Source organism: Miscanthus floridulus, chromosome 2 (assembly GCF_019320115.1).
Source record: "Miscanthus floridulus cultivar M001 chromosome 2, ASM1932011v1, whole genome shotgun sequence".
Taxonomy (NCBI): Eukaryota; Viridiplantae; Streptophyta; class Magnoliopsida; order Poales; family Poaceae; genus Miscanthus; species Miscanthus floridulus.
The window spans coordinates 39,538,808-39,608,970 of record NC_089581.1 but is presented as its reverse complement, the minus strand read 5'-3'; the positions used below and the strand labels follow the sequence as shown (position 1 = coordinate 39,608,970).

Here is a 70,163-nt window from a genome sequence, read left to right as displayed (position 1 = left end):
GCCCCCCTGGGGCATGACCTTTCTGCCAAGATAGAGGATGAAATCATCCCCCTAAGGGGTTAGTTTAGTTAGATAGGTTAGGCGGCGCATTTGTAATAAGCAGACAAGATCCAACCCTTCTATTTCGTTTAAACAAGCTTGTTCTTTTGTTTTGGTTGAACAAATTTGTTCTGGTTAATGCGTTTTGACCCTTCCTATTGTTAAGACCATAGAGCTCGAGGTGTGGGCGAGAAACTTTGATCATGCTGGTAAGCAAGAGTTTCATAGCCACTAGGGCATAGGTTTCTCACAGTCCAACCAGTTTTACTCAGCGTTCGTTTCCGCAAACCTTGCCTCTACGTTTTTATCGTGAGAAAGGGTTGGGCACGGCGACTATTTCAGAAAGGATATATATGCCCTTATCAGCCCGAGTGTGGCCTGACCCCTTGCCATGGCTGGGGTTAGGTTTCACTAAAGATCAAGGAGACGATAGCGAAACTGGTAAGAGGAAGCGTTTTTTATTTCAGAAACATTATTCTTAGTTTTTGTACATACCCCTCCCTAGGATCCGAGACATCGTCTTGTGACTGCGCATTTGGTCTCCTTATGAGTCCAACTTCCCTTGAGTCCCCACGTGTTGTAGGGGTCTAGTTGAGGGGTTGGCTCGTCTTTGTGATCGTCTTCCCTTAAGTGTTTTTTCGATAAAATGGAGGGGCTGAGCCTGCCGCGTTTTCCTCGATGGATGAAACATGGTGCTCGGTGAGCTGTTAATGGGTTAGTCCGAGTGGGGCCCCGGCTTCCCATTCATGGGGGGCGGCATGGGTCAGCTGGTGACCGACCCCAAATTCTTAGTGGCCAATCCATATAGTTCTTGGATCCGTTCAACCGGTCCCAAGGGCTCGTTGCCTTTCTTCGTGGAAAAGCCATGGACTAAGAACCGACCAAGACTTGAACATGGGTTAGGATGCCCATGGCACTCATGCGCCCAAGTACTGGCCTCTAGTGGGTCCATCCCTTTCCACCTCTCACTCTAAGGGTGCCCCGGAGCGGCTGTGAACCCAACGGAGGGCCAACTCTTAGGCCTGAATAGGCCGTAGGAGCATTTTTAGCTCTGTATCCCTCCTTACCTATGATGGTTCTCGCGCCTGTCTACACCGATGTTGAGCTAGATGACATCGAGAAGGAGGTGGCCCCTCTAGCATAGACTTACCTACCAAGATAGAGGATGAGATCACCCCTCAAGAAATTTGTTAAGTAGATAAGCCAGGCGGCAAACTTGTAATAAGTGGAAAAGCTCTTAAATTTCGTGATGGCCAAATAGATTTTTAACTCTTCTCCCATTTTTGTATAAAAAAGGTTAATGTGTTCTGACCCTTTCTGTCATTAAGGCTGTAAAGCTTGGGGTGCGGGCAAAAAACTCTGATCACGCTAGTGAGCAAAAATACCGTAGCCACTAGGGCATAGGTTTCTTGCATTTCAACCAGTTTTACTCAAGGTTTGTTTTCGCAGCCCTTGCTTCTAGATCTTAATGTGAGAAAGGGTCAGACGTAGAGAATCTCTACCGGATAGATATACTCTTTAATGTGTTCCAACTCTTTTCGTAGTTAAGGCTAAAAAGATCAGGGTGTGGGCAAAAAACTCTGATCATGCTGGTGAGCAAAAATGTTATAGTCACTGGAGCATAGGTTTCTTGCAGTCCGACCAGTTTTACTCAGCGTTTGTTTCTGCAATCCTTGCTCCTAGATCTTAACGTGAGAAAGGGTCGGGCATAGAGAATGTCTACCAGAGAGATATGCTCTTATCAGCCCCCGAGTGAGGCCTGACCCCTCGCCGCTGCAGGGGTCGAGTGTCACTAAAGATCGAGGAGTTGATAGCGAAACTGATAAGAGAAAGCATGCGTAAATTAAGGGTAAAAATGACATAGTTGTTCGATGTTACAGGCATTGACGAAGACTTCACCGTCGATGGTCCTGAGCCCCTTGTCGTCGCTGGGGTCAGGTGTCACTAAAGATCGAGGAGTCGATAGCGAAACCGATAAGAGAAAGCATGTGTAAATTAAGGGTAAAAGCGACATAGCTGTTCGATGTTCCAGGCGTTGACAAAGACTTCACCATCGACGGTCCTAAGCTTATAGGTGCCTAGTCGGAGCACCTTTGTGATGACATATGGTCCCTCCCACAGCGGAGAGCGCTCTTGGAGGTTCATGTTGCTCTGGACGAGGTGGAGCACTAGGTCCCCGATGTTGAAGGCCCGACCCCATACTCGACGGCTGTGGTAACAGTGCAACACTTGCTGGTACTTGGCCAAGCGGAGGAGGGCAACATCACACGCTTCATCTAGCTGGTCCATGGCATCCTCGAGGGACGCCTCAGCTCCTTGTTCGTCGTACATCCTGACCCTCGGTGCTCCATAATTGAGGTCGGTCGGGAGAACAGCCTCGGAACCATAGACCATGAAGAATGGCGTGTAGCCAGTGGCCTAGCTAGGGGTTGTCCTTAGGCTTCAGAGCACCGCAGGAAGCTCCATGACCCATCGTCTACCAAACATGTTCAACCGGTTGAAGATCCTAGGATTGAGGCTTTATAGGACCATGTCATTCGCTCGCTTGACCTGCCCGTTCATGCGGGGGTGCGCCACGGCGGATCAATCAACGCAGATGTGGTAGGCATCATAGAATCAGAGAAACTTTTTATAGGTGAATTGCTTGCCGTTGTCCATGATAATGGAGTTTAGGACTCCAAAGTGATGGACGATGTCAAGCCAGAACAGCATTGCTTGCTTTGGACTTGATTGCGGAGATCGATCGAGCCTCTATCCACTTTGTAAACTTGTCTACGGCGACAAGCAAGTGCGTATAGCTCTCGGGTGCCCTCTTGAGAGGTCCAACTAGATTGAGCCCCCAGACCATGAACGGCCACGTGATGGGGATCCTTTGGAGTGTTTGGGCCGGTAGGTGGGTCTGCCGAGCGTAGTATTGACACTCTTCATAGGTGCGCACAATCTGTTCAGTGTCGGCTACTATGGTCAGCTAGTAGAAGCCTTGTCGGAACATGTTTCCGACCAGGGTCCTAGGTGTGGCATGGTGCCCGTAGACCCCACCATGGATATCACTCAGCAACTGCTTCCCTTGTTCGATGGGGATGCAGCATTGTAGGATCTCGATGTGGCTTCACTTGTAGAGCTCACCCTCGATAATGACAAAGGATTTGGCATGACACGCAAGCCGCTGAGCCTCCATTTTGTCCATCAGCAGTGCCTCACAGAGGAGGTAGTCAAGGTAAGGCGTCCTCCAGTCAGCTAAAGAGTCAGGCTCTATCATTGGATGCTCATCAAGCTCCATGAGTTTGGGGTCGGATGGAGCCGCCAGCGGGTTAGCCCCCGAGCCTAGGGTAGGTGGCCCATCACCGGTCTGTTCTAGCTCCTCATGGCGGACTAAGGGCTTGTATTGATCGCTGGCAAAGACGCCCATTGTGGGGGTATTAACCCCTATACCCTTACGGCTAAGCTTGAGCTGGCCCAGATCAGTGGGTCTGGTCCACCAAAAGACGACGCGCGGCCCGGCCAACCTGTTCAGAGTCCCGCGCAAGGAGTCAAGACAGATTTGGTGATCGAGCAAGATCTTGGTTGGTTAGAATAGGAATCCTTATCTAGCCACCTATGGCAATTGTAACTGACTAGGATTAGTTTCCAGATCTGTAACCCTATCCCCCGGACTATATAAGGCGGGCAGGGGACCCCTCTAAAAAACATCTCTCATTGACATACAGCAATATAATGAGACGCAGGACGTAGGTATTACGCCTTCTTGGTGGCCGAACCTGGATAAAACCTCATGTCTGTCTTACATCACCGTCTTGTTTGTGGCTTGCGCATCTGTCTGCCGATAATCTACTACCTTGGGCATACCCCTAGGTAGACTGCCGACCATATTTCGTCGACAGTGGCGCGCCAGGTAGGGGGTGTGCGTACTGCTCTCCAAGCAAACAAGATGGTCATCATCCCCGGCTCCATGGCTACACCGAACGGCATCACGTTTACCGTCGGCCAGATCACCTGGACCACTAGCTCCGACGACTTCATCGCCATGACCATGAAGGAGGCGTGGATTCAGTCTACGCTGACCACTGCTTCACCTGCATCGGCTACGGCTCCGACCACGATGGATATAGCTCCTACCACGATGGATCGGGCTCTGACCACGGTACGTCTGGCTCCGACCACGCCTGCATCATCTTCAGCCACACCGACCACTCGTCGTCCGCTTCCCCACTGCGAAGGGAAGCAGATCGGCAACACCGACCTGCTCGACTCCATCGATCGGGTCGGCACCAAACTCACCGAAACCCTAGCTCTGGTAAGTGCAATTCAAAGTCGACCTAATGAACAGGTAACCGCTCCCCACAACAGATCTACCCAACCCGCTTGGGCCAGTCGTCCTGCACGACTTGGTACAGATCTCGTGGTCATATCTACTCCTAAAGGGCACTCCGCTCATCGCCGGCCAGCCTCCACGATGGGACTCTGGCTTTCTGAGTGCGAAGCCTCGACGGAGAACTACCAGGTCTAGCCCTACGACCTACAAAACGCTGCCTCCAACTACGCGTATAATATATAGCGCTGCTCAGATCTGCGTCTTGTACATCGACATCGGCCGAAGCCATGCAACTTCATCAACACGAGCCGGATTGAGGATTATCAAGAAGGATCCATCCACACAGTCCAAGAGGGTGACTCCAGCTCCTCGTCTGGTATCGCATCTAATGCCTCCGTCCACACCGAGCTCCAGCATCATGACGATGAAGGCGTCGAATACGATCTGGATATCCCAGACCACGCCCCAGGGTTCCCACAATTCATGTCTTTCCCACCAAGGTGAGGGGATTTGATCAATGTTGTCAGCAATGATGAACCGCTAGTAGTTGGCGAAATAGAACAAGAAAGGATTGCACGCGAGGCACGCGATATTGACCGATTTAATCGCCGGCAAATCAAAGCTGAAGCAGAAGAGGAGGCACGACGCATAAGGGTCCAGCCACGCGACCTCAACAATGCTTTCGACAGTGTGGGGGACAAACAGGTCTTCAAGACTCCAAGCGCCAACATAGCCGTCGCCATGGCGACAATGCAACGGCTACCCAACACCCCCAAAATCCAAGTAGTTCGCGATGATATACAAGCTTATTTGACGGCTGCTATGGCTCAGACCGCAGAGATGGTGAATCAAGCTTAGGCTCCATCCGTTTCAGTCGAATCAAGCCACAGCCGCCAATACTCAAGTCGCTCACAGCCACTCAACCAACGTGGCTCGTGCAACAAAGACCCATCAGACAACCGTCAAGGCGAAAACGGTGGTCATGATAGTGGTCGGGATGACAACCGCCGTCGGGAGGACAACCGCCGTGATGTTCGGGATGACAACCACCGAGATAACCGCGATAATCGCCGCGGTCACCATGGTCGCAGGGTTAATCAGGGTGGCAACCGGGATCACCGTGATGGCAATAACGATCTCCACCGCTACATCGGGGAACACGATCTGCGTGATCGCATCAACTAGAGAGCCAACGATCGAGCATCCCATGAAAGTTATCGCCGTATGGAATATGACATTGCCCATGGCCCGTTGGGCTTGAAGCAGTTTACTCCGCACCTTCGCCAAGTCATATGGCCCAAGAACTTCAAGCTCGAGAAGCTTTAGAAGTACGACGGCAAGGAGAACCCCGAATTATGGGTCATGCTCTACGAAACTACGTGCAGATTAGCCATGGCTGACGAGCATGTCATGTCTAACTACTTCCCAGTCGTTGTTGGCCATGCAGGTCACCAATGGCTTGTCAGCTTGCCGGCGAACTACTTTGATTCTTGGCAAGAGCTCAAGCAAGCCTTCATCGACAACTTCATTGCTACTTGCGAACAACCCGGCAACAAATATGATCTACAACAGATTTGAGATCAAAAAGATGAGCCACTGCATGAGTATGTCCAGCGTTTCTCGGAGATGTGCATTAAGGTCCCATCAATCTCCGACAATGAGGCAATCGAGGCTTTCATCACTGGCCTCCGCTTCCATGACGCCCTAAGGGACAAGCTCCTCCGCAAGAGACCTGAATCGGTCACAGCGCTCCTGGCCACCGCTAAGAAATATGCGGACGCCGACGACGCTAAAAAGATAATTATTGAAGAAGCAGCAAGGGTTCCACGCTCCGACCACCCCCCACACCGCGACGACTACCGCGGCAACCATGGTCGGAACGACAATTTTGACCGCCGCAACCAGCGCAACGACTCCTGCGACCACCGCGACCAACGTAATCAGCGGCGTAACCGCCGTGACGATTACAGGGGCAAGCATGCTACGAAGACGACGGCGAGGTCAACACCGTTAAAAAAGGTGGCGGACGTCGTAACTACGAAGACGACTACGCCAAAGCATTAAAAGGGCCCTGCCAGCTCCATCCTAAGTCAGACCACACCATGGAGAATTGCCGTGTTCTCAAGTCTATCTACACGCGTCAACAGGCTCCGGATACATCCGACAAGCCTAACGACGCAGGGGAACAGTGCAACGAGGATAACGACGACGAAGACGCAGATCCTCGTCACAAGTACGTCAAGCCAACCGATCGCGTGCACACCATCATCAGAGGCAAAGTGTCCATCGAGACCAAACAAGAACGCAAGCTGCTCGCCCACGCTTGCTTAAACGTGGCCAACACCAACAACCTCCTCACCAATCTGCGGCTCCCTCCGTGGTCTCACCGTGAAATCTCCTTCAGCAGAAAGGACCAATGGGCCACAATACCTGAGCTAGGATGTTTTCCCCTAGTCCTCAATCCTTGTATCAATAAGGTTCAGTTCGACAGAGTACTGATCGACGGCGGTAGCTCCATCGATATACTGTTCAAGAACAGTATGCCCGCCCTGAAGATAGCCCAGGCGGACCTTAAGCCGTACGAGGCACAGTTCTAGGGTGTTCTCCCCGGACAGAGCTCTACACCTCTCGAGCAGATCACGCTACCTGTGTAGTTTGGGACCCTGGACCACTTCCGCACTGACTACATCAATTTTGTGGTCGCTGACTTTGATGGCACCTACCATGCTATTCTTGGTCGACCGTCGCCCACCAAGTTCATGGCCGTACCTCATTACAGGTATCTGGTGCTCAAGATGCCTACCGAGAAAGGAGTTCTAACCCTCTGAGGCAACATGTACGTAGCTTATACCTACGAGGACAACAGTTTCAAAATAGTAGAGGCTCATGACCTCTCTATTCGCATGGCTGAGACCATGCTCGATGCCAAGAAGACCTCGATCGACCACCTAGAGATCCCGGAGCTCGAGGCTCCACGCAAGAACATCAAGTCTAAGGAACACAAGGTGATCTAGCTGGTTGACGGTGATCCCAGAAAAACGGCCCTTATCGGGGCCAACCTGGATCCCAAATAGGAAGACGCGCTCGTCAGGTTCTTGAGGAGCAACGTGGATGTGTTCGCATGGAAACCTGCAGACATGCCCGGTGTACCTCGGAACTTGATCAAGCACTCCTTGAATGTCAACGGCAAGGCCAAACCTATCAAGCAGAAGCTACGACAGTTCGCTCGCGACAAAAAGGAGGCGATCAGGGTAGAAGTTACACGGCTTTTGGTAGTCGGATTTAACAAAGAAGTGTATCATCCGGAGTGGTTAGCCAACCTGGTTCTTGTATGCAAAAAGAATAATGAATGGAGAATGTGCGTTGATTACACTGATCTCAACAAACACTGCCCTAAGGACCCCTTCGGCTTACCTCGCATAGACAAGGTCATAGATTCAACCGCCGGTTGTGAGCTGCTTTCCTTTCTCGATTGCTACTCTGGTTATCACCAGATCACTCTCAAAAAGGACGACCAGATCAAGACATCTTTTATCACGCCTTTCGGCGCTTACTGCTACATGACCATGTTGTTCGGGCTCAAGAACGCTGGGGCTACCTACCAACACGCTATACAGGCCTGCCTCAAAGACGAGATAAAAGACGACCTCGTCGAGGCTTATGTTGATGATATAGTTGTCAAAACCAAGGAAGCACATACCCTTGTTAACAACCTAGAACGCACCTTTACAGCCCTTAACACATTCTAGTGGAAATTAAACCCAAAAAAGTGCATCTTTGGTGTTCCTTCTGGCATACTACTTGGCAACATCGTCAGTCACGATGGCATACGCCCTAACCCGAAGAAAGTCAAAGCTGTCTTGGACATGAAGCCGCCCAAAAAGGTGAAGGATGTTTAGAAGCTCACCGGATGCATGGCCGTCCTCAGCCGTTTCATATCAAGATTAGGCGAAAAAGGATTACCGTTCTTTAAACTGCTCAAAGCATCCGAAAAGTTTGAGTGGTCGGAGGAAGCAGACGTTGCCTTCACACAGCTGAAACAATACCTTACATCACCTCTGGTCCTCACTGCTCCCAGAGAAGATGAAACACTCTTGCTTTACATTGCGGCTACTAATCAAGTGGTCTCCACGGCCATGGTGGTCGAGTGCAACGAGCCCGGCCACGTCTACAAGGTACAGCGACCAATCTATTTCATTAGCGAGGTACTCAATGAGTCCAAGACCAGGTACCCACAGATTCAGAAGTTGATCTACGCCATACTGATAACATCCCGAAAGTTGAAACATTACTTCGACAGATATCGTGTGGTGGTCATGACTGAGTACCCTCTGCGAGACATTATTAGCAACAAGGATGCGAACGGGCGCATCGTCAAATGGGCAATGGAGCTATGCCCCTTCTCCTTGGAATTTGCAAGCCGTACTACAATCAAGTCTCAGGCACTCGTCGATTTTATCGTCGAATGGATAGACTTAAGCACGCCTACCTCTCTGGGGTCCGACGAGTATTGGACGATGTACTTCGACGGCTCTCTCAACATTGACGGTGCGGGAGCAGGAGTCCTTTTCGTGTCACCATCCAAGGAGCAGCTCTGGTACGTCCTCAGGATTTATTTCCCAGCATCTAATAATGCCACCGAGTACGAAGCATGCCTACATGGTTTGCGCATTGCGGTTGAGCTCGGCGATAAACGTCTCTATGTCTACGGAGACTCGGCTCTGGTCATCAACCAACTCAACAAGGACTGGGACACGACCAGCGAAAAGATAGATGCATACTGCAAATCGATCAGAAAGCTAGAAGGCAGGTTCTATGGCATTGAGTACATACACGTGGTTTGGGACAAAAATCAAGCAGCGGATGCGCTGTCAAAGTTAGGATCATCCCGAGCCAAAGTCCCACATGGCGTATTCGTCCAAGACCTGCTCACGCCTTCCATCGAAGAGGAAGATTCCACGGTGGACAAGCCTCCAGACCAGCAATTGGTGGCTACGGTTCCGACATCGGGCACCACCGAGCCGCCTCCGACCACTCATGAGCCCAACTAGAGAATACCTTTCATCAAGTACCTAACAGATGGCAGCGGTTACACTGATCGGACAGAAAACGAGCGCCTGATGCATCGCAGTAAGCAGTACCTGCTCGTCGATGGCAAGTTATGGTGCAAGAACACAAAGGAGGAAGTCTTGATGAAGTGTATAACCCAAGAGGATGGCGAACATCTCCTAGACCAAATCCACTCTGGCTCCTGCGGCAACCATGTGGCCTCAAGAACGCTAGTCGGTAAGGCTTTCCGAGCAGGGTTCTATTGGCCGTCAGCAGTAGCCGACGCAGAGACGCTAGTCTGCCACTGTGAGGGTTGTCAGTTCTTCACCAAGAGAATCCACGTACTAGCACATGAGATCTAAACAATACCAGCCTCTTGGCCCTTCGCATGCTGGGGACTGGATATGATCGGGCCCCTCAAACCGGCTCCTGGGAAATTTACATGCGTCTTTGTGCTGATCGACAAATTTTCTAAGTGGATAGAATACATGCCTCTGGTACAGGCATCCTCAGAAAAGGCTGTCACGTTCCTCGACCAGGTCATCCACCATTTTGGCATACCCAATAGCATCATCACTGATCTGGGTACTCAGTTCATCGGGAACGCTTTTTGGGACTTCTGCGATGAAAGGAGCATAGTAGTAAAATACATCTCGGTGGCGCACCCTAGAGCTAATGGACAAGTCGAGCGGGCAAATGGCATGATCTTGGACGCATTTAAGAAGAGGATGTATAGAGAAAATGACAAAGCTCCTAGAAGATGGCTCAAAGAGTTGCTAGCCGTGGTCTGGGGCCTCAGAACTCAGCCCAGTCGTAACACCGGCGTCTCACCATACTTTATGGTTTACGGCGCTGAGGCAGTCCTCCCAGCAGATATAGCTTTTAGATCAGCATGGGTAGAGAACTTCGACAAAGGCAAGGTCAATGAAGTACGGGAGCTAGAAGTGAATAGTGCAGAAGAGAAGCGGCTCGATTCCTGTGTACGTACAGCCAAATACCTTGCTGTTTTGCGCAGGTACTACAACAAGAATGTTAAAGAGCGGTTCTTCGTGGTCGGGGACCTGGTCCTGAAGTGGAAGATGAATCAGGCTGGTGTTCAGAAACTTGCAACCCCATGGGAGGGGCCCTTCATGATCAAGGAAGTCACACGACCAACGTCTTACAGGTTAGCTCACCTGGACGGTACGGACGTACCAAATTCATGGCATATTGACAAGCTTAGATGTTTCTATGCTTAACTACTGAGATATGTACTCCTCTTGTACTTTTGATTTACTTCAATAAAGCTATTATGATTTCTCCGACCACTCTAATGTGTCACTTCGAATTTTATGGTTATTCTAACTTAGCCAATAAAAGTCGACCACCATTCCTTCTACGATTTTCGGAGCAGGCCCTGTCTCTGGTTCCTCCCAACGCGTGCATGAGATCCGTTCTCTACGCTACGGGTGATCGGTAGGTCCCCCCTGGTTTGACTTGTCCGCGTCTACGTGTGCACAGGTCACGCACCTCACACTCTGACCACATGGCAAACTAGGGCCGCACAAACTTTTCGGGATGACGTGTCGAGTAAAATGGTACAGCTAAACAGAACGTTAACATGTTCTCACTCAGTTACACCAACATGAGTTTCAAGCTTAAATACGTTTTATACAAAGCAAACAAGCTTATGATGATATACAGTTACGTTATTACAAGCTTGCCTGAAGAGGCCCAAGTTTACAATAACACAACTACATCCTTCTTCTACAGCTCTAGCCTATTCTATTGGCTGGTCGGGGCACGCGGCACCCGCTACTCGCTGCTTCCGATATCCTGCTCGAGTCTCGGGGACTCTTGTACTGGTCGAGCTAAAGAGGGTGGCCCCGTCGATGCCTGGTTGGTCAAGACCGCAGGTTTCATCGGTTGGCTCACAACTGATGGCGTTTCCAACTGACTTGTCAATGGCGTACCCTGTACAGGTGTTGTCCCACCTCCACACAGGTTAATGTCACCAATTATCTTTGACGACAGGTCCAGCTGGGTCATCCGAAGCTCCTTAGACTTGTCTGGGTCTACCTCCTTCGGGTACCCAGCCTCCAGGCGCTTGAGATCGATCAGGGGGTAGTGGGCGTGCACCATGCTTAGCACATGTGCACATGTGTACTCACCCGCCTCCTTCATGAACTCTTGGAACCATCCCCATGCCTTTCGGCATCTCTCGACCAGTCCGAGCTGCGGCGTCCTTGGCACTTCCTCTGTAAGCGCTGGGTCGATAAGGTCAAGGACGGGCAAAATGCCAGTTGCCACTTCCTGGCACCGTTTCTTCCATGTGTCCCGATCCTCAGCGGTCTCTAGGCATCGCGCCTTCCAGCCGTCATGATCTTTCATCATGGCTTCTAGATGTTTCTTGGCATTGACTTTTAAAACTGCAAACCATACAAGACATCAAAATGTAATGGCATGACAAGATAAGGTGGGCAAAAGAATGAGCAAGGTGGTCTAGAACACTTACTTTTCAGTTTCTCTTTCATCTTAGTTGTGCGGTCCCGGAGTTGAGACTGGTCGTGCGCTAGTTTCTCGTTGTCCTCCTTCAGGCGACCACACTCTGCGGCCACACGGCTATTCTCCTCTTGGAGACGGACTACTTCAGCTTCTAAGCCTACACTACAGCTGTCACTACCAACAATGCAACAACACGTGTCATGCACTTGCTGTGATAAAATGACAACTTACTTGTTTTTTCCTGCTCTTTGTTGCTGAGCTGGATGACCAGGTTCTGGTTTTGTGCCTCTTGCTCCGTCCTCTCCTGGTCAGTGGCTTCAAGTTGGTGGCACAAGCGTTCCACCTCGGCCGCTAGTTCTCTATTGCTTGCCGCGATCCCCTCAATCTGGTCGAAGCACTTTTTTTGGTACTTTGCGGTCTTCATCAAGTCCTGCATGTAAACAAGCTAAGTTAGACAGTTCGACTGAATAGCAGGATCAAGTGGTCAAGCCAAACATACCTGGACTTCCATCACCAGACATTTTGCCGCTCGTTCAACTTTTAGGGTCTCTTCGACCTCTGGGATTTCCTCATGCACAATCCACTGGTCGTTCCGCCAGCGCGACACATATACATGTTGTCGTTTGTCTTGGGGACGGCCTAGGACCTCTTCTACTTCATCCTCTTCGGCCTCTTATTTAGGAAGCGGCGCTGTTCTAGAGTTTGTAGTCTCTGCGACCACTATGGCTTTCCCACGAGCCGTAGCATTGGCAAGCGTGCTCTGTGCCACCTCCGGCTGCTGCTCCTTGGCTTGGTCTGGTCCCCTTGGCGCCGAAGTATCCCCCTCAGCAGGGTTAGTGCTCGGAGCACTTGTACTTGGCTCGGCTCTCTTCTCGACCAGCTGCTCAGGGACTGTCGTCTGGCTGCTCGTCTGCTGAGGTTCCAGTGGATTTTCTTCTATAGGTTCCTCCATAGCCAGCTGCTGGGCAGTTCTTTCTGCCATTGTTGGCAAAGCCATGCCGCACCCGGCTAGCTGGTCGGGATTTTCAGTAGACGCCGACCTAATATATTAGAGATAAGTTTAGAAGACAATAGTATTCAATATAAATTGAAAGCTTACATCAAGGTTACAGATACTTACAGCTTAGAAGCACGGAATGATGTGGCGAAGGCACGTCTCTTCGTCCGTGCTTGCTCCACGTGCTCTGCGGGTGCCACCGAGTCACTTTCCACGACCAGTACCGACACCGGGGCTTGATGCTCGACCCCTTTGACGCTTGTCCTCGGCATTGCAGTGGTCGGCGATGCGAGTTCCACTGACATGGAGGAGCCACCCTGCTCCATCGACTCTAGTTGTCTCCTCCTCTTTCGAGGGACGAGTTGGAAGATGTCTGCATCCTCTGTTTCATCATCTGACAATGGGAAGATGGCCTGACGACGCCTGCTGGCTGCTGGCCGCTTGCCAGCAGCCCTGGCCGTTGCCTCCTCCCCAACCCCAAGTACAGCCTAGTCGATGTCTTCGATCCTGGCGCTGGTCTGGGCGGTTGGGCTGACAACTTGAGGCCAATCCACACCAGGGGGTGGAGACACGAACACTGCTGCTCTGTCACGACCATTAATCTGAGAAATATACAGGCAACAACACAGTAAGTTTCTGTTACAACATAACTCTACGGGTACAAGGCAGCATAATTTACCTTTGGGGGAGGTCGGGCCAGCTTGAAGGCGTGCTCGATGTCGCTCAATCTGACATAATTTGGATTGGCTAAGTTGAATAGCTCTCCAATCCTGGCTTTGACTTCGATCTTGTTAAGCGCCTCTTTCCTGGTCCTCGTTGGATCTACGCTACCCTGGTATTCGTAGCCAGGATGTACCCTCCTCTGGTAGGGCTGGATCCTTCGGCTGATGAAGTTCCCGCCCACGCTTGGACCATCCAGTTTCCCCCATGGGATTATCCCAAGCAGTTCTACGATTTGTTCCAAGTGCTCGGGCTTCTTCGATCAGCTGTTCTTCTTCTTCGGAATGAACCCCACGTCGCACAGGGTGATCGTGTTCGGCTCTTCACGGATGTAGAACCACTTCTTGTACCAGTCATCTAGCGATGTGTTCCAAGGACAGTGCAAGTACTAGGCCTTCATCCCGTCACGCAGATTGAGGTATACGCCTTCGGCTATCTTCGAACCGCCACTTCCTTTCTTCCGCAGACAGAACAGATGGCGAAAGAGGTCGAAATGGGGCTAGAAGCCACCATATGCTTCGCAAAGATGGATGAAGGTGGAGACAAGAAGATTCGAGTTGGGATGCAGATTGCAAATCCCAATCTCATAATACAAACAGAGCCCCTAAAGGAAAGGGTGCACTGGAACCCCAAAACACCGCTTGAAGAAATCCTCGAAAACCACAATCTCACCTGGTTGTGGATCGGGGTAGCTTTCTCCTTCTGGTGCACGCCATCCCGCGAGTGCCTTGTTGTGGAGCACTCCCATGGTGACGAGGTCTTCGATGGTCTACTCGTTGCTCCTTGACTTCCACCACTCCTTCGCCATGACTCCGGCTTTCTTCTGGGCATCTCTCTTCGCCATTAATCCGTCCTTGCTAAAGGGGTGGATACGGTGGAGGGATGATTGGTGATGATTTTAGAGGTATAGGGTTTGGCACGAGGAAGAAGAAGGCTGCGGCGGCGAATGATAATGGGGATCGGTAAAAAGTAACTTACCAGTTCTATATTATAAATAACCAAGAGTTCCGTCGTTTCGTCTGCCCGAGATTATTGGGAGACATGCGCACGCATCGTAGATGGTTGTTTTCACAACCTCGAGATCTATGCCAATAAATGCGCCTCTTCGTTACCAGTGTACGCGCCTCTTCGTTGCTAGTGTGAGGGGGCCCACACTGACTCACCTCTTTATAGGTGCCAAGCGACTGTTTGCTAGAAAGGGCAAGAAGACAGTATGACGTGCTATACCTATCTGCTTTTTTTACCAGACGTGTATGATTGGACTTGACAAAATAAGAAGATAAATAAATACACCAAATAATAGTACAAGAGGCATTCGTTTCTTCGCTGCATGTCTTGTGCTCAAGGATGGTCCAGACCATTGCCATGCTCGGGGACTGCTTCGACCACTACCATGCTCGGGGACTACTCTGATCATTACCATTCTCGGGGACTGCCCAGACCATTACCGTTCTCGGGGACTGCCTAGACCACTGCCGTGCTCGGGGACTGCCTAGACCACTGCTGTACTCGGGGACTGCCCAGACCACTGCTGTGCTCGGGGACTGCTCCGACCACTGCCGTGTTCAGGGACTGCTACGACCACTACCATGGTCGGGGACTGCTCCAACCACTAATGTGCTCGAGGACTGTCCCGACCACTGCTCGGAGACCGCTCTCCTCAGCTACATGTGATTTGTACTCACATACAGTTGAGAGACATTTATTTAGACCTTGCTACAAGGCTCATACTTTGCCTTCCAGCAAGCTCGGGGACTACATCGGTATGATGCACCTGCCGGTGCATCTCGTATCTCCTGTACGACGATTGGGTTCTCAACTTAACTAGGAATTCTTTTTAGACCCTGGCACGACGTGCCTACGTCACCTACTACCAGGCTCGAGGACTAAGTGGGCACACTTCACCTTGCGGTGAATGTGTTTGTTTTTTGACCCCTACGCCTCTGATGATCAAGGATGCTATGCTTCAAGATTCACTTACATTTCTTTTCAGAAATACAAGTGGGCACACTTCACAGGACGGAAATATTTTTCTTTTTTCTTAAGAGCACCATACATTCTTTGGACAACCTACTTCTCCGGTGACAATGGTGGTCAGAGATGTCAAGGACTCAAGCCTTACTATTTGGAGAAGGTTAAAATGGCGTGTCATAGCATAATACATGGTGCTCGGGGACTAGCTGTGGGGGTATTAACCCCTATACCCTTATGGCTAAGCTTGGGCCAACCCAGATCAGTGGGTCCGGTCCACCAAAAGACGACGTGCGGCCCGGCCAACCTGTTCGGAGTCCCACGCAAGGAGTCAAGACAGATTTGGCGATCGAGCAAGATCTTGGTCGGTTAGAATAGGAATCCTTATCCGGCCACCTATGGCAATTATAACTAACTAGGATTAGTTTCCAGATCTGTAACCCTACCCTCCGGACTATATAAGGCGTGCAGGGGACCCCTCTAAAAAACATCTCTTATTGACATACAGCAATATAATCAGACATAGGACGTAGGTATTACGCCTTCTTGGCGGCCGAACCTGGATAAAACCTCGTGTCTGTCTTGCGTCACCGTCTTGTTTGTGGCTTGCGCATCTGTCTGCCGACAATCTACTACCTTGGGCATACCCCTAGGTAGACTGCCGACCATATTTCATCGACACCCATCGGCATCGGCTCTCGGTCGGATGCCATTTTTGCCAGCGTGTCAGCCGCCTCATTGAGATGCCTCAAGATGTGATTGAGCTTGAGACCATCAAACTTGTCCTCTAGCTAGTGGACCTCTCGACAATATGCAGACATCTTAGCATTGTGGCAGCTTGATTCCTTCATGACTTGGTTGCTGACCAGCTGGGAGTCGCTTCGAACATTAAGCCATCGGATACCCAACTCGATGGCGATGCGTAGGCCATTGATGAGTGCCTCATACTCAGCCACAATGGAGGAGGGGAAGTGGATGTGAACCATGTACCTCATGCATACCCCGAGGGGCAAAACAAAGACCAGCCCCACGCCGGCGCCTTTCTTCATCAGCGATCCATCAAAGTACATCATCTAGTACTCTTGGTCGACGACCGCTGGTGGCATTTGTATCTCGGTCCACTCTGTAATGAAATCAGCCAGCACTTAGGACTTGATGGCTGTTCGAGGTGCATATGAAATGCCTTGACCCATCATCTCGAGTGCCCACTTCGTGATTCTTCCTGTAGCATCCTGGTTTTGGATGACTTCGCCGAGAGGGAAGGACATCATGACCGTCACCGAATGCGACTCAAAGTAGTGATGCAACTTTCTCTTGGCGATAAGGATGGCATACAGGAGTTTCTGGATTTGCGGGTAGCGAGTCTTGGAATCGGACAAGACCTCGCTAATGAAGTACATGGGACGCTGCACTTTGAGGGCGTGTCCCTCTTCTTCTCGCTCTACCACCAGGGCGACGCTGACCACTTGCATGGTGACCGCAATGTAGAGCAAAAGTGGTTCCTCGTCGGTCGGGGGGACCAGGATTGGGACCTTCATTAGGAGCTACTTGACCTTGTCAAGTGCTTCCTAGACCTCGGGTGTCCATTTGAAATGGTCAGCCCTCTTTAGAAGCCGATAGAGGGGGATACCTCGTTTGCCAAGGCACGAGATAAAGCGACTGAGCACGGCGAGGCACCCTGTAACTCACTGTACCCCCTTTATGTTCTGAATCGGGCCCATCCTCATGATGGCTGAGATCTTCTCTGGGTTAGCTTTGATGTCACGCTCAAAGATGATAAAACCCAGCAGCATACCCCTTGGGACCAAACAACGCACTTCTTAGGGTTGAGTTTGATGCCATTTGCTCGGAGTTTTGTGAAGGTCCGCTCTAGGTCGACTATGACCTAGTTAGCCCATTTGGACCAGACCACAATGTCATCTATGTAGGCCTCAATGGTTTGCTTGATGAGGTCATCGAAATACTTGAGCATACAACGCTAATATGTAGCCCTTGTGTTTTTTCAGACCAAACGGCATTGTGACATAGCAGAATGATCCAAACAGTTTGATGAAAGATGTCATGAGCTGGTCAGACTCTTTCATCATGATTTGATGGTACCCAGAGTACTCATCAAGGAAGCAAAGGGTTTCGTACCCTGAGGTCGAGTCGACTACTTGGTCTATGCGTGGCAAAGGAAACAAATCCTTTGGGCATGCTTTGTTGAGACCCATGTAGTCAACACACATTCTCTATTTCACACTCTTTTTTCATACAAGAACAGGATTGGTTAACCACTCGGGGTGGTATACTTCCTTGAAGAACCTGGCCCCCAAAAGTTTTGCAATCTCCTTGTCGATGGCCCTACATTTCTCCTTATCGAAGCGACGCAGGCGCTGCTTCACTGGCTTAGAGCCTAGCCTAATCTTCAAGGCATGCTCGGTGACTTCTCTCAGAATGCCTGGCATGTTCGAGGGTCTCCACGCAAAAATGTCTATGTTAGCGTAGAGGAAGTCGGCGAGCGTGCTTTCCTATTCGGAGGAAAGTGCGGTGCCGATGTGCACCACTTTGCCCTTGGAGCCGCTGGGGTCGATGAGGACCTCCTTGGTGCCCTCTATAGGCTCAAAAGACCCAGTCAACCGCTTGGGGCCGGGTGCTTCTTCGATGACCTCCTCCCTAATGGCTGCAAGCTCTATGGAGGCGACAATTGTCATGGCGTGTTCATAGCACTCGACCTCACACTCATAGGCATGCTAGAAGGAGGTGCTGATGGTTATGACCCTGCATGGACTCGGCATCTTCAACTTCAGATAGGTGTAGTTAGGGACGGCCATGAACTTCGTGTAGCATAAATGTCCTAGGATGGCATGGTAGGTCCCGTGGAACCCGACCACCTCAAAGGTAAGGGTCTCCATCCTATAATTGGTCAGATTCCTGAAGGTGATAGGTAGATTGATCCGCCCAAGTGGCATGACCTACTTTCCAGGCATGATACTGTGGAAAGGCACCCCAGTCGGTCGGATGCATGATCGGTCGATGCCCATGGCGTCGAGCGTTTTAGCGTACATGATGTTGAGGCTGCTGCCTCCATCCATCAGCACCTTGGTGAGCCGCTTTGTGCCGAGGATCGGGTCAACCACGAGCGGGTATCTTCCCGGCTGCGGGACATTTTCCGGGTGGTCGGTCCAATCAAAGCTTATGGTGGACTCTAACCATCGAAGAAAGGAAGGCGCTGTCGGCTCAGCCTATAGACCTCGTGGTGTGCAAGCTTCTAGTGGCGCCTAGAGTCACATGCTGCTGACCCTCTGAAGATCATGAGGCAGCCATCCAGTGCTGGAAATCTGCCGTCCTTCCCCTTGGCATCGTCTATGGCCAGCATGGGCTCCTTCCTATGCTCCCCCTTGTTGAAGCCTTCAGACAAGAACCGCTTCATGAGGATGCAGTCCTTGTATAGGTGCTTGACGGGGAAATCATGGTTTGAGCATGGCCCTTCGAGCATCTTCTTGAAGTGGTCTGGGGTACCCTCGGTGGGCTTCCAATCCCCCTTGTGGTCAGTAGTGGCCACGAGTGAGCCCTCGTGCCGCTGCTTGTTCTTCTAGTTGGGACGGTTGGAGGCGCCTTCACCGACATCCTCGTCCCACTTTGCCTTGCCCTTAGGGTGGTCAAAAATCACCGTGAGCGCCTCCTCGCTCAAGGCATGGCTAGTGGCAATGTCGAGGAGCTCCTTAGTGGTTCACGGGTTGTTACGTCCCAGCTTGTGAACCAGGGACTTGTAGGTGGTCCCAGATAGGAAAGCTCCTATGACATTGGCGTTGGTGACATCAGGTAACTCGTTGCACTGCTAGGAGAAGCACCGGATGTACCCACGAAGAGTTTCCCTAGACTTCTATCGGCAGTTTTTGAGATCCCATGGGTTACCAGGGCGCGCGTATGTGCCCTAGAAGTTTTCCACGAAGATCTCTTTTAGGTCCGCCCAACTTTGGATTTGGTTGGGCGAAAGGTGTTCCAACCATGTTCGTGCTGAATCGGCCAAGAACAATGGAAGGTTATGGATAATGAAATTGTCACTATCCGCTCCACCATCTTAGCAAGCAAGCCGATAATCCTCAAGCCATAGTCCGAGGTTTCTTTCCCCAGAGTATTTCAGGATGTTGGTCGGCAGTCGGTACCGTGGTGTGATAGAGGTGGAGGAAATCGTGCTATTAGTCGTTTCGTTCAAGCATTCATGGGCATGAGCATAAGAAGTTTCATCTCATTCACTTTATCTTTATCACATGTGGTGTTGCTTATATACATACATATGCTTGTGATCATGGGTGAACAATGTGAGAAATGGTTGTGAGGTCACAAAAACACCTTAGACACACTTATGATGGTACATGGAACAAGTTTGGTATTCATGACTTGGACCAAAACAGCCCCCAAGTCATAGTTATTCTAGAAACACCAATTTTCATGATCCTACTTTGACCAAAGTTGAACTATAGCATAGATTATTTGCATGGTAGTGCACCCTTAAGCAAAGTTGTAGTACTTGACTAGAGTAACAACTTTTATTTTTGGGTCAAGAGATAATTCAGTGCCTAACATGGTCAAATAGGGTTCACAAGAATCAACAAAATGTTGTTTTCAACTTAGAAAAAATTGCTGTCATGAACTGATTTCCAGTTTTGACGTACCATACTTTGAAGCTTTGCATTTTAAAAACCATGGCAAATTAGAGGAAACTTTCTAAAGCAAAGTTGTAGATCTCGTGTAGCTCTACAATTCTTAGTAATGGAGTTTTTGCTAACTCGCCACGAATTAGGAGATATAGGTGGAGGAAATCGCATTGTCAGTCATTTCATCAAGGCCTGATGGCCGCGGATGCCGCGCCGTTAGTGGCCGACCACACCAGGCCGTGGCCGCCATGTGGTGGCCATACGCTGGCATTGGCCTGGCTAGTCGGGCCAAAGCGAAGTGAAGAGCGAGGCGACGTCGCTGCTCCCTTTATTTCTCGCTCTCTCGCCCTCGCTCGCCTTCTCTCCCGCCCGTGCACACAGCAGCACTGCCGTTGCCATCGCCGCTTGCCTCCATCATGCTCACTCACCATGCATGCAGCACTGCCACCTAATCCACCTTGCCCATAGCTTCGCCACCAGCTCCTCTACCACCTCGACCTGCTAGCTTCGTGACTGGAGCAAGGGTAAGGCCACATTGCGCCATCACTGCCATTACCGTGGTCGCGGTGCGCCACCGAGCTTAAGCTTGCTATGGCTAGCCACAACTGGTGCTCCTCTGACCTCCCTTAGCCTTGGTTGCTCATCGCCATAGGGTCTAGATGCTAAGGTCGAAGCTAGTTTAACTGCTACCGCCACTGCCACGCGGGAACACGTGACCATGCCATGCGCGTCCACCCTGGCCGCGCATACGAGCTTACCGCCGCCGACCTTAATCAGCCACCCTAAGACCACTCAGGTGCCCGTTATCGTGTCGCCTAAAGCCTTAGCATCTTTCTCGAAGATGAAGACCCGCCTCTCGTCACCGGTTAGCCAGAACAGAAAGCGTCGCCACGCCGCCATGCACGCCACCGGAGCACGCCGCCACTCTACCGTGACCTAGACCTAACCCTAGAGCTCTGTAAGGTCACCATGAAGCTATAGCCATGCTCGCTCGAGCACGCCATGGCTGGGGATGGCCGGAGCACCGCCGTGCGCCTCCACCGAGCCACCATTAGCACCGCCGCCGTAGCCAACCGTCGTTAGAGGTCCGACGACCAGGGGTGAAGCCAACTCTAAATTCATGGTGGTGCACTACTAAGGAGACATACATTAATCTGGTAGCAATACATGATGAAAATTTATGTGGTTAGTGGTAATTTTTTTTACCCTAGTGCATGGGCACCAGGCAAGATCACCGTGGCTTCGCCCCTGCCGACGACATACCTCAATCGGTCCGGGCTGTTGAGGGGAACACAACGGAGGTAACCTCATCGTCGGAGACCTCGCCGTCGGCGAGCTATCACCGGTCAACCTTCGTCCTCTGTTCTATTTCGCTGATAAGCGGGCCCCGTTGACCGCGGGGCCCATCTGTTAGTCTCTGTGTGTTATTTGATTTTCTTATTTTTCACACATTTGAATACATGTTTCAAAAATTCATATCTAGAGCTAGGAGTGTCCAAATTGAGTGAACCAAATTTTGTTGGATTCATCATGAAGTGGTAAAAATATGAAACCTACTGTTTGGGATATTTTTCTAGGAGAATTAAATTAAGCTAGATAAGTGCTTTTAAATTGTTTTCAATCTTGTAAAATGCATAACTTGAGCTAGGAAAGTGATAAAATTGTGATTCCAATTTTGATGATCTTTTGTTGACATGCTCTAGCTAAGAAAAATACTAAACCTACAATAAGCATACTTGGAATATGGTCTTCCTATTTAATCTTAAATAATTGCTAGTTTCTAGCAAAAATAAATGGGGTAAAAATACATAACTAATGATCATGTAAATTTTTACACAGTGTTATGGTACTAGGATGAATGTAAGAAAAATATGAAATCTGTTGTTTGACACTTTTCACTAGGCTAAACTATTTTTGCTAAAATAAGCCTATGCAGCTTGTCATTTTTGTAGAGATGGCTATACTTATCCAGATGGCATGAAATTTGTACAGTAGACTTTTGGGGGTCATATATAGGCTACTATAATTTTCTTAGAATTTATTGTGCACTTTTGATATATGTTCCTTATTTCACCTTAGTGTCCAAATAAATTAATAAAGGCATTTAAATAATTTATTTGGGCTTGACCATCTTGTTTTCTAGAGTGTGCATGATGCCTATGAAGTGTTGGTATCATTGGTTGTGCCCAAATTTGATTGGTTGTATGCAGTGAAATATTAATTGCTCTATAGTTCAATTTTAGTGACTGCTTTGAACAATTTCTGTTGACTAAATTGCATGGGCAAAATGATATTTGCTATGAATCTTGTCAATAACAAAGTTGTAGATAACTTACTTATCTTGCTTGTGTCAAATTTTAATGGCAATAGGATAAATGGTTTCAGAGTTATAGTTGTTAGAAGTTGCTCTCCAGAAATGCTTACTCTCTAAAATTTCTGGATAGATCTAGGAAATTGCTTTGTTTGACCTTGATAGCCATTGAATCATCATAACATGACTATAAAAAAGTTGTAGGAAGTTTTATAAGCTTTCTATAAAGTCTAAGATTATAGTATTTGGTTGAGTAGAACTACAAATATAGCCAAAATAAGTAGCTGCTGTTTACAGCAGGAAATGACTAAGTCAATTGTAATTGTTTGTCTTATGTGATGCTTGTGTAGATGCTTAGGCTAATTGAGATTAGTTGTTAGTTGCAGGTTCTAAGCCTCTTACTGATGATGAACAACTTTACCTTAGGTTACTAGAACTTGGTGAGTGTATGTTTCTTGTACTATAGAAGAGATATGCACATACTAAGTAAAGATCAACTAGAAGAAAGTTATACATCTACTTGGTCAATGAATGTTAAACTTATCATACATCTTGTGGATAACAATGCTCATGCATATACAATTTATCATATCATCTCATCTCTTATGCATTCATGATACTCATTTGTGCATATGCATGCAATAGGTTCCCCGGAAGGAGTGACGCTCCTCGAGTTCGAACTCGAGCGTCAGGAGGAGCAACAAGCAGCCCCAAAATAGGAGGTTCAGGCAGAAGGAGGAGTCAACGTGGAAGATCTTCCTGAGTGTCTTGACCACCAACCTTCCTTGTTCTTGAAAAGCAAGCACCGGAGCATTATAAGCCTCCTATATTTTTACAAATATCACTTGCGTCCTTTTTGTTTGATGCATTAGGTTATAAGACTTGATTGGAAACACTTGCTACATATATTTTTCTTATCCAGACAAATATATCTTGAATCCTTTGTAGGTCCAGGATTGAATATATGCTTAGTCCGGTAGAAGTCGGGTGATTTACTGTCACCTACAAGATATGGGTTGATATCTGATCATGGTTGGCTATAATTGCTATCATGGAAATAACCATGTGTTGATTAATAAAAAGGAGACCAGGTGGGATTGTGATAGAGAAGCATAAGGCATGGAGGTCTTGGTGTCTACTTATCATTGTCTGTGTCGGTTAAGGACCGATTCGCTGTACGTCCTCATGTCATGTTGACCGCATGCCTGGCACTTAGTTGGTCGGATAAGTCGTTCCGACCATGAAGCTGAGTAGCTCAATTTAGGTCGGGACTCGGTAAGTGAAAGTACGCACACTGGAGGCAGTAAGGATGTGCGGGGAGCCAGTGGCACGAGTCCAAGGGTAGGCCAGGCCTGAACTTCCTATCAGATTGGTAGAATCTCTGAGGGTGCGGCGCTAATCGGACCCATGACTATACCTGAATTGTACCAAAAGTGACCCAACGTGACCCCAACGGGGAAGTATGGGTTTGTGTTAGGAATAACTCCCTAGCTGGTTAGAATCGATTTGAGACGTCGTCTCTTCTGGATAGTGAGAACTTGACTGAGTAGCGGCAACGTAGCATTAATTGATGGAACTTGATGGTTATGATGATGCTCAAATTATTATACCAGATATGGTTACTAATGCTTGTTAGCTTAATCAAGTGATTGCTCTAGTACAGGTGCTAATCTAGAGGTGCTTAATTGAATAGGTATTCAAATTGATGCTAAAGGTATTAAATCTTCAAGTTATGTTACTTAAGCTTTTATGCAAAAGGTTGTTAAGCTAGCTCCACCGATAAAGCCTTACATACTCCTTGGCATCATATTATTTTTGGTTTATGATGGGTAAGTCTAGCTGAGTACATTCTCGTACTTAGGGTTTATTCTCTCTTATTGCAGATGATATGATGTATCATGGGTACTGTAAGAATTGCCTTCATCCTGCCATGGATGAGGACTAAACCATGGGGCATGGTACTCCTAAGATATCCTCTCTGTTCTGCTTTTGCTGGAAATGACCATGGTACTGGTATGTATTTGAACTAAGTGTGATGTTGATGTCAAACTACTTTGCTTTCGCTATTTGAACTTGATTTGTAATAACTACATGAACTCCGATGTATGTGAGATACTTGTGAACTATTTGTGAACTGTGATGTAACATGTGACTTGTTATGTTGAATCATGCGCGATCTTGGTTTGTATGTTGGTTTGTTTGAGATCCTTCGTGATTTCATCGGACTACCGGGTTTATATGGGCTCAAGTATGATAGTTTGATCACTTTGGTGATTGCTATTGTACTTGTGCTCTTATAAATTAGATGGTTCTGTTACATAGGGTGTCGCACGTGTCACGGTGGAGGTCGAGATGCTCATGCATTGGGGCCACGGTGCATGGCCTGCCGCCTTGTTGCGCCTAGTGGACTAACACATCCTTGTCGGGTCACTCTGAGGGCGTGCGCTGGCTGGCGTCGAGCTCGCATCGTCAGGAGAGCGAGCTCTCGGCCTGCTACACCGCTGCATGCTCAAGTAGCGTGTGAATCTTGTGATGAGCCCGACGATCCTTGGGTGTCGTGGGCTCCGAAAGCCCCCAGAGCAAGGTCACCATGGCAGCGACGTTCTGGCTTGCCCGAGTGAAGTGTGGGAGGGCTTCATCATCCTCGATGATCCTCCAGTTCACGTCGTGAGCCATGGCACGTGCACACCCACCATCTTCATGGCGCTCGATCTCTCGCTCAAGCTCTGTATGTTCCTGCTCGAGCTAGAGTCATGCTTCTTTGAGCTCTTGGTGCCGCGCCCTCAGCTGCTCTACCCATAGGAGAGGCGGGGCCCCTGCATCCCCCTCGACCTCATCGTTGAGGTCGTCTGTTGGGGTAGCCCCTCCCTCATGGATGCTATCGACGTATCCCTCGAGGGTACCTACCATGAAACATTCTCGCGAGGGGTGATGGCTCCCCCTACTGGAGTCAGAGTTGGAGGGCGACTCTGATTCTCCCACGAGGAGGTCATGGAAAGATTCCGCAATGTATTCGGTCATCCCCATTGTCGGTGTTTCGTACGAGCACCGGCAAGTAAATTTATAGTAATGCGCGTTAGGCTCGGATGGTGCGCTAAAAGGTCACAAGATTTATACTAGTTCGGGCCTAATGTCCCTACGTCTAGTTTGTTGCTGCTTGTGTTATTAGCACCGTGAACGGTCTGTAGTAAGGGGTACAAACAATCGAGAGAGGGACTGGTCCCAAGTCTCTGATGTAAGGGATGAAAGGAGGTCAAGAGCCTCGTAGCAATCTTGACTGTGTGTATGTGTGTCTTCTTTTTTGGTTCCAAAGTCCGTCCCCTTGATGGAGGAAGCGCATCCCCTTTTATAGATGAAGGGGCTGGCTTTACAAGGATGAGGGCTCTACCTAATTCTTGTGGCTCACGTCTACCCAATCCTCTCTCTTCATTCTGATGAGTGCGAAGGACGATAAGTGCCTGCAATACTGTCGATGTCTCTGTAAAATGTTAGGTTGATCACAGAACGTTGCCCTACATAGGGTATGGGTTGTAGTACAGTGGTTTTGACTTATTAGTCTCTCCTAGCCTTGCTCCACATGTCTTCTGGTTCTGGTGAGTCCTTGTCAGAGGGACGAGGGGTTGGGATCCGGCGTAATTCCGTGGTCAAGGCCTTCTGACTTGGCGGACCTAAGGGGTCGGGAAGCGAGCGCCGCTCCCTTGGGTCCATAGCGTGGTGACGAAAAATCCGTCATTCATGGAGATAGCAAATCCTTTTCTGGAGTGTAGCGGTTGTCGTATATCTTCGTCGGGTTTCGTGTCCTAGGGCTAAAGGCGGCGCCTACAACTCTATAGGGCGAGGAGTACGCACCTGCACAGCCTTTCGGGCTCTGCAGCGCCTGGAAGGGTCTAAAGCACCTGTCCTGTCATCCCCTGGCAGTACTTTTCCTGCCAGGGCGCAGGGTATGGTCCTTGGAGCCATGGTTGACCCAAACGTCTTGTCTTGCCCTATACTTATCATCTCGAGGGAATGGGGAGAAGTTGTCAGGTAAGATGAATCCACTCTTTAGATATGGAGCAGGGTGAGACTCGTTCCTTGCCATCGGGCGAAACAGAGACCAATTCCTATCTCTTGGGTGAGACCGACCTTGCCCTCCAGGGTCGGGCGAGGCGGAATCTACCCCTCAGCCCTCGGGCGAGACTGAGCCCGCCCTAAAGGCGTCGGGCGAGACGGAGTTTATCCCTCGGCCCTCGGGCGAGACTGAGCCTGCCCCAAAGGCATCGAGCGAGACGGAGACTAACCCTGAGCCCTCGGGCGAAGCAAAGTTATCTCAAAAAGGCATCGGGCGAGGCGGAACCAAACTCCTGTTATTCGAACAAGGGATGAAACGGCGCCCTTATGTGTCCAGAAGTTTTTCACGTTCGGTGGTTATTGGTTCCACCTTCTGGGGTACCCCGGTATTAGGTCCCCGACAGTAGCCCACGAGCCTCTAGGTAATTCGAGTAGAACCGCCTGGAGGGTGTTTTTTGACTTCGTCAAAGTTATTTTGCCAGAGGGTGCGCGCGAGCGCACCCGATGGGTGTAGCCCCCGAGCCCCCGGGTGATTCGAGTAGAGTCGCCCAGGGGGTTATATCGGTCCCTTCGTGGGTTAGGCTGATTCAGGACTGACCTAACTAGATGTTTTTCCGAGAGGGTCGTGGCATCTCGTTCGCTGGGAACTCATTCAGGGCTGACCTAACTAGTGCTTCTGCCCTTGATTTTGGATCGTTCGTGGATCCTTCCTTAGTTGGGCCGGCCGTCGAGCTTCTAGCCCTAGGTGGGCCAAAGAGAAAAGAAAAGGCCTTCGTGGCTTGCGTTTCCCAGGTGGGTAGAGAGTCTGGATTCGCCTGGGGAAGGCGAACCATCCACCGAGTTCTTAGGGTGAGAAGATAGGGACTGCAGGCGCGTGTCCCGTGACGTGACGCGGTTGCGCGCGTGGCAGGCCTGAAGATCGAGGCGGACGGTTGCCCTTCTCATGTCCGTCGCCCCCTATAAAACCACGGGGTTCGCCCCCAAGGTTCCATATTTCGCTCCCCTGCCTTTGCGTTCTGAAACATCTGCCACCAATCGCCCCAGCCTCCTGCGCCCGTATCGCCACCGTCGACCAGCTTGCGCTCGTGTTGCAGCCGCCGTCGAGCTCGCGCCTGCCCTCCTCCCTCATTGCTTTAATGGAGTTTGTGGGGCAGATCTAGCATCACCTCACAGCGCTTGGAGGGCCTTGTCCGCCGTGGCCTTCTCCGCCCACTGACCGCCGTCCAGGAGTGGCTGCTACCTGGTGACGAGGGTGAACCGGTGCCGCCCGAAGGGTATGTTGTCCTCTTTCGCCATCTTTCATGAGCGGGGATTCGCGGTACCCGCGCATAGATTCCTTCGGGGCTGCTGGATTATTACGAGGTGGAGCTGCAGCATCTAACTCCCAATGGGATTCAACACATGGCAGCGTTTATTGCCCTGTGCGAGGGTTTCCTGGGGATCGATCCCCATTTTGATCTGTGGTGATATTTCTTTAACATTAGTTTGTCGAAGAGGAAGATTGGGGGGAAAGATGTGAACGCGCTGATGGGATGTGCCATCATTCATCTGCGCCATACACGGTCGAGGGGTTACCCTTACATGCGTTGGCGACATCCAACAAGGGATGGCACTCGCAGTGGTTTTATGTTAGGGATGACATGAGTGCCACCCTACCGAGGTACACTGGACGCCTTATTGTAGATGCTCCAGAGTCGTGGAGCTGGGGCGTCCAGTCTAAAGACAAGAAACACCTCTCCGACCTTCTCTCCGCCCTCTAAGCCCTGAAGGATCGGGGTGTAAGGGGACAGGGATTATCGGCGCCTATCATGCAAGGAGGGTGGCGCCACTGATGGCGCGCGTGCTTCCCCTGCATCGGATGATGCCCGGGATGTCGTTCGAGGGGACGGTGCTCGTTGATGAGGCGCTCCCTTACTCGGAAGTGGCACAGCGCATTAAGGAGGCGACGGAGCCGACGAAGGATTCCGCAGGCAGGGTCCTCGACATTGTGTATCCGGTGCCCGGACATCTCCCAATGCGGCCAGAGCCTGGGTTCTTTGAATTCGTAAGCCTTCTTCTCTCGTGCTCTTTTTTCTTTTTTCTGAATCTCTATTTTTTATACTTGCCTTCATGGCGTTGGAACCAACTGAGGGGGCTAGTCTTCAAGGACAGTCCGGTTTCGCTACCCAAGGACAAGGCCGTGGCGGCGGCGAATCGACTCGCGGCAGAGCAGGACAAGAAAGCAAGAGAGCAGATGAAGAAGGAGAAGCGACTGAAGCAGGAGGCACGGGATCGGGGAGAGGACGTGAGCAGTGAGGATGAAGACGACAATGATGATGATGACGACGAGGTAGCCGTCGGCGTGGATTGGGACGTCCTGGAGGACGAGGACACGCTAATGAGTGGCCACCCATCCGTGCAGGGACCCTTCCCTTTCCACGCGGAGGGAAGTGAATCGATGAAGTCGGTGGAGGCCGGCGAGTCCGCCGCTTCACACGGTGTGCCGGCCGAGGACCGGTGGGTGGAGGAAAGCGCGCCTACCGCTGCCGACCCCGAAGCGACAGGGGAGGGGAGTGGCTCTGGTGCCGCACCCTGTGAGATGATGGAGGGGAGTAGCTCTGGTGCCGCGCCCCACAAGGCGATGGAGGGGAGTGGCTCTGGTGCCACGCCCCACGAGGTAAACCTCCCTACCCCGGAGCAGGGGGTAGGCTCAAAGCGGTCCCACCTGGATGAGTCGGGGCAGGGATCTAGGGATCCGTCCCCAAAACACTTCTTCCGCCGGCCGAGGACGTCAACGTGAGCTGCTGATTTCCCTGTTTTCATCCTTTTTCCATTTCTATTTTGATCTAATGATTAATACCTTTGTGCAGGTTCTTGCGGACGGGTCACCCCTTGGGGCTGGCACCCAAGAAGAGTCTCGCCATCCAAGTGGGATAGATGGCGTCGCCTGGCGTCACCCCTGTTTCGGGAGGGAGTGGTGCCGACGTTGGGGGCCGCGTTGGTCGACCCGACGGCGTCCGTGGTGGCGCCCACGCCCGCGGAGGTTACTGAGCGGGCGGCCTCTTCCATGGTGGACGTGGAACAGCTGGCTGAGGGCCGCACACCGCCGGTGGAAGTGGTCGTGACCATGCCAAGCCAGGATCAGCTGGGCGCGGCGTGGTGGCGCTCGAGGGTGTAGTGCAATCCGCGCCACCAGGGGCCCAGGTGGATCCGCCCGTGGCGCTCGGAGTGGCCCAGACGGAGGAGGGTCCAGCCGAGGGTCCTCGAGTGCGGCGGTGGTGCCGCACAGGGTCAGGAGGGAGCCGCCCCCGGTCCCCCTAGTCGGGAGGAAGCCGCTCCCCCCGCGTGGGGGAGCCGACCGCTTCAGTGGATGGCCGCCCAGGACCCGACGTCAGCTCTGTTCTCGCTCCGATGATCATTCTGAGAGCATGGAGCGGGAGGGTCTTGACATCGGAATTTCGACCATGCTGGAGGCCCTGGACCAGGCCAGAGGAGCCCTGCGTGAAATTGTAGTTCCTACTACCCAGGTATTTGCTTGATTTTCTTCTTTCTCCGCATGTTTTTGTGTTTTCGCTATTTCTGATTCCAGTCTTCTTCCTCTTCAGGTTCTTGTTGCTCGTAGCCGGAATAAATCCCGATTCCTCCCGGAGCAGAAGGCGGAGTGGGATCGCCTCTCCGAGGAGGCCCGGCTGCGAGCAGACATGGCCGCACAGCTTGCTACTGCCTAGGAGCGGGAGGCCCAGGCGCAGTCAAGATGCGGAGGAGGCCCATGGGATGTTCGAAGGATTTGTCGGCGAGGTCCAAGCTAGATGGGGAGGAGATCGCCAGGCTCCAAAAGGAGCGAGACTGAGCTGCTGCAGAGGAACGCCGCGGCTAATGAGAAGGCCGGCGAAGTCCTGAAGGAGCTGGAGATGGAGCGGGACCTCCGGTGGAAGGCCGAGAGTAGGGCCATGGCCCTCCAGCAGAAGGTGGACGAGGACGTCGAGGTGGTCCGCTCTCTCCGGGCGGAGCTCGGTGACGCGGTGAGCCGAAGGTTGAACGCCTGAAAACAGTCTCCGTCAGGCTGGAAAAAGAGGCTGCCCATGCACGAAGGGCCCTTCAGGTTGAGAGCGATGAGCACGATCTTCTGCAAGCTGCGGTCGGGGTGGTCCTTAATGCCCTGAATGTGGTAGAGCCGGTGGAGACCAGCCCTGCTCGCGGCTCGTGCCGCTGGTATCACGGCTCGGGTAGGCCAGCTTGAGGAGAGTGCCTTTCACGCCGGGATCACCCAGGCCTTCACCGTCGCCCATGCTCATTACGAGAAGGAAATCAACCTGAAGGTGATGAGCGAAGGCTTCCCATCCACCTACGAGGATGATGAGCTGGAGGAAATGGAGAAGATGGTTGCTCCCCTTGCGAAAAACCTGGCGGATAATCTGAAAGAGATGGTTCTCCCTTCGCGGGAGTAGTTAGTCGAACAATTTTGAGAACAACTTATATGTAATATGTGGACAAGTGTCGGTATTTTTCGAGTCTGGACGCGGTTTCGTGATTTTGCGTCGTAATTTCGTTTTGTTTGATTTTTTGCGATCTTACCAATCTGTTCCCCCGAATTATGCCACTGGTCTTGATGCGAGGAGAATTGTTTCGAAAGAAAGAAAGGAGGTAGCCGTACCTTAACCAGCCCCCGAGTAAGGTCCGACCCCCTGCATTTGCTGGGGTCGGGGGTTACTGGAGATCGGAACTAGTGGTTTTGGTGACAGGGTCGACGAAGTGCTTGGATGTCATTGCAATATTCCCCGCCCTGTCTTCCAACAGAAATCCCCAACCGGGGACTCTATGGGCTCGACAAGGTGGGGCCTTCGAACCTGTGTCCCTATATTGATTGGCTCGAGCCCCTGGGCCTTGTTAGGGTCTGATAGGGGTCGGCCAGTAATTTGTGTGTTACCCCGTCCTCGATTTTCGCAATCGGAGGGGCTGAGTAAACGACACTTGCCTCGACGGCTTGAGTATCGCGCTCAACGAGCTCACTAACGGGTACGTTCGTGTGGAATCCGGGTCCATCATTTGCTGATGGGGTTGGCAGAGCCCTCTGGTGGCACTCCACAATTTCTTAACCCGCCTCCCGGCAGATGCCCGAGCCGTTCGATAGGCTCAGGGGGCCCGATGGCCTCTCCTCGATGGAGATTCTGTGGGTTTGGCTCGGGGTTAGAATCGAACGAGAAAAGGTTGAGACGTCCCTGTCCGCTTCTGAGCGGGGTCGGGCAGGGCCGCTGGGGCTTGTCTAGTTATTTCTCCCTGGCTCTGTTCGGCATGAGGCGGCCTCGAGCCCTTCGCGGGCCGACCTTCGAACCTCGGCCTAGTGGCCGCCTATATCGAATGAGGCGACGGCCGTTTCGTGATGCGACACGAAGCATCGGGATGTTTTGCATATGTATAATATAATTGAAATGAAAGCGGGGTCGGTAACGTTACCTTGGCGGTATGAGTGACGGAAAGCTCATACCCGATGTGTCCGTGCGGGGTTCGGACCCTGATGTTCACGATGAGGTTGGAAGTAATCTGCATAAGAATCGCTATTCTTTGTTTTTCATATCTCGGTGGCGTTCCGAGCCGTTTAATTAACTTGGGCAACCTGACAGCTTCTCCTTTGGGGAGATTCTGTAGGCGGACCCCTCCGAACCCTTTTTGAGAAGGCAGACGTTGAAGCTGGAGACGCGAGGGGCGTTGAGCATGATTTTTCTGGCGAACAGAAACACCGTAGCTACCGAGGCGTAGGGTCTGCTAGTTCATCTAGTTTTTACTCAAAGTTTTATGCCCGTATTTCGCATCCTTAGTTTCAAGTGTACGGAGGGGGTCGGGTGAGGAGGATGTCTAGATTGGTAGACATCCTCGGCAGCCCCCGAGTGATGTTCGTATTCCTATCGTTTGACGGGGTCGGAAGCCCGAGAATGAATTTTTAACGCGTAAAGTAAGAAGGCAGAGATGCTTATCTTTCTTTGGGCAGTTCGTTCGTCGTCTCTTCTGGGCCGAATGGCCGGCCCAGGAGATCCGAAAGGTCCTATCGTCGGATCATCCCGTGGTCCTGCATGGGGAGGCGAAGGGTTGTCTGCCTATGTGGGCGCCTTAATTGCCGCGTTCGGAGCGGGTCAGTGGCGGGCCATACCCAGGCAGTGTTCAGTTTGACCAAGGGAGGATGCCTCGTCGACCGGGGCGCGTCTCGTCAGTTTCCGGCGCGTCCCCTCAGGTATCAATCGGTATTGATTCCGTATTTAAAGAGGGGAAGAGGAGAGGGTTTTTTCGTCCAACCTTTTGCCTTTTCCTTAGCTACAGCGCCTCTCTTTAAATAGGGAGGGGGAGGGGAGTTCACATCCCACCTCCTCTTCTGCCTCCGAGCCGCTATCTCTCCTTCTTCTTCCTTTCCGCCGAATGCGTCCGTGCGTCGCGGCGGTTCCTGAGTGAGGAAGAGTAATGCCAGAGAGAGAGAAAACTCACAGATTCGCTCGTGAATCTAGAGCGTGATGTCGAGCCGGAGGTTATCCAGCGTAGATGAGATGGTGCGTGCCGCCCTTGCTGAGGAGTCGCTGCTGCCGAAGGAGAAGAGGCGCCAGGTGGGCGTCGTACGTCGTCGACTGCGCCAGTCGTACGCTGTGCTCCTCCTTTGGCGGGAGGCGTTTCCTGCCCTTACGCCGTTGTCAGGGTTATGGCCAGGGATGATGGCGTAGTCCCTAGACGCCCTGGTGGAGGCGTCGCTGATGATGGCGCCTTCGAGGATCCCGCGAAGCGGCGGGATATCACTGATGGAGAGCATGGCACGGCGACCGTAGTAGACGAGCTGGCCCGTGTACATGCCCCGGGCGTCGCCGATGGAGAGCGTGGCGCGGCAACCGTAGTAGACGAGCTGACCCGTGTACATGCCCCGGGCATCGCCGATGGAGAGCATGGCGCGGCGACCGCGGTAGTACTTGTAGTAGAGCTGAGCAGAGACTGTAATTGAAATAGCTTTGTGGGGAAGCCCCCGAGTAAACAGTCCTCTGAATTTACAAGTATATTGTTCCTTTTTGTAATGAAATCGCTTTGTAAGTGACGAATTTGTGCAAAAAATGAACAAATTTTCAACTTTTGCCTATGGCAAGCAATTTTTTATCTTTCTCCTTTTGTAGAAGAGATTTTAGTGCTTTCTGACCCCTCTCATGGTCTAAGTCATAATAAACTAGGAACATGGGCGAACTAATTCTGATTGAGCTGGTGAGCAAAGAGGTTGTAGCCGCTGGGGCGTGGGTGTCCCGCGGTCCTACCAGTCGTATTCAGAATTGGTTCCCAAAATCTTAGCCCTTAGGACTCGTTTATGAGAGGAATGGAAAACTTAGAGAATGTTTATAAATATAACATAGGAGGTTTTTGCAAGCGCAATACTTGTATTTACATATGTCACATGTTATGGACACATGCCAGCCCCCGAGTGAGGTCTGACCCCTCGCGACTTGCAGGGGTCGGAAGTCACTAAGGATCGGGGTTTTGTTATAACAAAATCTGATGAGGAAAAGTGTATGCTTATTTTAAGGATAGAAACGACGTAGCTGCTCAATGTTCCAGGCGTTGGTGAAGACCTCGCCGTTGATGGTTTTCAACCGGTAGGCGCCTGGGCGAAGTACTTCCTACGACGACGTAGGGCCCTTCCCAGGGCGGGGAGAGTTTGTGGCGGTCCTTGTTGCTCTGCACAAGACAGAGGACGAGGTCTCCGACGTCGAAGGCTCGACCCCGCACTCGTCGGCTGTGGTACCGTCGTAACGCCTGCTGGTACTTAGCCGAACGGAGGAGGGTGATGTCGCGGGCTTCATCTAGCTGGTCCATGGCATCTTGGTGGGATGCCTCGGCTCCTTGTTCGTCGTATGCTCTGATTCTTGGCGCTCCATAGTCAAGATCCGTTGGAAGAACGGCCTCGGAACCGTAGACCATGAAGAAGGGTGTGTAGCCGGTGGCCCGGCTAGGAGTTGTCCTTAGGCTCCAGAGTACGGCCGGGAGCTCAGCGAGCCAGCGCGCGCCGAACTTGTTCAACCGGTTGAAAATTCTGGGTTTGAGGCCTTGAAGGAGCATGCCGTTTGCGCGCTCGACCTGCCCATTCGTCCGAGGGTGTGCGACGGCTGCCCAATCGATTCGGATGTGTTGTTCATCACAGAATCGAACGAATTTCCTGCCGGTGAACTGTGTGCCGTTGTCTGTGATGATGGAGTTCGGTACTCCAAAGCGATGGGTGATGTCGAGGAAGAACAGCACCGCTTGCTCGGATTTGATCGTGGATATTGGTCGAGCTTCAATCCATTTTGTAAACTTGTCTATGGTGACAAGTAGGTGGGTGAAGCCCCCGGGTGCCTTTTTGAGTGGCCCAACCAGGTCGAGCCCCCAGACCACGAAGGGCCACATGATGGGGATCATCTGGAGAGCCTGGGCCGGGAGGTGTGTTTGCCGAGCGTAGTACTGGCATCCTTCGCAGGTGCGTACAATTTGCTCGGCATCGGCTACTGTGGTGGGCCAGTAGAAACCTTGTCGGAATGCATTCCCAACCAAGGTTCTTGGTGCGGCATGATGACCGCATACTCCATCCGTGGATGTTCGCCCAGTAGGAGTTTTCCTTGTTCGCCAGGGATACAGAGTTGTAGAATCCCGATGTGACTTCGCTTGTAGAGTTCGCCCTCTACAAGAACGAAGGACTTGGCGCGTCATGCGAGCCATCGGGCTTCTGTCCTGTCTGCCGGTAGTATGTCGTGGAGGAGGTAGTCGAGGTAAAGCTGTTCTCCAGTCATCGGAGGGTCGAACTCCGCTGCTGGGTCCTCTTCGAGCTCCATGACCTCGGGGTCGGGCGGAGCAGTTGGAGGATCGGCCCCTGGGGTCGGACTAGATGGGCCATCGTTGGCTTGTTCCGACCCCATGTAGCATACCGAGGGTTTGTGTTGGTCACTGGCAAAGACGCCTGCTGGGACTGGCTCTCGGCTAGATGCTGCTTTCGCAAGCGTGTCGGCTGCTTCGTTGAGGCGCCTTGGGATGTGATTGAGTTCGAGGCCGTCGAACTTGTCCTCCAGCCGTCGGACCTCTTGACAGTATGCCTCCATCTTGGCGTCGTGGCAGCTTGACTCCTTCATGACCTGGTTGACGACCAGCTGGGAGTCGCCTCTGACGTCAAGGCGTCGGATGCCTAGCTCGATGGCGATTCGTAGGCCGTTGACGAGCGCTTCATATTCTGCAGTATTGTTTGATGAGGGGAAATGGAACCGAACCATGTACCTCATGTGGACCCCGAGGGGAGATATAAAGACTAGTCCTGCTCCGGTGCCCTTCTTCATCAGCGATCCATCGAAGTACATTGTCTAGTACTCTTGATCGATGGGTGCTAGGTGGCATCTGGACCTCAGTCCACTCCGTGATGAAGTCAGCCAGTACCTGAGATTTGATCGCTGTTCGGGGGGGCGTAAGAAATGCCCTGATCCATCAGCTCGAGTGCCCACTTTGCGATTCTTCCCGTAGCGTCATGGCTATGGATGACCTCGCCGAGGGGGAAAGATGTCACTACTAGTCACGGGGTGTGACTCGAAGTAGTGGCGTAGCTTCCTTTTGGTGATGAGGACGGTGTAGAGAAGTTTCTAGATTTGGGAGTAGCGGGTTTTGGAGTCGGATAACACCTTCGCTGATGAAATATACAGGGCGCTGCACCTTGAAGGAGTGCCCCTCTTCCTCTCGTTCTACCACTAAGGCAGAGCTGACCACTTGGGTGGTGGCCGATATATACAATAGGAGAGATTCTCCGTTGCATGGAGGAACTAGGACCGGAGGTTTAGTCAAAAATCGTTTAACCATGTCAAGTGCTTCCTGAGCCTCGGCTGTCCACTCGAAGTGATCAGATTTCTTTAGGAGTCGATAAAGGGGGAGTCCTCGTTCACCGAGGCGTGAAATGAATCGGCTTGAGAGCGGCAAGGCACCCTGTGATCCGCTGAACCCCCTTTATGTTTTGAATCGGGCCCATCCTTTGTGATGGCTGATATTTTCTCTGGGTTGGCTTCGATGCCACGCTCGGAGATGATAAAGCCGAGCAGCATGCCCCTCGAGACCCCGAAAACACATTTTTCGGGATTGAGTTTGATGCCGTTTGCTCGGAGTTTCGCAAAGGTTTGCTCAAGGTCGGCGACAAGGTGGTCAGCTTGTTTGGATTTGACTACGATGTCGTCGACATAGGCCTCAATGGTTCACCCGATGAGGTCTCCGAAGCAACTAAGCATACAACGCTGGTACGTTGCCCCAGCATTCTTCAGACCAAAAGGCATCGAAATGTAACAAAATGATCCGAAGGGGGTGATAAAAGATGTCGCGAGCTGGTCGGACTCTTTCATCGCGATTTGGTGGTAACCGGAGTACGCGTCAAGGAAGCAGAGGGTTTCGCACCCTGAGGTGGAATCGACTATTTGGTCTATTCATGGCAAAGGAAACGGATCCTTTGGACATGCTTTGTTGAGACCGGTATAATCGACACACATTCTCCATTTCCCGCTCTTTTTTCGCACAAGAACGGGATTTGCCTAACCACTCTGGGTGGTATACTTCCTTAATGAATCCTGCGGCCAGCAGTTTGGCTATCTCCTCACCGATGGCCCTGCGTTTTTCTTCGTCAAAGCAGGCGCAGGCATTGCTTTACCGGCTTGGAGCCCGGGAGGATCTGGAGAGTATGCTCGGCGACCTCCCTCGGGATGCCCGGCATATCCGAGGGTTTCCACGCAAAGATGTCTTTGTTGTCGCAGGAGGAAGTCGACGAGCGTGCTTTCCTATTCAGAGGAGAGCGCGGTCCCGATACGGACCTTTTTACCCTCGGAGCTGCTGGGATCCAAAAGGACCTCCCTGGAGCCTTCTGCCGATTCGAACGACCCGGTCGATTTCTTCACGTCGGGTGCCTCTTCAATGACCTCTTCCCTGAGGGTGGTGAGTTCTTCAGGAGGCGATGACTGTGGATGCGTGTCCGCAGTATTCGACCTCGCACTCGTAAGCGCGCTGGAAAGAGGTGCCTATGGTGATGACCCCGCGGGGGCCCGGCATCTTCAGCTTAAGGTATGTATAATTGGGTATAGCCATGAACTTCGCGTAGCATGGTCATCCCAGAATGGCATGGAAAGTCCCTCAGGAACCCCACTACATCGAAGGTGAGGGTCTCAGTCCGGTAATTGGACCGATCCCCAAAAGTGACGGGCAGGTCGATTTGCCCTAGTGGCACGGCTTGCCTGCCAGGCACGACGCCATGGAAGGGTGCTCGGATGGGACGGAGGCTTCGTTCGGTCGACGCCCATCTCGTCGAGCGTCTTGGCGTACATGATGTTGAGGCTGCTGCCTCCATCCATCAGTACTTTGGTAAGCCGCTTTGGACCAACGATCGGATCGACGACAAGCAGGGTACCTCCCCGGGTGTGGGACAGCACCCGGATGGTCGGTTCGGTCGAAGGTGATGGCGGATTCCGACCACCGGAGGAAGGCTGGCGTGGCTGGTCCGGTGGTATAGACCTCGCGACGCGTGACCTTCTGGCGACGCCTGGAGTCGTAGGCCGTTGATCCTCCGAAGATCATGAGGGCGCCGGTCGGCGTTGGGAAGGCGTCGTCCTTCTCCTCTGCGTCGTCTGTGGCAGGAACAAGTTCCTTCCCCTGTTCCCCTTTGTTAAGTCCCCCAGCCAAGTATTTGCGCATGAGGCCGCACTCCTTGTATAGATGCTTGGCCAGGAAGGCGTGGTTTGGGCATGGCCCCTCGAGCATTTTCTCGAAGTGGTTCGGAGTGCCCTCGGTGGGCTTCCAGCCACCTTTGCGGTCAGCAGCGGCCATGAGCGAGTTGTCGCGCTGTTGCTTCTTATTTTTCTTTTTGGCAGGAACGATTGGAAGCACCTTCGCCGGCGTCCTCGTCCCGCCTCATCTTTCCGTCGGAGCGATCAAAGACTGGCTCCGACCGCCTCCTCTCCAGAGGCTGTGACTGGTAGCGATGTCCAGGAGTTCCTTGGTAGTCTGTGGGCCCCTACGTCCTAGCTTGTGGACCAGGGACTCGCAGGTTGTTCCGGACAGAAAGGCTCCTATCATGTCGATGTTGGCGACGTTAGGGAGCTTCGTTGCACTGCTGAGAGAAGCGCCGAATGTACCCGCGAAGGGTTTCATCGGCCCTCTGGCGGCAGTTCTTGAGGTCCCATGGGTTTCCAGGGCATTTGTACGTGCCCTGGAAGTTGCCCACGAAGATCTCCGTCAGATCCGCCCAACTCTGAATAGCAGTTGGACGGTAGGTGCTCCAACCATGCTCACGCCGAATCGGCCAAGAACAGCAGGGAGATTGCGAATAATGAAATTGTCATCACTCACCCCACTGGCCTGACATGCAAGCCGATAGTCTTCGAGCCAAAGCCCAGGATTTGTTTTGCCAGAATATTTAGGGATGTTGGTAGGCGGTCGATACCTTAGGGGGAACGCGGCATCGAGGATGTGCCGTCCAAAGGCCTAAGGACCTAGAAGGCCGGGGCTCGGGCTTCGATCTTTGTTGCTATCGTAGCGTCCGCCACGTCGGGGATGGTAGCCGTGGCGTGCTGCTTCTCCGTCATCGCCATGGGCGCGTTTCTGAGCGTCGATGATGTTGCGTACGTCGCGGCCATGGCCGAGGCGTTGATGTACTGGGACGGCGGAGGGTTGCCTGTCGGCTGGCGGGGTTTGGTGAACGGTCGCGTCCTTGGTGGGATGTACTGAGAGCGAGCGCTTGCTGGTGTCGGGTTCACATCGTCGAGACAACGAACTTTCTGCCTGCTGCGCCGCCGCACGCTCAAGCAACGTGCGAATCTCCTTGTGGGCCCGGTGATCTTCGGCCGTCGCGGCCTCCGGAAGGCCATGCAGCAAGGCGGTTGCTGCGGCGATGTTCTAGCTGGCTCGGGCAAAGTGAGGAAGGGTCCCATCATCGGTGAGGATCCTTTGGTGTACGGTACGGGCCGTGGCGCGCGCACGCCCCCCGTCTTTGCGGCGTTCAATCTCGCGATTGATGTCCACGTACTCCCGGACGAGCCCTTGTCCGGCCTCATCGATCTCTTGCTGACGGGCCCTTAGCTGCTCCATCCTTAGGCGAGATGGGGCTGTCGTCTCTTCCCCGGATCTGCTGTCAGGGTTGTTTGTAGGGGTGACCTCTTCCCTAGAGGCGCTTTTGACCTGACCCTCGGGGGTCTGCGTCATGAAGCATTCCCGGGAAGGGTGGTGGCTCCCCCTACTGGAATCCGAGCTGGAGAATGATCTTGGCTCCTCATTGAGGAGCCCATAGAGGGTCTCTGTATCATGCTCAATCGCCCCCACGAACTCGATGTCCGTGGGTGACTGAACAATTTGTAGCGCCAGAAGGTGGCCAGCGGTCGCCGCAGTGTTGCAGAGACCGAACGGAAACACTGTTGGGGTGCTCCGTACGGGACCTTCTGGACACAGGGTGACATTGTGCGAGACCTCACTTGATGACTGGGGTCCAAGGGAGTTGCCCGGCGGGCCCTCAAGCCTAAGACGGCTGAGGTCGATGGAAGGGAGAGACGGGGCGGCTGTGTGACTTAGCGCCAGCTCTCCTCCTAGTGTGATGACGAAATCTAGGTCGCCGAAACGCACGTGTGTGCCTGGGGCCCAGATGATTGCATGGGTGGCCATCCGAGGCCTGATTTGGAACGCGCAAAGGCCCCTACCTGGCGTGCCAACTGTCGGTGTTTCGTACGAGCACCGGCAAGTAAATTTATAGTAATGCGCGTTAGGCTCGGATGGTGCGCTAAAAGGTCACAAGATTTATACTGGTTCGGGCCGAATGTCCCTACGTCCAGTTTGTTGCTGCTCGTGTTATTAGCACCGTGAACGGTCTGTAGTAAGGGGTACAAACAATCGAGAGAGGGACTGGTCCCAAGTCTCCGATGTAAGGGATGAAAGGAGGTCAAGAGCCTCGTAGCAATCTTGACTGTGTGTATGTGTGTCTTCTTTTTGGTTCCAAGTCCGTCCCCTTGATGGAGGAAGCGCATCCCCTTTTATAGATGAAGGGGCTGGCTTTACAAGGATGAGGGCTCTACCTAATTCTTGTGGCTCACGTCTACCCAATCCTCTCTCTTCATTCTGATGAGTGCGAAGGACGATAAGTGCCTGCAATACTGTCGATGTCTCTGTAAAATATCAGGTTGATCACAGAACGTTGCCCTGCGCAGGGTATGGGCTGTAGTACAGTGGTTTTGACTTATTAGTCTCTCCTAGCCTTGCTCCGCACGTCTTCTGGTTCTGGTGAGTCCTTGTCGGAGGGACGAGGGGTCAGGATCTGGCGTAATGCCGTGGTCAAGGCCTTCTGACTTGGCGGACCTGAGGGGTCGGGAAGCGGGCGCCGCTCCCTTGGGTCCATAGCGTGGTGACGAAAAATCCGTCATTCATGGAGATAGCAAATCCTTTTCTGGAGCGTAGCGGTTGTCGTATATCTTCAACGGGTTTTGTGTCCTAGGGCTAAAGGCGGCGCCTACAACTCTACAGGGCGAGGAGTACACACCTGCACAACCTTTCGGGCTCTGCGGCGCCCGGAAGGGTCTAAAGCACCTGTCCTGTCATCCCCTGGCGGTACTTTTCCTGCCAGGGCACAGGGTATGGTCCTTGGAGCCATGGTTGACCCGAATGTCTTGTCTTGCCCTGTACTTATCATCTCGAGGGAATAGGGAGAAGTTGTCAGGTAAGATGAATCCACTCTTTAGATATGGAGCAGGGTGAGACTCGTTCCTTGCCATCGGGCAAAACGGAGACCAATTCCTATCTCTTGGGCGAGACCGACCTCGCCCTCCGGGGTCGGGCGAGGCGGAATCTACCCCTCAGCCCTTGGGTGAGACCGTGCCCGCCCTAAAGGCGTCGGGCGAGACGGAGTTTATCCCTCAGCCCTCGGGCGAGACCGAGCCTGCCCCAAAGGCGTCGGGTGAGACAGAGACTAACCCTGAGCCCTCGGGCGAAGCAAAGTTATCTCAAAAAGGCGTCGGGCGAGGCGGAACCAAACTCCTGTTATTCGAACAAGGGATGAAACGGCGCCCTTATGCGTCCAGAAGTTTTTCACGTTCGGTGGTTATTGGTTCCACCTTCTGGGGTACCCCGGTATTAGGTCCCCGACACCCATGAACTCATTGTTTGTAGGGGATGGGGGCGTGCGCTGCGCCACAAGGCGTCCAACGGTCTCTGCGATGTTGCGGAGACCGGACAGGAGTGTTGTTGGGGTGCTCCGAATGAGGTATTTCGGGGAGAGTGGCTCTCCTCCGGCAAGCTGCGTCATGATGTTGGCGAACGAGAAGGTGAGGCAGCACAGGTCCTCCTGGGATGGTCAGGGTCCCAGGAAGGTGCCGAGCTGGCGCTCTAGCCTCCCGTAATCGAAGTCGAGGAGCTGGTACCTTCCGGGGGCACGGGCCTCCGGCGCATGCAGCTACAGCTCCTCAAGCGCCTCGATGATCGTGACAAGGCTGGCGGAGTGGAGAGGTTGGACGGTGGCGGGAACTTGCACCAACTCTCCCTCCGTCGTAATGATGAAGCCCAGGTTCCTGAAGCGCACTTGTGCGCCCGAGACCCAGCTGACGCCATGACTAGCCATCCGAGGCCTTATGTGGACGTCGAGACGCGCAAAAAGCCCCTACCTGGCGTGCCAACTGTCGGTGTTTTTGGGCCACCGATGAGTAAATTTGTATTTGCGTGTTTGGCTCGGATGGTGTGCTCGGATGACACAAGGGTTTATACTGGTTCGGGCGGAACGTCTCTACGTCTAGTTTGCTGCTGCTCATGTTATCAACACTTGGTTTGCAGTAGGGGTTACAAATAGGTGAGAGACGGAGACGATCCCAAGTCTCTGGTGGAAGGGGTGAACGGGTGCTGAGAGCTCGTTTGCTGCTCAGCCGTGTGCTCGTGTCGTGCTCTTGTATTCTGATTTTGTACCCTTTCATGGGGGCACCCTGCTTCCCCTTTTATAGGCGAAGGGAAAGTGTGGGTTACAACGGAGGAAAAGGAGAACGTGAGAGAGAGAGAAGAAGAAGAAGAAGGCTTCCAGGGTTGCCGGGTCCTTTTTCTCCTCCATGTGGGTCCCGCTGATCCTATAGATGTCAACAGGGACGGCTCCACATCGCGGACTTGTTCATCACTGACGCCATGCGCAGGCGTCATCTACCGGTCATGGCGTTCCACTCCATCCCGGCGGACGTCGTGGTGAACTGACGTGCCTATCAGCGTCTGTACGAGGGTTAGGCAGAACAGCACCGGCACGCCCGACACTGTTCTTGATGTGAATCCCCAGGTATGGCCCATCATGGCCACGGGTTATATCGAGGCGTGTCAGTCTCTTTCCTGGTGTCAGAGTTTTGACCCAGGCCCATACACTTGGACCTGGAGTGGTTGGCGGCGGTACGGTCCCCGTCTGACGAGACGAAAACCACGTCCTTGGTGTCGGGCGAGACGGAGCCCGCACCCAAGGGGTCGGGTGAGACGGAGCCCGCGGCCTCGGGTGAGACGGAACCCGCACCCAAGGGGTCGGGCGAGACGAAGCCCGCGGCCTTGGGCGACACGGAGCCCGCACCCAAGGGGTCGGGTGATACGGAGCCAGCACCCAAGGGGTCGGGCGAGACGGAGCCCGCGGCCTCGAGGTCAGGCGAGACGGAGCCTACGGCCTTGGGCGAGACAGAACCCGCGTCTTTCGGATCGGACGAGACGGAGCCCGCACCCAATGGGTCGGGCGAGACGGAGCCCACGGCCTCGAGGTCAGGCGAGATGGAGCTCGCGGCCTTTAGGTCGGGCGAGACCTTTTAATACGTCTTGATCCATCCGGAGAAGTCAGCGTTGGCGCTAACTTCCTTGCTTTGGGTATCGCTACTATCGATACCCGACAGGGGTAACTAAACAGGCCCGTAGAAAGCCAAAGGGAGAGGTGAATTGTGTGAAGCCTCTTCTAATCTCTGAAAACAAATAAGGATGACACACTCAACAGGTCAACTGGTACACGTCAATATGATAGAGGCGCCAGCACATGTGTCTTCCTGTGACAATTACAGTTTTTGCCTAATCCGGCAGTCCAGCCCCGGCCACAAGTAGGCTTCTCTAATTTGACTGCCACACACACCTGGTTCTGGTTGCTTCCATTGTTTCCTCCTCAGCCTCCTGCCCTCCTCAGCTCAGCTGCGATTGCCATTGATTGCAAACCCATGTTAGATTTCTTGCTTGTCTCACTCTCAGGTTTGTTTCTGTGTGCCGTTTGCTGGCCTCTCTTGTTTGTTTGTGCTAGTGTTGCTTTGATCTCTTGTTGAGGAAGCAAGTAAACAGGGTGAAAGGAAATGTTCAAGACAATTTGCAATATTTTTTTATATTCATATATCTGGTTGGCTGTATGATGGGCCCTGCCTCCAATTTCTCCTTTTCTTCAGAATAGTTATCTCATTGTTCTTGTGCAGGGAATCATTTCTGGCTAGTGAGGCATCCATCTTCATGAATCAGCCGCCACCACATGTATATATGCTAATGAACTGGTCTCCTTTTCTGCTATTCTTGCACCTTTTGGCTCTTTTATTGTATATAAGACTGATTTTAGGAGAGGCTTCAATCTAGTCAATGGAAGGAACCTTATAGAAGAAATAATACGTACTTCTTAAGACATGCTTCTTAAGACATGGCTTTCTTTTATTTTAAGTTTAATTTCTTGATAAGATTTCTATGAGTTCTATTTTGCACATTTCTTATAACCTTTGCCGAAAGTTTAATTGTTCTGTAATCCTACATTTTTTATCACCTTAGCTAAAAAAACAGAAGTTTCCAGCTCTGTGAAGCTTCAAAGTATGGCAACATTAGCAACTCTGTTTTAATTGATGCAAAACCTTGAAATCGTTTGCTGAGCCTGAGATATATAATGGAATCTGCACTGTGTTAGTAATTTGTTTATAACAGAGGTTTCAGGCTCAACCATATCCTCAATTTTCATGTGTTTGCTTAACAATTGAGAGTTGAGATTTATGTGATAACATTATGACACATTAGCAATATGAATGATGCGATGAGGCAACTGCACATTTGTCAATTGTTGTTATGCATCCCCAGAACAGCACTGATGCATGTTGACATCATATTACTTGATTGCATTAAGTTTTAGAATCTAAATGTTTCTAACGTTTTTATATCTCTTGGATATATTTCTATAACCCTTAATGTGTTTTGTGGGAGAGCATGACAAATTGTATTTTTCTCTCTGTATGTGCAGATGTCTAGACCATCAATTATTATCAATCTTGTTTTGGGGTTGTTGTGGACCATTATCCACTTAGCAATCAGCTTTTTAAATTTATGGTCTCATCTGATTTATAGTCTAGAATGCTATTTTATTTCATCTGGGTTGTTGCGGAAGTATCAGAATCTTCATCTGGGTAGACTGAAGTACTTGGCTATTGTGGTAGATAGCAAAGAAGCTAAAAGTACTGCAAAGGTCAAGCAACTGCTATGCTGGCTCTCATCTATAGGTGTGAAGTATGTATGTCTCTACGACATCGATGGTAAGACAATGAGTTCAGCATTAGAGTTTACAGGGTATGGCTGTTTTCAGTCTGAAGTTCGTTTTACCATTCCTTCTCTGTAAAATAAATATGGCTTATTAGAAATCAAATGACTTCAGTAAACATTACTGGATTGTCATAATACCCGGACAGAACAAAACAAACTACCATTCCTGTTGCCCTTTACACATCATCATGTGATGTTTTAGTTGACAGGTGCACAAATTATCTTTTCTTTTGGGACCTGTAGACTGAATCTAGCATGTGCAAGATTATCTTACACTATTCTATGTTGCATCATAGGAGTCCTGAAGAAATCATTTGAACCTGATGTGAATGCTTCAAGAGATATTAATGCAGGAGAAGATTTTGTAAGCTGCACTGTTGAGCTTTCTGCTACTCCATTTTATATTAGGATCTTACTTTTGTGTATATCTCTACTGGTATGCTTGTTCATTTTTTTTCTTGTTTGTAAATGTTGGCCCCGTGGATCTTCGGAACGGGTGAGCCGACCACTCACCGGCGTTGCCGACCACACACTATGGCTAGAGGTAGAAGAAGATATTGAGAATAGCTCACACACACCCTTCTGCACAAGCACCAGCGTTGGCCGGAGCTCTCCGCTATAGCTCTGAACCAGAGCTCTGTAGTCTGAATGTGGCAACTGAACTGAGTATTCCATTGCCCTTTGGATGGAATATATACAACTCTAGTTGTACCTCTACTAGGTACATAGTTGTTAGCCAACTATCTACTCTTGAGTACAGGGTACACCAATTACCTACTCCTAAGATACAGGGTACACCAACTACCTACTCCTAAGATACAGAGTATACCAACTACTCCTAGCAGTAGAAAGCTTACCTCAGCCCACTACCAAGACATGGCTAATGTAATAGCTAATGTACTAGAGGTGGCCTATTGCTATACTGCTACAGCTACAGGGACTGATCGGTCAGAGCCACTCAGTCCCTAACTCCCAATAGGGAGTGGTCGGCCGAGCCGACCAGTCTCCAACCAAGGAAAAATGGGGAGCAGCAGATTATGTCTAACAATTCTTTCCCTAATCCTGCTGCTAGCCCGATGCCTTGACCTCATCCATGTCAATCATCTTCCTCGGCTCTATGAACCGCAGGCGTCCGAGTGACTTTGTGAGGATGCCAGCGAGCTGTCTGCCAGTCTCGACAAACTCGATGACGATCTGCCCTCCATCGATGCAGTCCCGGAGGAAGTGGAACTTGATGTCGATGTGCTTGCTCCGGTCATGGAGGACAGGGTTCTTGGCGAGGGCGATGGCTGGCTATTTATCCACCATCAGAGCTGGTGGGTGAGCTTCCTCGTCGGTCAGCTCGCCTAGCAGCCGACGCAACTAGACAGCCTGGCACACCGTCGTGGCCGCTGCGATGTACTCCGCCTCACACGTCGACGGCGCCATGATCTTTTGCTTCAGCGACTGCCAAGCAATGGGGGCCGCTCCAAAGAAGACTAGTACGTCGGAGGTGCTCCGTCGCCCATCAATGTCGCCCGCCATGTCCGCATCACTGAAAACAGTGAGCTCTGGCTCACCTTTCTTTGCCTTGGGGGTGCCTCACTGAACACCGTGAGCCGCAACCCACCCTTGCCGCCACTCTTGGGGAAGATGATCGTTGATCGAGCGTCCCCTTGATGTAGCGCAGCAACTTTTTCACTGCCGACCAGTGATCTTCGTGCGGGTCCTCCATGAAACGGCTGACATACCCAACCGCGAACGCAATGTCCGGTCAGGTATGAGTGAGGTAGCGCAGCCCACCGATGATACTCCGATAGCGCGTCACATCCACCTTCGCAGTAGTGTTGTGCTTGCTCAGCTTCAGTAGCTCCTCCATCGGAGTCGCACACGGCTTGCACTTCGCCATGCCGTCGTGCTCCAGCAGCTTCTCCGCGTAGGCGCGCTAATCCAGGGAGATGCTCTGCTTCCCCTGCCTCACCTCGATGCCGAGGTAGTAGGAGAGCGTGCCGAAATTGCTCATCTTGAAACGAGCCGCCATCTCACCCTTGAAACCATCGATGTCCTATGCTCGTGCTCCGGTGATGATTAAGTCATCCACGTACACGTCGATGACGAGCTCCTCCTTCCCCCATGGCCGCATGTAGAGCGCGTGCTCTGTAGCACAGCGAGTGAACCCAAGCTCGCCCAAGGTGGCGTCGAGCTTGGTGTTCCACGCCCGAGGGTCCTACCACAGCCCGTAGAGCGCCTTGCGTAGCTTGAGCACCATGTGCTAAGCTCCTTTGATGGCGAAGCCCGGAGCTTGCTTGACGAAGACCGTCTCTGCAAGCTCACCGTTGAGGAACACAGACTTGACATCGAGGTGGTGGACGCGTCAATCCTTCGCTGCTGCCATGGCCAACAGCAAGCGAATGGACTCCATTCGCGCCACCGGAGCAAAGACTTCCTCGAAGTCGATGCCCTCACGCTGCACGAAGCCGTGGGCGATGAGCCAAGCCTTGTACTTGACAATGCCGTCACGCTCGTCCTACTTCACCTTGTAGACCCATTTCAATCTGATTGGCCTGCAGCCCACTGGTGGATCTACCAGCTCCCATGTGTCATTGTCCTTGATTGCCTTCATCTCTTCCAACATCGCTCATCGCCAATTGGCGTCGCATTCAGCCACTGCGAATGTCGGTGGCTCCTCGGCACTAACAAGGAGCAGCTCTAGCTCATCGAGCAATCGACTTGCTAGGCCTGTGGCCCCTGCATTGCCGACGATGTTGTCCAGCCTGCAGAACCAGACCTCCTTGCCATCGTGGAAAGCATCCATGAATTCGCTGATGTCGCTTGGAGGGAAGGTGAACTCGATCGGTGGTCCCCTCGGCACTGCTGCTAAAGTGCTAGGCACCCCCTCTACAGTGCTCGGCACTCCTCCTAGAGTGCTCGGCACTGCTGCTGAAGTGCTCAGCACCCCCTCTGCAGTGCCCGGCACCCCTCCCGGAGTGCTCGGCACAGCCCTAGTAGTGCTCAGCTCTGTTACTGGAGTGGTCAGCACCTCCTCTCCAGCGTCTCCACCACCGTGGATGACCAAGTGCCCGACGACGAAGGTACTGGTGAAACTGTCGGCTTCCCCCATGCCTAGACTATCCCAGTCACAGGCCGTCTTCTCATCGAACACCACATCCCTAAAGATCACCACCTTGCCTCTCTTGGGATCATAAAGCCAATAGGCCTTGCTGCCCTCCGCGTAGCCTAGGAGCACCATCGGCATGCTCCTGTCTTTCAGCTTGCCAAGGTGAGGCTTGGTGTTCTTCACATGGCCGACGCAGCCAAATGTCCTAAGGAAGGACACATTTGGCTTGCGTCCATGCCAAGCCTCGAATGGCGTCTTGCCCTTCAAGGCCATGGTGGGCGCGCGGTTGAGGATAAACACCGCCGTGGTCACCGCCTCTCCCTAGAACTCCGCCGGCATCTTCTTAGCCTTCATTATGGATCGAGCCATGTCGACCACCGTCTGATTCCGCCGCTCCACCATGCCATTCTGTTGTGGCGAGTACGACGCGGTGTGGTGTCACACCATACCCTGATCTACGCAGTACGCAGCGAACTCCACCGAAGTGAATTCGCCGCCGCGATCAGTTCGCAGCACACGCAGCTTCTTGTCGCTCTCCACCTCCGTGCGCGCCTTGAACTTCTTGACCGCTTCCACTACCTCGGTCTTGCCGGTCAGAAGGTACAGCCACATGTATCGACTGCAGTCATCCACCAGCAAGATCAAGTACTTGCGCCCGCTGGGCCAGCGTGATCGGCCCACAGAGGTCACCATGGACCAGCTCGACGACCTCTACCGCACGGTACTTCATCGTCTTCGGGAACGGCAGCCTTCTTTGCTTTCCGTCCAGGCAGCTGTCACACAGCTCGCCTGCGTGATCGATGTGAGGCAGCCCGGTCACCATCTTCTCCTGCCGACCAAGAGCGTCGAAGCTGAGATGTCCATACCGAGCATGCCACAGCCATGACTCCTCCGTGTGTCGTGCAGCCAAGCAGATGGGCTACTCCACCTTTAGGTCGAGCAGGTACAGCCGGTTCCGAGACCTCTTCACCTTGGCAAGAAGCCGCTGCTCCCGGTCCTTGATCCTAAGGACATCGTCCTTGATCAGTACCTCGCTGCCACGCTCATCCAGCTGGCCAATGCTGATGATGCTAGAACGTAGCTGCGGGATGTAGTACACATCCGTCAGCGTGCGGTGCTCACCGTTCTGGCACCTGAAGATGATGGTGTTGCGCCCTCGGATTGCCACCCTTGAGCCGTCACTGAACTTCACCGTACCAATCACATCGTCGTCGAACTCAGAGAAGGCTACCTTGGAGCCTGTCATGTGGTTGCTAGGCGCAGGAGTCCAGGTACCACCGCTGCTCCTGCTCGCCACCCACACGTCCGAGGTGGACTTGGGCGCACAGTTCGTCATGGTTGACAGCCTTCAGAGCCTTCCTAGGACCTTCCACCACCATCACCTCTCCCTTCTCCTTGGCCTCAACGTTGTGCAGTGCACATAACGTCGCCATCAGGAGAGTGGCCTCATCATCATCATCAGCCTACGCCAGATGAGCCTCAGTCTTCTTCTCCTGCTTGTGATTTGGACACTCCTTTGCCCAATGGCCCGTTTCCTGCAGCGCCGACAGGCGTTGGGGTCGACCTTCTTCTTCTTCTCCGAAAAAGCCTTGCCACGTGGAGGAGGCTTCCCCGGACTTCTTCTCCTTTATTCCGGGTAGCCCACTCCTCCTCTGTCAGCAGCAGCTTGCCGCTGTCCAGTCGTTGCTGTCGCTGCTCTAGACGCTCGTCCACTGCCCGCAACCGACCAGTCACATCCTCAATGGTGAGGGTGGACAGATCCAGCATCATCTCTATGGAGAGAGCGATCTGGATGTACTTCGCCGGCACGGAGTGGAGGTACTTGGAGACCGCCTGTTCTTCGTCGATGGTGACGTCGTGGCTCCTTAGCTTGCTGATGAGCGTCTGCAGGCGGAGGGAGAAGTCCTCCACCGATTCACTATCCTTGAACTTGAGGTTGGCGTACTCCTGCTTCAGCAGCTGGGCCATCGCCTTCTTTACGCGGTCGGAACCGACGCGCATCGCCGCAATGGCCTCCCACACCTCCTTAGCAGAGCTCTTCGCCCCCAACGGCTCCCTATACTCTGCTGGCACAACAGCGAGGATAGCCTCCAACGCTGACATGTCGTCTTCTTCGTTGTCGGTGCCCTTGTCAATAGCATTCCAGAGCCATCGGGCTCTGAGCTTGACCTTCATGGTCACCGCCCACTCGCCATAGTTGGTGCGAGTCAGCGTCGGCCAACTGGTGCCGCTGACCTCCCGCACAGTGCGCACAACGACCTCCTGTCGTGGCTAGGTCGCCCAACTCTAAACCGTCCGTCATCGCCAGCGGTTAGTTCGGCGACAGCGCTTGTATGGCTCCGATACCACTTGTTGGCCCCCTGGATCTTCGGAACGGGTGAGCCGACCACTCACCGGCGTTGCCGACCACACACTATGGCTGGAGGTAGAAGAAGATATTGAGAACAGCTCACACACACACTTCTGCACAAGCACCAGCATTGGTCGGAGCTCTCCGCTATAGCTCTGAACCAGTGCCGCTCTGAACTAGAGCTCTGTAGTCTGAATGTGGCAACTGAACTGAGTATTCCATTGCTCTTTGGATGGAATATATACAACTCTAGCTGTACCTCTACTAGGTACATAGTTGCTGGCCAACTACCTACTCCTGAGTACAGGGTACACCAACTACCTACTCCTAAGGTACATGGTACACCAACTACCTACTCCTAAGGTACAGAGTATATCAACTATTCCTAGCAGTATAAAGCTTACCTCAGCCCACTACCAAGACATGGCTAATGTAATAGCTACCAACTAATGTACTAGAGGCGGCCTATTGCTATACTACTACAACTACAGGGACTGGTCGGTCAGAGCCGATCAGTCCCCAACTCCCAATAGGGAATGGTCGGCCGAGCCGACCAGTCTCCAACCAAGGAGAAATGGGGAGCAGCAGATTATGTCTAACAGTAAATATGTATCATAATTCATTGCAACATGTAGGGCATTGGTGTAAACATCAAAGATCTACACTGTAGCCAAAGGGAGATAGTGGTAGACTGTCTTTCTGGTTCTAATGGCAAGGAGGGTATTGCTAAAGCAGCCAGTTTACTTTGCTCAGCTTATTTCAATGGTGATACTCATGGAGATGGCAAAAAGGAAACCAACATTTACAGAAGCTGACATGGCTAGTGCGTTGAAAGCTGTAGGTATACTTGGCAAAGTCACCCTTTCCTGCATGCTCTATTTCATAAAATTATTATTTAGTTATTTATCATGCTTTAATTACTTTATCACCTAAGTTCTGGCTTCATCCATTAGGTTTTGGTGGACCAGAACCTGATCAACTTCTCATGTATGGTCGCGCTAGATGCCATTTAGGCTTTCCTTCATGGAGATTACGGTATACTGAAATTATGTAAGTTCTTTGTCAAGACATTAATATTCCTAACTGTGAAATTTTTATACAATAATCATCATTAAAATTCCGTCCTCTATCACCACAATTGACAAATCTCTAATATTTCTTGTTCCAGGTATACGGGGCCACTGAAATCAATGAAATATAGGGCCATCGTGAAAGCCTTATATAACTTCTCAAAGAAATACCAAAATTATGGTAAGCTTGGTTTTACATATTTGTAATCTACTATACTGAAATTAACCTTTAGTATTATGTATGATTTGATTTCAACATTTTTGCTTGTGCAATTTATCCTGGCTCTAAAGGGCGTGCCTTTTTTTCTTCTCATAGGAGTTCTAGCTCTGCCTCGGAGTGGCCTTTGTTATCATTTTTGCAGATAGGCTACACTAACTTGGGTTGCACATGCTTTGTAAACGTGCTGGCAACATTGATGAGTATGCTGTATGTTGTGAGAAATAAATATCTTAGGCCTTGATGTGTGGAAAAGAAATGATATACAACAGTGTCCCTGAATATGCTAGCACATTTTGATGCCTGATTAGTGATTAGGAATAAATATTTGCTCGTTTTGGCTGACTCCAAATCTTTTCCGTCTCAGGGAAATGATAGCTGACACTGGTTTAAGGAAGACCATTTGATCATGGAGGAACGAAACCTTGAAAGTTGAAACTACTGGACGGACAGTTATACTCTGTAGTCTGCACTCGCTCTCTTCTGCTGCTGAATACTGGAGTGCAGGAGTACTAACGTTAGACATAACCACTGACATCTACGTCGTATTTGCTTTGCTTGTAACAACTAACAAGATCAAAAGTGTGTGTCAATAGAACATACGGGATTACATCCCACTGTAAAAGTTCCACCCATAGCGATGAGCAATGAAAAAAATACAAGAACCTACCATCTCATTTATTATTTCCTATGCTATGGTTCCTAATGATTTATCTGGTTTTGTTGGATTACTACGGCACTGTCCATCTCTACCATTAAAAAGGAACGATGTTGGAAATGAATTAACCTGGGAATGGAGTTGGAAAAAATTCCAACGGAAGCATTTACCCATGTTCTGTTTGCTTTCAACTGGGAGAGCCTGGGACTGACCGCTGACCTGTGGTTGCTCATCTCAGTCGACAGCCTTCGCTCCGACCTCCTGATCGTCGACGTCGTCTCCATACAGGCATACACAGGTTCGACAGGGACATAGCTGACCACGCTTTCGAGCTCTTCAAGGATTGCTCGTCTGTGACCTGCCTCAGGAATCGGAGCGTCGAGGCGCTCGCGGCTGCAGGCCATCTCCATCTGCGAGGCGCAGCAGCCCTGGATGCTGCAGGTTTGTTTGTGATTCACACATGCACACTATGTGTTTGTTCTAATGCTCTAGTGCAGCAGAGATGTGTATGCCTAACTGCGAAAGCATAAGCATGCATTTCTTCAAACAGTTCGTATTTAGGATTGGTTATATGGATAATTATAGTTTTGGAAACAGAAATTTTGTTGTTTCACTAGATTTGATTTTCTTGGAGTTGGGTATTGTGTGAGTAAATTTGAATCAGCTAATGGTTTCAATTCCAAAAGATATGCTACTTTACAGCATATTGAAATAAGTCCACCAAAGTCACCAAGTCAATTAGTGTTAGATCACCCGAATTCAGTGTTCTTTTTAGCCATCATATGTACCATGATGTTATGCTTGCCATTAACATTGATGAAAAAAAATCTGACTTGGTTACCTCACTGTATGCAGACTGATGTTGTAGCTAATACTTACTAGGGTATCTTTAACCTCATTGGGAATACCTGAATTCATCCCAAACCATTTTAAAGATGCTTCATTGACAGGCAATGAACCAAATGTTTGTCAGCTCGGTTAAGTTGAATCTTTGTTACACAAACGCTTGGTGTAGTATGCATTTTCGTTTAATGCTATATGTCTGCATGCTACGGAGCTAAGAGATCTCAATGCTAGCAATCTTCCTCAGATATAGATAGCAGGAAAAACTTTAACAATACCTGGCAAATATCTGAAACTTGGTATACTATTCATGTCACACTAATTTTATCAATCACTACCGATTCACCTTCTGTCTTCGATGTGAATAGGAATTATCTACTGCTAGCAATCTTCCTCAAAAAGAGATAGGAAAATACATCAAACTACTTGCCGAATCTCTGAAACTGAGTCAACCACTTAACAGCAACTCAATAGCTGTTCATATGCGCCCCGATTTTGCAGCTTGCTCCAGCTGAATAAATCTGATCAGGTATCAGATGATCTGAAAAAACTGTTACTGAAGCATTATGCTGAAAATCAATATCTGCTTTAATATATTGTATGTTGACTCTTCAGGAACTTGCAGCTCATATTGGCGAGGCAGTTGTTAATAAGTGCTTACCCTTGCATGTCTTGAAGAGAAGCGCAAAACTGAGGCTGATATCTGTAAGGTTACGGGCCTCGCAGAGGTTGTGCTACGTCACTACGCAAAGTGTACAAAGAACTTTTGGGGAATTGGGATGATTTGCTCTCCCTTCCCCCTGACTATACACCTGCCACACCACCAGAGAAAGCTTTCCCCAGGACCAGCATTTACTCAGGGCGCTCAGCAAGTACCAAGGATCTGTATCAGGATAAGATATTCGAGTGTATTAAGCAAAAATGCCCTGAGCCTGGAGAGCCTGATCACATGGTCACTGTAAAAGAAGAGGAAGATAAGAAAACAAGCGCTCTTGGTCGTCCACCTGCAAAACCTGAGGCTCATGAGTTAGGCAAGGCGATCCGGCCACCGAATGCCCCTTTCTTGGTATCTCAAATCTGATGGAAACTAGCGTTCGTGGGTTCAACCTTAATGAGGTATCATGTACGATGGATTCTGATAGAACAGACATCGCAGTGAAGCTTTTACTGTGGCAGCTTAAGCAGGGGGCGCCTGCAAGTTGTCCATCATATTCAAGGCTTCGTTAGCAGCAGTTGGGCCTGGATCATGTAACTGCTCTCAAGGGGATTTTGGGAAAAGGAGTGTTGCGGGTGGTGGTGATAGTTGGGACAAAGAAGGGAAGTGAATAGTTGGTGGATGTGAGTTAGTTTGGCCACCTCTATTTCTCTATCATTCTGTATTTCTATATTTCTTTTGCCTCGTGGCGAGGCTGTGAAATGTCACTCCAGATGCATTACCTTTTGTAGTAATAAAATTTTAGAGACAATTCTCTGTGTGCCATTAAAAAAAAAGATCATAATGTCCTGTGCGCTCCTAGAAAAGTTCAGCGGTCTTCAGCGCCACTACTCTAACTTTTTTTTATCCTCCATGCCACTTCCGTCAGTTTGGGCTCTAACACCGTCAAACTTCAGGTGTGAAAAGACGAAAATATCCTTAAGTCTAAATATGTTATTAATTTTTTTTTGAGCATCTTAACGACTTGAAATGAAAAAATTTAAAACTAGAAAGTTGTAGATCTCGTCGAAATCTATAATTTTCATATAAAAATTATTTTCATTTAATTCCGAAAAAAAAATAATATATCAAATCATTTTTTTACGGAATTAAATGAAAATAATTTTTATATGAAAATTGTAGATCTCGACGAGATCTACAACTTTCTAGTTTTGAGTTTTTTCATTTCAAGTCGTTAAGATGCTTAAAAAAATAATAACATATTTAGACTTAAGGGTATTTTACTGACGGCGTTAGAGCCAGACTGGCGACCGGGAGACGGCCGGAGGGTCACCGGCGTCCGCCAGGGGGTCGACACCGGTGAGGGGATCTAGCCCGTCGTACTTCCCGTCCTCACCTCTGAGTTCGGCCGTCGCTAGGCGCGACGCCTGGCGGGTGGAGAATGTTCACGCGCGCTCTCAGGGAGGGGGTTCGCGGGTGACCTTCTCCGACCAGGTGCGCCACCCATCTCCGCCGGAGGTAAGCAACTCATTTTCTTCTCGCGGGATTGGGGATCCACGCTGCCTGCTATGCGGCGAACAGGCCGCAGTTCATTGTCCTGTGGATAGGGCGTTTCTCTGTATGAGTTGCGATGGTTTTGTGCATGGAGCCAATCTCATCGCATCTCAACACCAGCGTTCGAGTCGTTTATCAGGATTCATACTTCCGGATGAGGGAGCTAGGGAAGCTTCTCCTCAATCCTCTGGAGCAATTCCTGTTCGAGAATCGACTCTGCCTCATGGGATTGAAGGTGGATTAAGCCATTTTGATCCTATTTGGCCATCTATTTCAGAGAGTTTGCGATTGGGCAAGGGTGCCCCACATCAATTAACCATGATTCCAGCTCAATTTCAGGATTGGAAAGTGGATTCATCGGGTTATCGGCCGTCAACCAAAGGGGGGAAACTGGCTCATAAATTGCGAGTGGAGGATGAAATTAAGCAGAATTTGTTTGTTGATTCTGATCGTCATATGGAGGAACTTGCTCAAGCTCATGATCGTTTAGAATCATCGATGGCCAATGTGGGGATCAAAGCGTCGATCAGAGGTGTGCTTTTTCTGTTCCAGAGCAGGAAGATGCAAACAAATTCTATCCTATCCTGAATGGCCACCTGGACACACGCTTTCACCACTCCTGGACTCCGAGTGGGCCAGGCCCGGGTTGGTTTTGGATACCAAAGGGATGTTTGGATCTTAAGTCTCGATATCCTGCTAGTTTTGACGAGGTCCGCCATTTTGGTTACGCAGCTCGCTGGGTTAGGGTTCTACCGAAACCCCTCCCACTTTCCAAATCCTTTGCTAGGGTAGTTGCAGAACCTAGGATGGCAGGTTGGGATCCTGGGCGTCAGGTAGGCAAGCGTCGCCAAGAGGAATGGATGGATGAGGACGACTTGCTTGGTGGTGATTTGGGTGAGGAACAAGATCTCAGAAGACAGCTTCAGCGTGGGGGTAATTTCCAAGGAGGGGGAGATCGCGCTGGCTTCAAGGAAAGAAGGTTAGAAAATTCTCAGAGAAGAGCTAGGGGCTATAATCAGGGAGATAGAGGTCAGGACAGATTTGGGGGGAATCGCGCTTTCATTCAAGGGTGATTGGATCAGGGGCGATCTCAGTCTCAGCAAGGGAATTGGTACCGCAATCCTCAAGGTAGTGGAATCCAAAGTCAACAGGGGGGTTGGAATCAGCATCAGCAAGGGGGCTGGCACAGAGGGGATGGGAGTCGAGGTTCTGAGCAATGGAGAGATAATCCTAAAGATAAAGCTAGTCCTTCTCATGAGGGATTGAGACAGAAAGCTTCATCTGACGTCAAATGCTATAGATGCCTGGAAAATGGTCATCACCAGTCTGAGTGCCAAAAGGATCCTGTCTACTACAAATGTAAGCAGAAAGGCCATATGGCTGTGGATTGTCAGCAGATGGGAAGCAAGAAATTGAATATGTATGGATTTGGGATCCCTGGTCAGGGCTTCTATGCTTTTGACCTTCCTGAAAGCTAAGGGCAAGATTAATCAAGCTGTGGGGATCATCACTTGTTATACAGGGTGAAGCAAATGAAGACAAGTTAGACAAGGAGTTGAAGAACTTGGTCAGAGAAAGCTAGGGATTATAAAGTCAGGAAAATTGATCAACAAGAGTATATTGTGGTTTTCCCTGATAGGAAGTCTCTGGATACTTTTTCCAAGTTATCAGGTTTTGAGATGTACTCTCAATGGTCTCACAGTAAAGCTGGTGAAGTCTGCGATTGATCCTGAAGCTTCTTCTGTCCTGCAAACTGTGTGGATCAGAGTCCATGAAGTGCTAGGCTTTGCTAGGGAGGCGAACATCATCAAAGAAATGACCAAATTGGTGGCAGGAACCTCTTGTAGTGGATGAACTTAGCCTCATTAGGGTGGGTCCTGTGAGGGTTCAGGGTAGATGCAGAAACCCGGGAGCTATTAAGGGTCAGATAGAGTTCTTTTTCAATGGCACTGGGTATTTTGTCAAGTTTGATGTGGAAGGGCCTCAGTGAGCTTTTAAAGGGGGAAAAGGGGGTCCACCGGGGCGTGGGAAACCAGATGATTTTCAAAAGAAGGATGGCCATGATGATGACTACAAAGGGGATAAATCTAAGAGGACTAGTTCTAAGTTTGACAGAATTGGGAGGATTGACAAAGATATGGAATCTGGTCATGAAGAATCTATGGAAGAAGATATAGAACATGTTCAGGGGAAACCAGGACAAAGAAGGGAAGGTTAATTATGTTGAAGCTAGTGGGATGACCTCTACTATTCCTAAGAAGATGGACGTGCCTATGGGTGGAACTCTTACCCCAGGGGATACTAGTCAAGCTAAATTGGGATCTACACAGGAATTGGGATCAGAGGAACTTCTTATTCCAAATGAGTCTCAGTTTGTTGTACATGAAGAGAGGGTAGATACTTAATGGAAAAATCCAAATGGCCAAAACTCATGCTTGCGTCTGAAACAAATGCGCCTGATAGTGAGGGAGTAGAGGATCTCACTCAGGAGGAGACACTCGTGTCTCAAGCTGCTTCCCAGGAAGGGTCAGCGCCTACCTTGGATCCTCCTGGGTGTCAGAATCTGCATCAGAACAAGGAAACGTTTGGGCTGTCTGGTCAGGTAGATTGCTCTATGATAGATCCTTGTGAGGAGGACTTAATGGACACTTTATCTGCCCAGAGCAAAGATACTGATCAAGAGGAGGAAGGCCATGGGTGGCAGGATCCAAAGTCTAAAAGAGCTAAAAAGTCCAAGAAACGTCAGGTAGTGGGGGCTACCAGAACTAGTGCCAGAGTTCCTCGGGATGGGATTCCTATTGCCACCAAGGCAACTAACAGGGCTATGGCTAGAAATGATATCTCAAGTACTGACCAGAACTCTTTTACTGTTCTGAATAGCATTCCAAATCCTGTTTTGTATGCTGTCATGGTGGATTTAGATTTAGTTACTGAAAATCCTGAGGAACAATTAGATGCTTTTAAATCAGAGGAGATGGCTAGGGCCAAAATTGTCGAGGCAAACTGTAGGAATTTTTTAGAGAAACAAAAGCAGAAAACTGCTCCTCAAACTGAGGAAGAAGAGTTGGAATACACCTTGGGGGTGATTTCTAACCAAAATAGAGATCTTGACTCTATCTTGTCCATTGGTGGGGAAGATATTGTTGAGGAGGGAGCTGCTGTGGAGGTGTTACCTTGTCATATTTCATCATGAAATTAATGTTTTGGAATGTTAGAGGTTTAGGTAAAACCCATAGAAGATCTTTGGTAAGGAACCATGTTCTGTCTGAAAGCTTAGATCTAATTGCTCTCCAGGAAACAATTAAACAAAGTTTTGATGATTGGGAGCTCAAGGATTTAGCTGGTAATATAGATTTTAACTGGATCTGGAATCCTTCTAGGGGCCATTCTGGTGGTTTGATCATGGGGGTTAGAACTGAATCCTTTGAGATAGAAGATTCTATTTTGGAAAACTACTTTATGGGGTTGCTTGTGAGAAACAGGGTCACCAATTTTAGATTCTAGGTTTTAAATATCTATGGGCCTGCCCAACATAACTTGTCTGATGACTTTATCCAAGAAATTTCTTCTTTCCGTTTGAATATTTCTTTGCCTGTTGTCATGGGAGGGGACTTAAACCTTATTAGAAACAATAAAGAGAGGAATCATGGCTTGGGTGACCAAAGGTTAATGAACCTTTTCAACAGTTTTATTGGGCAGTTCCAACTTAGGGAATTTTTTTTGTAGTGGAACCATGTTTACATGGTCTAATAAACAACAATATCCAACTTTGATTAAACTAGATAGGATTCTTGTGCCCACCAATTGGGAGATGCTTTATCCTACGTGTTTTGCCTGGGCTAAATCGCGAATAGGGTCTGATCATAGCCCTCTTTTTCTAAACACTAGGTAGCAGGGTGCTGCTAGGCCTAGATACTTCTTTTTTGAGGAGCAATGGTTTCAGAGAGAAGGTTTCCTTAGTATGATCCAGGGAAAATGGGATCTGTTCAAAAAACGATCATGCTTACTCCTTAGATCGCTAGCATGGGTGCCTGACTTTTCTGAGATACTTGAGAGGATGGAACTTACAATTGTTAGGGGATCAGAAGAAAGATAAAATAGCTTTGGTTAATAGGATCCAGGAGCTAGATACTTTTGCTGAAACTAGGCTTCTTTCTATTCAAGAATGGGAAGAGAGGATTGATATAGAAAACAAGTTAGACTTCATCAATAGGGCAGAGGAACTTCACTGGAAACAAAAAGCAGGGAATAAATGGCTTTTGGAAGGAGATTCCAATTCTCTTTTTTTTCACCAGTTTGCCAATGGCAGGAGGAGGAAGAATACCATTTCTTTCTTAAACTCTGACTCTGGGGAGATTAGGGGGCAGAAAGAGATCACTGATCATATTGTGGGTTTTTATAAGAACTTATTTGGCCCTAGTGTTGACTGTTCTATGTCTCTAAGTGATAGCTTTTGGCCAGAATATTTGAAATTGTCAGATCTGGACAGGGATTCCTTGATTCTACCTTTTCAATTAGAAGAAGTTAAGGGAGTGGTCATGGGCATGAAAGTTAATTCTGCCCCTGGGCCAAACGGCTTTAGTGTGGTCTTTTTCCAAAAGTGTTGGGATGTTATTCAGGGAGACCTCATGGGTATGTTTCAGGATTTTGAGAAAGGCTTATTAGATATTAAGAGACTTAACTTTGGGGTAATTACTTTAGTTCCTAAAATCAAGGAGGCTAACAATGTCAAACAATATAGACCGATCTGCTTACTCAATGCGGACTTTAAATGTTTCACCAAAGTTTTAACCAATAGACTAGTTCCCATTGCGCAGAGAGGGCTTGGTAAAAATCAGACTGGCTTTGTAAAAGGGAGAAACATTTTGGAGGGGGTAGTCGTTTTGCATGAGGTTATTCATGAGCTACATAAATCCAATCAGAGGGGGTCTGATTCTTAAGATAGATTTTGAGAAGGCTTACGACAGGGTTAGATGGCTTTTTTTGGAACAAGTCATGATAGGGAAAGGGTTCCCTGCTTTATGGGTGGAATGGGTGATGAGCACGGTTAGAGGGGGCCAAGTTTGTATCAATATAAATGGGGAGAGAAGCCCTTATTTCAAAACTTTTAGGGGTTTAAGGCAGGGTGACCCCTTATCCCCCTTCTTTTTAATCTGGTGACTGACGTATTGGGAGTTTTGCTCAATAAAGCTGTTAACAGGGGCCATATTAATGGGGTTTTGTCTGAGTTACTTCCTGGGGGTATTTCTCATATTCAGTACGCTGACGATACTGTTATTATGATAGATGGCTCTGACCAATCAATTAGGAATCTAAAACTGATTCTTTACTGCTTTGAGTGGTTAACTGGATTAAAGATGAACTTTCACAAAAGTGAAGTTTTTGTTTTGTTTTTGGGGTCTAGAAAGAGGAGGGTGAGAGGATGGCAAATATGCTCAATTGTGTGTTGGGAGAGATGCCAATGAAATATTTAGGAATCCCTGTTAGTCACAAACATCTAAACATTGGTGCTTTTTCTTTCCTCACTCAGAAATTATATAAGAGATTGGATCCCTGGAAAGGAAAGCACTTGACCTCAGGGGGGAGGCAAATCCTGACTAATTCTTGCCTTAGTAGCATTCCTATCTATTGCATGGGGTTCTATTGGCTTCAGGATGGGGTTCATAAACAGATGGATAGTATCAGGGCTTCCTTCTTATGGCAAGGCACTGAAGAAAAGTTTAGGTATCATATGGCCAAATGGGAAATGGTTACTAGGCCAAAAGACCAAGGGGGTCTAGGGATTATTAACACTAGGCTAATGAATGATTGTTTGCTGGTTAAATGGATCTGGAAGATTAATCAAGAACCAGATTCTCTCTGGTTTCAACTGCTTAAGGCCAAATATATGAACGGAGTTAACTTTTTCTCTTCTAAATGCAAAGGGGCTTCTCAATTCTGGCAGGGGTTACATAAGGTAAAACATCTTTTCAAATGGGGGGCCATTTTTAAAGTGGGTAATGGCAAAAACTGTAGGTTTTGGCAGGACAGCTGGTTGCATGATGTTCCCCTTAAGATCTATTATGAGGATCTATACAAGATGGTGAGGGATACTGAGTGTACTGTTTTCGAGTGTTGGGTTGACCAGGATTGGTTTATTGATTTCCGGAGATCTTTGTCTAGCATAGAGTTTCAGAGATGGACTCTTCTGTATGATGAGCTGCAACATATTGCCTTAGAAGAACACTCTATTGATCTTATTTTCTGGGCTCTGGATAAAACCAAATTGTTTACTACCAAGTCTTTGTACAGATTTCTATGTAGCAGGGGTATGCCTAGTAGGGTGGCTGGGATAATCTGGAAGTGTAAAATTCCACTTAAAATCAATTTTTTCTGTGGCAAATGTTCAACAATAAGCTTCCAGTAGGTCAGTCCTTGATTAAGTTGGGTTGGAAGGGCGATGGGAACTGCTGTGTTTGTGGTGTGGGAGAATCAGTTGATCACATCTTCTTTCACTGTGTTCTGGCGAAAATGTTCTGGGCCATTTTCAAAGAGGTTTTTGATTTGGAGACTGTTCCCAGATCACTTAAGGAGTTGTCCGAAGTTTGGCTTCAGGGCAAGGGGCCCTTGCCTATTCAGTTGATAATGTTTTTATTTGCAGTGCTTTCCTGGATCCTTTGGATTACCAGGAATAAGAGAAATCCTTCCCCAAATTGCCTTCTGATGTGCTGTACGCAGCTTTATCTTTACTGCAGAGATGGACTACGTTGCTAAAGGAAAGAGACGGTACGAGAATTCTTCAGTTGAAGGACGCGGTGGTCTGCCGGTTAAGGAATTTTAGTCCAAGCTCGACGGTGCCGACGGATGTCTATGAGATATAAATCTGTAATAGGGCTAGTTCCTTTTGCTTTGCGTTAACTGTTACTGGCATCCCCAGTTTGTATACCTGAATGTTGCTTTCTTAAAAGCAGAGGTTCTTCCTCTTTTTAAAAAAAATAAAATTTTACTAGAATTTCCGAATTATTTTTCGGACTAAGTTATCACCATGTTTCGTGCAACGAAATGTTGTTCCTTTTTTGAGCACTAGTATGGTCAGTCTAGTTTAAACCAGATCGACACCGTAACTTGCATGGTTTTAGTTGAAGACTCAGTTATATTCAATTCCATGATCGTTTTTGGACAAATCATTCATGATCTTCTTGATACTAGAGGAGATAAAAAGAAATCGTCTAATTTTGCCCTTGAACCGGCAAAAACCAGACACCTGGCTTGACGCGCCAGCTACGAAAGTACCAAAGCTGGAGGGGCTCAAGCGCAAAACTTGATCAGCCAACTTTAAAGGCCTATTTCAGACTGCTATGCTCCACCAAATTCACGAACAGCGGTTAAGTTCTTGGAGCAAGTGGTCTTATTTAGCACGTAGCCTAGCTCCAGCCCCAGGAATGTGAAGTTTCTCTGAGAAAGGTCTAATATGCTCCTGAATGATGTTTGATGTATGTTTTGATGCCGCGCACTAGGGTCGGACAAGAAACGTCGGGGGAAAAGAAGTGTCAAATTGGTACGGATGAATTGTGTAATGGGTAATTTCTCGACAACTCCATAAGGAGGTACATAAAAGCCTTGTTTCTCGAGTACATCTTGAGAAGCTCCAGAAAAAAAAAATATGTAGTTGGCTCTTAGCTCTACCTTTTTAATTTCCTAGAGTGGAGTTTGTGGAGTTGACGTGTTTGGCTAGCAAAATTGGGAGGGAAGTTAGAAAAGGTGGAGAAGCAGTCCTAAAGAGACCCTTATATAGCGAAGCGTCTCCACTGAGCGGCCAATGTTAGCTGGCATGCACACGACTTTTCTATATAACATTTGTAACCCAAGTTTTATTCATAACTATCAACGAATAAAACCTGTGTTAATAATGTCACTTTTCGGTATGAACTTTGCAACCTGGTTTTTGCTCATAACTATCAACTGATAAATTTATCATAATAATTTCGCAACATAACTTTCTAAGGCAACGTTTATACAACAAATTTTACGAATAACGTAACTTGTATACATAAGTTTTTGTTGTTCAACGTGTTTCCACAAATTTATACACTACTTACCTAGCATATTTTTTATATATAGACAAACTTCTCAGACTAAAAAAATAAGAAAATGGTTCGATTGATATAAAAATGAAAAAGGAAAGGGGAAAAAAGAAGGAAAGGAAAAATAAAAGGAGAAACGAGGGAGAGAAAACACAGATATCAAGGAAGGCCCACCTGGACTACATGTCCTTCCTCAGTGGCAGCATTGGGTCGAGTGGGCTCACAGAGGGTGTCGTGCATGCCATGCCGCCCAACGGGCTCAACCGCAGGCCCAAACATAGCATCACGGTCTCACAGGATATTAATCGTCCCATGTTAGCCTGACTACCTCGGGCAGCCCGACAGGGTGTGCTCGCCCAGTAGCCCATACAAACATATACATGCAAAAATCACAAATGACAAATCCATAATATACATGTACATATAAGTCATATAGAACCATAGATATACATATGCAACACATCACAAATCAAATATCAAGTTGACGATGAAGATGTCAGACTTTGAGCTCAGCAACTCAGCGGTGAGGAATGGAGGGTGGAGTTGGCAAGCTGACCCGGAGAAGAGAGGAGGGGACAAGGGGTGGTGGAGAGGACTTGGGAGAGGCATAGGACAGAATGAAGCAACAGTTGTAGTTGTTAGGAGATTTTAGGCTTGTTTAGATTGAAGCCTGCAAGATCGAACACCTAGAGTCATCCTCCTAGCAGCCTCGGAACGGGAACATGGGCCACGTTCCTGTTCCCATGTTCCATGTTCTGGGAACGTTTCCGTTCCTACATTATAAAATGATATCCCAAGTTCTTGTTCATGTTCTGGGAATGGGAATATGGTTGCTAAGGTCATCCTCTATCCGGGCTTTTCAAGCATCAAACCAAACCCTGATTATGTGTGGGGGGCGAATTTTTTACAATTTGGCCCTTTTTTTAAAGTTTCTCACAAATGGATCCCTGGCGGAAAGAATTTAGAAAATGGACCCTTAGCTCGGCGCCAGAGTGACTGGCCCCGAGCTGGCGGGCACGGTGGGGTGGCCTTCTAGGGAGCTCGGCGCCAGTCACTATGGCGCCGAGCTCGACGCCGTAGTGACTGGCGCCGAGCTCCCTGGAAGGCCACCCCACCGTGCCCGCCAGCTCGGCGCCGTAGTGACTGACGCCGAGCTCAGAAATATCTATCCGGCCCGCGCCTCTTCCTCTTCCTTTCTCGCCCAAGCCGCCCCTGCCCGCGCCGTCGCCGCCGCCCTTGCCCGCTCCACCACCGCGCCCGCGCCCGCCACCGCACCACGCCCGCACCGCGCCCGCGCCACGCCGCCGCTACTGCTTCGGCGGCCGAGCCCGCGCCCTCGCCGCGCTGCGCCATCGTTGCTGCTCCGGCGGCTGAGCCCACGCCCTCGCCGCGCGCGCGTCGCCGCTGCTGCTCCCTCGCCCGAGCCTGCACCGCGCCGCTGTGCCCTCGCGCCGTTGCCCGTGGTTGGCGGCAGCGCCGCGCCGCCACGCCCTCCACCGCCGTCCTCGCCTTGGTCTCCACCGGCGGCCTCGGCCTCACCCCGCCTTGCCCCCCTCCACCGCCGGCCTCACCCTACCTTGCCGCCATACACCGTCGGCGTGCCTCCCGCGCCCGTCGAGCCGGACTCGCCGGGCACCCCGTGCCCGCCGCGCGCCACCTCTGTCGTCTGCCGCGCCACCGCGGGCCCAGATCTTCGCCTTGACCTACGCCCGTCGTCCGCCGACCCGGAAAGGTAAAAATTATGAATATGCAATGTACCTATTTAGTTGGTGTTTGTTATTTACTAGTTACTGTGATGACTCAGTTAGTTGATTTAGTGAGATATATATGTAGATAGATAGAAACATAGATACATTGGTAAATAGATATAGTTAGATAGCTACTTAGATATGTAGTTATATTTGTAGTTGACTACATATGATCTAGCTATTTAGTGAGTACACTATAAATATATACGTAGTTATTATCTTGATTACTTAGTTTGTAGTTAGAAAGTACTTGTTAGGTACTATCTATCGTCTAATTTGGACTAAAGGACATGTGTTTCGTTACGTTTTTGAAATAGATGGACAACCTAGTGACCATATATCATGGAGGCACGGTTGAAAGCGATGGCTATGGATATGTTGAGTTTCTTGACATGCAAAGCGTGCCTATGCTATTCAATGATAGGCCTTCATTTAGTGAGATGGTTGCAAGGGCTCGGGAGGAGCTGTATTGCTTTGGAGATGATGACATTGCAGTTGATGGTGTACTGCACCTAGGTTGTCCTCCGGACATCTTCAGGCGAATGATCTCAATTGGTTGTGCGGATCAGTGGGAGAACTATGTGAGATCGGCTATGAAGAGCCAGCTGCAATGTTTGGATGTGGTTGTGCGTCGGGTGTTAGTTGATCCAATCCCTAATGGGTTTACCCCAGCAATGGATCATCAGGCACACATCGACCCTCCCGTTCTGGAACCTTACCTGCATGTGCAGATTGCGCCTACGGTTCCTGATGCTCAATCTGCTCCCAATGCGGTATTTGGAGATGGTTGTCATACTCATGTTTTCATGGCAGATCCTCCTTATGAGATCCCTTTGACACAGAATCATCCGAGTAAGTGTCTTAACCGCATGGTTTTTAGGAGCTTACCCCGTTCCTTACATCTATTTCTTCTATTCTTTCCTCATTTCTTTAATGATGTTGCAGGAGACATTCCTGAGAATATGGATATGCCCCATGTTGCTGCGCAAGTGTACTTTGGAGATGGATTCCGTGGCTCCAATAGTGTTGAAATTATGCATGATTTGGAGCCATATGAGATGGCTAGGGCTCTTGATTCTGATGATGATCGTCCTGTTGGAGAGCTAGCGGAGAGTGATGTTGAGATGATGAGGTGTATCTTTCCCGGCCACCGTGATCCTAGAGTTCATGAGTTCAGTGATCTTGCTCATTCCGATTAGGCGTTTGCAGAAGGACGTGATGATGAGCTCCTAGAAGCTCCTGAGGCCTATCCTAACATGGTAATTGAGGAGGGGAGGGTGTTCAATGACCTCCCTGCTTTGAAGAGGTGGTTGTAGGCTTTTGTAGTGATACGAAAGAGGCCTTACAGGGTATTGCATTCATATGTGGAGCGTCGTTACACAGTTGTGTGTGACAAGGAACGCTGCCCATGGAGGGTTTGTGCAAGGAAGCAATAGGTGATTGAAAAATGGAAGATCACAAAAGTTGTTGGGCCACACAATTGTGATGACCATGAGCTGACACTGAGGCATCGGCAGTTGACATCTACCCTCATTGCCAAGCGATTGATGGGAATTTTGCAGGGAGAACCCAACATGAAGGTGAGAACAATTATCAGGACCATTGAGGCGTTGTATGGAGGATATGTGATAACTTATGGTAAAGCATGGAGGGCTAAGCAGCGAGCGTGGAATATGATATATGGGGACTAGGAGGATGGGTATGAGCAGCTACTAGTTCTTTTCAATGCAATTAAAGCAGTGAATCCAGGCATGCATTATGAGTACATCCCAAAACCTAATGCATGGAAGGATGGAAGGTAGATATTTTTTCCATGCCTTCTAGCGCTTCCCTCAGTGTGTCGAGGCCTTTAGGCACTATCATCCCATCTTCTCCATTGATGGTAAGTTCTTGATTGGCAAATACCAGGGCACACTTCTTATAGCCATATCCTATGACGCGAACAATAAGTTGGTTCCTTTGGCATTTGCTTTGGTTGAGAAGGAGAACAATGACAGTTGGGGATGGTTCTTGAGGCTAGTCCGGATACACGTGGTTGGGCCTGGCAGGGAGATTGGCGTCATATCTGATAGGCATCAGGGCATACTTAATGCCGTGCGAGAGCAATTAGAGGGGTATGCACCTTTGCACCATCGTTGGTGTACTCGACACCTTGCTGAGAATCTACTCCAAAAGGACGATGTCAAGGGTAACTTTGATCTGTTCTAGGAGGCTGCTCGACAGCTTGAGGACAAGTACTTTAGGGAAAAGTTGGAGCAGGTTAGAACCGCATCAAATGCAGAAGGTAGACAATGGCTCACAGGTTTGATGAGGGATTTGGAGAAATGGACGAGAGCTCACGACGTCGGTGGCTGGAGGTACGAGTTTCAGTGCAGCAACATGGTAGAGTCATTCAATAAGTTGCTATTAGGGATATGTGGTATGCCCGTGAATGCAATTGTTCAATTCACCTTCTATAAGCTTGTTGCCTGGTTCAACGATAGACACGCCCATGCATTGCAGTTGAGGAGTGATGAAGAGATATGGGCTCCGAAACCAAAGGCACACCTAGAGAAGGCAAGAGAAAGGGCTGGCACACATGAGGTTGCGTGCTTTGACCACGCCACAGGGACTTATCAGGTTGAGCATAGGGGTGGTACAACATCCGACGGCGAGGTCCGAGAGTCGAGGATACATGTGGTTGTCCTCCAAGATTTCAAGTGCACTTGTGGTAAACCAAGGCAATACCACTTTGTATGTTCTCATTTGGTGGCAGCAGCTAGGCATCACAACTATAATATCGAGAGGAGGATACCTCACGAGTTCAGTGTCAACACGCTTGTGAACACATGGAGCCCTCGCTTCATGCCTTTCCGGGACCCTAGAGAGTGGCCTCCATATGATGGGCCGAAGTACATTGCGGATCCAGCTTACCGTTGGAACAAGCGTAGATCAAGGCAGAGGACGAGGCATAGGATGGTTATGGATCAGATACCCGGAAAAACTAGGTGTGGGAGAGGAACTCTATTTGTTACTGATCCCGAGCAGTACGAGTGCGGCAAGTGCGGTAGACTTGGCCACAACTCACGAAGTTGCCATTGGCATATTAGTGAGGTAGGACTATTGGTTTATAGTATTATTTTATATTTGTCTTATTCATATATTTAATTATGCATGTCTCAATTTATGCTTGTATTTGTGTCAATTACTTATACATTTATAAGTTCATGTTTCATTGTACATTGGAATTCTAATTCATTCACTTTTTTGTAGGATGGAGCAATTCCACATGCTTGACCCGACGTACGAGGAGACCCACCGAGGATATCTCGTTGCGCTGGGGTAGGTAATAATCTATAAGTTTTATTCGTACATGTGTTCGTGAAGTAACATGTGACTATGTTTTATTCGATGCAGGACCTTCTGCACCTTCATTCTAGGACCCACAGTGGGTTCTTGGACATTCGGTACGACGACAGGTACGCTCCTTTCCTACAAAGAGCTGGCCTAGATGTCATCTCCTTTCAGGTTTGTCATGGGTTGCCCAAGTTCAACTCAGTGGCGATAACTGCGTTGGTAGACAGGTATTAAAGTGAATCATTACCTCTATTCATGGCCATTTGTTCATGTGATTGACTTTTTGACAAGTAATCTTGCTTTGTCTTAAATATAGGTGGCGGCCGAAGACTCATAGCTTTCACCTACCTTTTGGGGAGATGACAGTCTCGCTTCAGGACTATCAGAAGATGCTAGGCCTAAGGATTCATGGGAACCCAGTCACCGGGTAGTGCAGGTCAGAGGGCTGGAGAGCATGAGTGGAGGCCTTCCTTGGGCGTGAGCTTGGCGAGCAAGGGGCTCGCACTTCTAGAGTTCCCATCTCATGGCTACGTGTAGAGTTTGCACAGTGCCCCGAGGAGGCAGATGAGGAGACGGTTGGGTACTACTGCCGAGCGTGGACCCTACACCTTTTTGCTTGCGTTCTCTTTCCTGATGCCATGGGTGACAATGCGTCCTGGATGTGGATCCACTGCCTCAGTGACTGGGACCAGGCGGGTCAGTACAGTTGGGGCTTTGTAGTCTTGTGTTTTCTATACCGGCAGCTGTGTGAGGGGTGTCGTCGGTCTACGTCCAACCCATCACTTGGTGGATGCGTGTACCTGTTACAGCTGTGGATGTGGGCTCATTTTCCAGTTGGTCGTCCAAAGGTTCTGGCTCGTCGTGAGTGGTTCCAAGGTCAGCCTCCAAGTCGCTAGCCGATGTGGGAGTACCTTTGGGACCAGGTCAGGGTTCCGCACACGAGGATAGACCGAGCGTACATTGAGTACACGAACGAGCTAGATACGCTAACGGCGTCTAGTGTAAGTAAATTTTATTTTCCATGCTGCTTTGAAAAGGATTAGTATACCATCTAACATCTTATTTGGACATGTTGCAGGTGGAGTGGGAGCCGTATGGTGGAGAGGACGCACTTCCTTTTCAGCTAAGCAACGTCTGTGGGGCCGACGACTACTTCTATAGGATGAGGTGCCCTCTAATCTGCTTCTATGCTGTCGAGTACCACTTGCTAGATAGGGTTGCACGCCAATTTGGAGTGAGACAGCTTTGGCCTATGCCTCTGTTCTCGACTGACGTTGACTTACACAAGTAAGTGTTTTGATATTTCAAATATCTCATGATGATGGTCCATTTCTTATAATATGGTGCCACGTATATGGATTAATGTAACGATGACATACGTGCAGGTTGGATCGTTAGAGGAACAAGAAGATTTTTGACTAGGAGAGGCACCACCAGTCCTGCATTAAGGAATGGGAGGAGATGCACGACAACGTGGACAACAACA

At 50.0% G+C, this 70,163-nt stretch overlaps 2 pseudogenes; both read left to right on the top strand.

The window, feature by feature from the left end:
* The first annotated feature begins 43,991 nt into the window (after positions 1 to 43,991).
* Positions 43,992 to 52,310, top strand: LOC136538553 (uncharacterized; annotated as a pseudogene).
* Positions 52,311 to 52,613: 303 nt separating this feature from the next.
* On the top strand, positions 52,614 to 54,632 carry LOC136536384 (plant-specific TFIIB-related protein 1-like; annotated as a pseudogene).
* The last annotated feature ends 15,531 nt before the right edge of the window (positions 54,633 to 70,163 follow it).